Source organism: Salmo salar, chromosome ssa14 (genome assembly GCF_905237065.1).
Source record: "Salmo salar chromosome ssa14, Ssal_v3.1, whole genome shotgun sequence".
NCBI classification, from domain to species: Eukaryota; Metazoa; Chordata; class Actinopteri; order Salmoniformes; family Salmonidae; genus Salmo; species Salmo salar.
In genome coordinates, this window is record NC_059455.1 from 67,803,389 (window position 1) to 67,875,477 (window position 72,089).

Consider the following 72,089-nt stretch of genomic DNA (forward strand, 5'->3'; position numbering starts at 1 on the left):
CAGCTAAGCACAGGCAAAATCCTAGAAGAAAATCTGGTTCAGTCTTCTTTCCAATAGACACTGGGAGACTAATTTAAATTTCAGCAGGACAATAACTCAAAACACAAGGACAAATCTACACTGGAGTTGCTTCCCAAGATTACATTAAATGCTCCTGAGTGGCCTAGTTACAACTTTTAAAATCTTTGGCAAGACTTGAAAATGGCTTTCTAGCAATGATCAACAACCAACTTGACAGAGCTTGAAGAATTTTAAAAAGAATAATGGGCAAATATAAGATACAGTTCGCTTAACTAAATCACTAACATTTTCCTTAATATGGGAAAAGCACAATATCGAGGAAGTTGCCCTTACCTTCTTTTCGGTTCAAAGGTCACCCCCTGAATTGTAATGATGATCTCAGTTCTCATCATACACTCGTCTTGATGAGGTCACAAGGAAGCCTCTCCAGTCCCCACAAAATGCCCCTTCCCCCTCTAGAGTCTTGTTACTACATCAGAGAGAGGAGAGCCAACCATGTACATGACCCCAGATATATATTATGCATAGATAGACTGATGGATGAGGATGGAGAAGAAACAGTGTACCTTCAAAGTGACATGGCGGCTGACAAAGTCAATGATGTCGGCAGCACCAGCGGCAGTGATAGATATAAACGTTTCTCAATCAATTTTAAATCGATAGGACATGTCTGTACATACTGTGAGTGCTTCCGGCAGGATGCAAGTGAGGTTTAGTCTGCTTCTCAGTATGGATGCATGACAATGAATCATTATTATAGTTGACTTTTTTGTGTGTGATGGATATTGTATGAATATTTCAATGTTGCAGTAATGGTGGGGGACTATCAAGCGAATGCGATTGTCGCTCTCATGACAAGTGAATGCTATGAACATGAGACTGATTGGGACCGCAGAGGTAGAAGTCATGACTATTGCTGTTCCGATAGGGAAACATACTGCAAATTTGATCAGACAGTGTTGTTGTTGACTTTGAGTTGTTGTTGACTACCAATAAGGACACTGCAGTTATGGAAAGTGTGTATGACTACCTATCTAGGTTTGTATACGACCATCCTTTGAAGTAGAAAGCTCTATCCCCCATCTCCTCCCATCATCCCTCTGGAGTCCCTTCCCTGCGAGAATCCACCTGACAGCACTGCTGTACATAGAAACACCTTCACCTCTCAACATTATGCGGATGCATCGTCCGTGGGTCGGGTGAGCCTCCTTCGACATGTGTCAGCAGCTCGCAGGTTTTTGGCTAATGATGCCGCACTGGCTAGACCACTGCCCCTCCGTAGGCTCCCGCAACCAGGAAACAGCCGTCTCGCTGATTAAAAACAAAACCAACCCCCCCAAAAAAGCAGGAGGGAACATGAACCACTGTCAAGTCAGACTTGATGAGGACACAAGATCTGTGTCACCTGAATTCACAGGCATAATTATGACAGCCAAGTTGTGATCGCCTGTCTGGGATGTGTCACTTTTTGGAGTTTGCGCTTATTCTCATGCAAATGTCAGGAATCAGGAATGGACAGAATGTGAATGAGACTCCACACGTTACGGGACCCACCACAATGTCCAAGGCTTATATACCAACCATGTGACAGCGGTTTCTCTTGTACCTCGGGGGGTTGGAAAACACATTGACATTAAAATCGGGCAACCTGTGCCAGGAATAGTCTCAGGTAACAAGGGAATGTCGACAGAACCTCAGGCTTCGAGAAAGAACGAGCCATCTCTCTTCCTCAGGCCCTAAAGGACAAATCTACATTTTCCTATACACAAAAGCGTTATTACTAATGTACACAGGTGACTTTTTTCCTTCTCTTATCAATTTAACATTTGATTGCTAGAGGAATCCCACTGCAGCAGTAGTAGCTTTTGTTGCCTGTGGAGGCCCTATGCAATTACAGACTGAAGAAATATCATTCAGCAATTCGGTGCAATTCAATCATTTAGTCTCAAATGGATGGAAATGTATACTAATCTTACCACAAATGTATTTCTTCGCATTGTTTGTACATGAGATGGTATATCCCTATCCATGAGATGGTATATATCCCATCAGCCAGAAAGGATATAATGGCTTATTGAGTCACTTCAAGGTAAATTATACTGAACAAAAATATAAACGCAACATGAAACAATTTCAAAGATTTTACTGAGCTACAGTTCATATAAGGAAATCAGTCAATTGAAATAAATTAATTGGGCCCTAAACTATGGATTTCACATGACTGGGAATACAGATATGTATCTGTTGGTCAAAGATACCTTATAAAACTTAGGGGTGTAGATCAGAAAACCAGTCAGTATCAGGTGTGACCACCATTTACCTCCTTACACATCCCCTTCGCATAGAGTTGATCAGGCTGTTGATTGTGGTCTGTGAAATGTTGTCCCACTCCTCCTCAATGGCTGTGCGAAGTTTCTGGATATTGGCGGGAACTGGAACATGCTGTCGGACATGTCGATCCAGAGCATCCCAAACATGCTCAATGGGTGACATGGAAGAACTGGGACATTTTCAGCTTCCAGGAAATGTGTACAGATCCTTGCGACATGGGGGAGTGCATTGTCATGCTGAAACATGAGGTGATGGCGGGGGATGATAGGCACGACAATGGGCCTCAGGATCTTGTCACAGTATCTCTGTGCATTCAAATTGCCATTGATAAAATGCAATTGTGTTTGTTGTCCGCAGCTTATGCCTGCCCGTACCATAACCCCATCACCACCATGGCGTACACTGTTCACAACGTTGACATCAGCAAACTGCTCGCCCACATGACGCCCTACACGTGGTCTGTGGTTGTGAGGCTGGTTGGACATACTGCCAAATTCTCTAAAATGACTTTGAAGGTGGCTTATGGTAGAGAAATGAACATTCAATTCTCTGGCAAAAGCTCTAGTGGACATTCCTGCAGTCAAAACTTGACACATCTGTGGCAGTGTGTTGTGTGACAAAACTGCACATTTTAGAGTGGTTGTTTATTACCCCCAGCACAAGGTGCACTTGTGTAATGATCATGCTGTTTAATCAGCTTCTTGATATGCCACACCTGTCAGGTGGATGGATTATCTTGCCAAAGGATAAATGCTCACTAACAGGGATGTAAACAAACGAGTGCACATCATTTGAGAAAAATAAGCTTTTTGCGCGTATGGAACATTTCAGGGATATTTTATTTCAGCTCATGACACATGGGACCAACATATGTTGCGTTTATATTTTTGTTCAGTGTACAACAGCATTTAGACTAAATAAAGGTAAAATAAAAAGTTAAGCTATTCAACAATGAAGAGGTATGCTTTTAGTTGCTTCCAACAGTGACTGATGCCAAAGCGAAGATGCTGTAGCCTGTCATCCCCACACACCTGCGGGCATCATCAAGAAAAAGTGTCTGATAGATTCAGAAACACGGTTTGGCAGCCATCATTATTCTCCAAAGAGACGCTTTTGTCACATCTCCATTCTTCAGGAGCGTTAGCCTGATGAATAGTGGCTGAGCTCTATCTCTGAACACGGTTTACTTCTGACAGGGCCACAACACTTTACAAGATGGCTGTATTTCTAGCAATGGAATGAACACTGTCCGACATTAACGTTTTTGTTTTGAGTCTTCATTTCCTATCTTCAGGCCTGAAGGCCAGGAAATGGAAATGGATAGATCAGCCATCCTCAACAGGCGGACTATGGTCCGAATTCAAACCCAGAAGAGGCTCATACAGACCACTGGCCCTGACAAAAAAATAAAAGAAATAAAAAATGTGGTGGCTTGTTACTACTGTACGCCAAATATCCACGGAACCTTTGCCACAGGAAATTTGTGTGACCTGACCTTCTCAAATGGTAGTTGAGTATCCCTGGGATAGATGATGGAAGTTAGCGACTAATCGTTTACAGTATGATTGAATCACAGCAGCAATGCAGAGTACAGTTTTTACATCCCTACTCCCTATGACATACAGTAAGTCCCTACTGGGATATAGGTGAGGTACATGTCGTACAACACTGTGGTAAAGATTGTAATTCTTATGTACTTTTACTTGTACTCTTGCAGGTGTCTGAGTGGAACAGAGAAATATATGATGAGTGACACGGGGTTGTTTATATTATTTACACAGTTTCCCTTTGTATTCATTTTGTGAGGAGGAAATGAACGTACAACGACATGTCTGCCACAAGTCGCAAGACTTTACATTCACTAACCATGTTTCCAGCCACAGTTTTTATGCAAGTAAAGGAATACCATGTAAAGAAAATCAACAGCTGTGATGGAAACCGGACGTTTCGTTACAAGTTTATAAATGCCTACAGATAATTTGTTTGTTTGTCACACTGGTGGGACCTTTTTTGTGTCTGTAAAATTCATAATGCGAGAAATTACGGTGGAAATGCCTTTATGCGCAAATATTGATATAATAACCATCATATCGATGACATGGTGTGTGGTCCTCCCACTAGGACTTAGAAAACCATGCAGTTTATTAGGCTACAGATGAAATAAATTGTGATGAACTTCTCAGGGTGGGGAAAGTGCACGGTGATCAGTTTGATGGTCCTTTACAATAACCATCGAAGGTCTTATTCTGGTGACATAATGATCGATGCTTGACAGCAGTTTGACAAATACAGATATTCTTATCCATAATAATCTCATCATGTAGACTAGCCTACCCACACAGCCTACCTGTACTGTAGGGTATCTGCGAGCTGTTGGGTAGAGCACACGTGCCAAGACCAGAGGAGGCACATTTGCTATTTAAAGCAACAGTTTTTGTGACAAAACTATCGGTGGAGTCGATAATGCAATGGAAACATATTGAACTTTTTATTTTGTATTCGGTACATGAAAACTGAAGGGAAAAAAATTCTGTTTTGTGTGCACTACTTCATCATCACACCCTACTGGTGGGAAATTGCGCGTATTTTCTTGATGCAGATTTTTTAATATTCGCATGAAAATCTGTCACCAATTGGATGGAAACCTAGCTACTGTCTCCAATTGTCTGGCCACCAATACATCATGGAATGATATTTTCAAAAATAGTCAAATTCATTTGCAGTACACTGCAGCACTCTGACTCAGGGCTTTTCCTTTTGATTATTATAAATCGTAAACATATAGAATTCATCATCAGGCCTTTTGCTGTAAACACCCTTTTGCTTAACATCATATTTATGCCACTGCCTGTGTGTGTGTTTGTCGGGTACTATTGATGACATCTAGCCAATTAATTTTTCAGTTTTTCTTTAAAGCAAAGAAAGAGGAATCGCAAGAGAACAAACAAAACATTGGCTGACTGATTGAGGGGCTGTGTTTGTGTGATGACAGCTCCTTTACGAATGAAATCTAGGAAAACATATAATCATATTTCGTGTGGTTGAAAGCAATGCTGGTCCATGTTAAAACTTAATTCTGTGATTGGGCTTTTCTATCATGTGTAATGCCTTCAGAAAGTATTCACACCCCTTTTACCACATTTTGTTGTGCTACCACATTAATGTAAAATGGATTAAATGTAGATTGCGTGTCAATGGCCTACACACAATACCCCATAAGGTCAAAGTGGAATTAGGTTTTCAGAAATGTTTACAAATGTGCTTAACAAGTCACATAATTTGCATTGACTCACTCTGTGCAATAATAGTGTTTAACATGATTTTTTTTATGACTACCTCATCTCTATACTCCGCACATGCAATTATCTTGTAACGTCGGCTTCCAACTCACACCCTCAAACATATAGGTCCCCTGAACACAGCCCACTTTCCAGCCCACTTTCCAGCTCACACTCTCAAACACCCAGATCCCCTGAATGCAACTCACTCTCCAGATCCCAATCACCTGAATTCTAATCACCTGTTCACACACCTGTATGTCATTATCACACTATTTAGTTCAATTCTTTGCACCGCATCACTGTGAGGTATTGTTTGTTTTGTGACACATGTCTTTCTGAGCTCTTTTTCCCCCTTGATTTTACTCCTCCCGTGCATGATAGTTTTTGCCTGCCTCAATAATGATGCCTTTTGCCTATTCCCTACCTGTACTTTAGCCTATCGGATTTCCTGTTATCTACCCATTGCCTAGACTACGTTACTAGCCTTTTCTCTGCCTGTACTGTTGCCCTTTTGGACCCCCTGTGTATGACCTTCTGCCTGACCCTGGACCCAGCTACCTGCCTCCTCCTGTGGTCCTTTGCAATAAACACCTGCTGCGCCCTGCGCTTGAAACCAGCTCTCTGTCTCCCCTTGTGTTCATTACATATCTTTAAGGTCCCTCAGTCGAACAGTGAATTTCAAACACAGATTTAACCACAAAGACCAGAGAGGTTTTCCAATGTCTTGCAAATAAGGGCACCTATTGGTAGATGGCAAAAAAAAACAAAGCACATATAGAATATCCTTTTGAGCATGGTGAAGTTATTAATTACACTTTGGAGGGTGTATCAATACACCCAGTATCTACAAAGATAGTGTTCCTACCTAACTCTTTTGCTGGAGAGGAAGGAAACCGCTTAGGGATTTCATCATGAGGTCAATGGTGGCTTTAAAACAGTTACAGAGTGTCTTGTTTTGCATGCATTGTACAAAATAATAAAATGTAGTACTACAGGATATTTCTTAACGTAGCTCTTTAGTAGCTAGCTACAACTTGCATGTTCACTTATCTCCAACCATGATCAACTGACCATGACCTAACCATCTGTGTGGTCTTAACCAATCATAGCACAGTATGATACGGCGGTAAAATGCATCCAATTATAATTCAGTATGTTTACACATATGAATATTACACAGAGTAGACTGGCTGTTATAGGAGAAAACTGAGAATGGATCAAAAACATTGTAGTTACTCCACAATACTAACCTAAATAACAGAGTGAAAAGAAGGACGCGTGTACAGAATAAAAATATTCCAAAACATGCAACCTGTTTGGAAAAAGGCACTAAAGTAACTGCAAAAAATGTGGCAAAGAAATTAACTTCATGTTCTGAATACAAAGTGTTATGTTTGGGGCAAATTCAACACAATACATCACGGAGTACCACTATTCATATTTTCAAGCATGGTGGTGGCAGCATCATGTTATGGGTATGCTTGTCATCGGCAAGGACTAGGACGTTTTTTGGGATAACAATAAACGGAATAGAGCTAAGCACAGGCAAAATCCTAGAGGAAATCCTCGTTCAGTCTGCTTTCCAACAGTTACTGGAAGACAAATTCAACTTTCAGCAGAACAATAACCTAAAACACAAGGCCAAATATACAATGGAGTTTTTCCTGAGGGGTCTAAGTTAGTTTTGACTTAAATCACCTTGAAAATATAGGGCAAGACTTGAAAATGGCTGTTTAGCAATGACCAACCAATCAACAACCAGAGCTTGACAGAGCTTGAATAATTTTTTTTATAATAATGTGTGAATATTGTACAACCCAGGTGTGCAAAGCTCTTAGAGACTTACCCAGAAGGACTCATGGCTGTAATCACTGACAATGGTATTAGTTCTAACATGTATTGACTCAGGGGTGTGAATATTGATGTGTAATTTAGATATTTCTGTATTTCATTTTCAATAAATTTGCTAATATTTCAAAAGTAAAAATCACTTTGTCATTATGGGATATTGTGTGTCGATGGGTGAGAAGAAAATACAGTTAATCCATTTTGAATTCAGGCTGTAACACAACAAAACAAAATGTGGAATAAGTCAAGGGGTATGAATACTATCTGAAGGAACGGTATATGTGCAGCATGTGATACCAGACCATGAGTTCAAATGGCCTTGAGCGTTTGCTAGAGCCTGCCTGGAGTACCAGATGGTTTGCACGTTTGGGACTGTTCCATTGGTTCCATTGTGCCAAGCAAGCTCAAAGAAGCACAGGTAAAGCATTTTTAATTAAATTCCAGTAGATAGTAGACTATACCACTCAACCAGCAGCTTCTTTACATAAAGGGAACTTGGTAAGTGGACCCCACGTCTACCCAATCAGTGACTAAACATAAGCCGATACATAATTTCATAAGATACTGTACCTGAACTTCTCCCAATAAATGTTTTCCATTTAAGAATATTTCCACCTGTATGTAACAACTGAACAAACCCCATATATTTGTTTTTCAAAGCATTGTTTACCCCTAATGTTTATGTCCCATATCGACTCAACTTTTCTCTGTGACTTAAATCCCTTAGAATGTGTTTTTTTCCTTTTATGACTTCCCCAGCTCCTTATTGTTTCTCTCTAAAGTGCCTCAGGCGAGTGTAAAAGAGATGTGTGGGGTGGCAGTACTGTGTCATCTTAAATACCTTCCGGAAGAAACCTGCCATGCCCCCTTTATCAAGTTCCCAGGTGCCTCAGAGAAATTGGAGGCTTAATTCTATAATACACCTGAAACTGTTAAGTCCCTCACAAATCCTGATTTTAATGACAATGTCCTTTATTCTCTATATTTTGGCAAGAGAAGTGACTAAGCCTACTGTATATACCCATTTCCTGTGGTAACTTAAATTTGAAACTATTCCTACTGGGATTAAATGTGCTGAGCGTCAATTCTTTGTGTTCTGATTTTCTCAAATAGTCAGATGCCATTGACTACTGATCTCTGAACTTGTGGAGGACAATTGCTCTGGCCTATCTGTGATGGCATAGAAACGAATCTCTTACTGTAATTTACAATGTGTATGTTACAATATCTAATGACATCATTGGATTGGGCAGAAGATATTAGATTTTGCAATCATCAAAACAATAAGTTTAGTTCTCTACCGGTCACACTGGTGTAACTATGATACTATTTAACCAATGATTTATGGCACATGACATACGCAACACTTATGACTATACTACGACACCTGTCATTACCAATCCATGACATTCAAGAGATTCGTACGTAATATTATTTGATTGACTGATGTGTACGGTTTTGGGAAACTATTTGTCCGTTCAAGTAAAAGAGTTTGAGATGATATATTCTCTCTCATACCCAGTATTTTTCTTTTTCTCTGTGGCCCCCTGTGTCCACAACACATAACCGTCCCATAATTGAGTTGAAAGGAGTAAACGTTTGATTCCTGAGGCCCACGAATCCCCCCGGAATCCAGTGTGTTGCGTGCGAGGCAAAGCTATGCAAATCTGCTTAACTGTGCCTCCCGATGTTGTCGTCTGCTCTGCAGGTAACTGCATTGTGGCCTTATGATTACAGCGATTTACATAGTCTAAGCGCTAGGACCGCGCTAAGATCATTAACAAAAGGGGAAGGCCGTCACCAGAAACAGCAAACTGCTATGAGAAGACAGAGAAGCTTAACAGGCGCTGTTGTGCCAAACCCAGAAGTTTCTCGACTCCATTGTCACGTGAATCGCTTCAAAGTGCAGCTTGTTGGTCACTGTGACACATTACCTCATTTCTGTGACTTCATTAATGCTCATTGGTGTGTGTCATCAAGAGGCTGACAGACAAAACACACAATTTGACAGACAATATGAGTGTCTCTAATCAGTGATAGACAAACTACATATGAAAGGTCATGTCTTGACCACTTAAAACGCAAATATTTTTTCTGAGGGTCAGGTTATCTTGAAGTCGAGAATTTACATATCCATTACGAATAAATTAAATGTATGTTTTCCTCCATGATGCTACATAGCCTTATTGAAAGAAATATCCAATTTAACAAAGCAGAATCCAGGTTTAGAGTTTATTTTACAATTGCAGAAAAAAAACAATACTTTCATGATTTAGAGGATAGATTTCTGAACAGTATTAATGATAAAACATTGAAATGTATAATTTATTGTGCATTGCATGTTTATTTTAACATACAGTACCATGCATCAGAAGAGATGGCCGTGTAGTTATATTTAATCATGTAAACCACAACGAAGGACCTACTTTTCATTGAAAAAAGGACATGTTCCGGCTCTACAGTATATATATACTGTATATATTTATACCTATATACAGTACATAGTTATTTGTTTTTTTCCATATTTTCTATAAAGTGACAATATAAAAATGCACACAGTACAAAGAATGTTGAGCTTCTGCAAATAGCAAGATATGATTACATACATTTACACATACTTGCTGATCATTTATATATTTATCAGTTTTAAAACTTCATTTACAAGTTGAAACTGAAGCGGCACACAATCATAAAAATACAACTGGTATCAAAGCAAATATGGCAATACCACCATTAAATAATACTTGATTAGTGAAACAAATATGCAGAGAAAAGCTTAACATATTCATGAGTATTCTGTTCTTTCTGCAGTTTGTCAGCAGGCCTACATATCATCCTTTAACATGTTCTATCCCATATGCAATTTTGAGGTGATCAGAAGTGAGAATCTAAACGTTGAAATGTCATCGTGCCATGGAGTTTATTAACAATCCTAATGTGTGCCTCTTCATAGTAGCCCAAGTGCAGAAATCCTTCTTACTTTTTCTCTTAAAATGTATTTCCAATATGATTAGTTGAAAACAACAAAAAACCTTCATATCAATCACATATTTTCAGAATTTGTGTGTTTGTGTCAACATTTTTTTTATGTTGGTTTAATTCACTGAAAAACATGCACAGACAAAAGATCCTAAAGATCATAGAAACTATCTGCTGAATGTGTGTTGAAAAATAAAAGACAACTGAAATCCAAAACAGAACATGGCCCAGTTTTATGACAGCAGTTACTTCGGACTGATTCCAAAGTCTCAGTTATGATGCAGTGCAGTATTGAGATATAGTGCAACAATTCAGTAATCAGTCATGCCATCAGCTTTGTCCACCTCAATTAGGCTTTATCAAACTTTTCTAGTTCAGTGACAAAGATGAGGTGGTCCTCTGGCGACTTGCCATGTGTTTTGCTAAGGTGAAGCTTGACCGCGTGCTTGCTGACAAAGGTCCGATTGCAGAGCGTGCACTGAAATACAGAGCCTGAGTCTTCCTCGGTAAGTCCCAGGGAACTGAAAGTCTTCTCTGTTATCATTCTGGTAACTGCCTGCTGCTCCCTAATGTGATCTATTGAAAGCTTGGAGAGGTCCTTCATGCTAAAGCCTAAGTGGGACTCCAAATGATTTATGTAAGAGGAAGGAGTCCTAAACTGAGAGGCACAGTCACTGCACAGAAACAGGGGCTGGCCCGAGTCAATGTTCTTCAGGAATTTTGTCCCGCCTGTCCTCCTCAGCTGGTACTTGACGTTGGCCAGCCAATGGGAGATAGTGGTCAAGGAGAGACCGGTGAACTTGCAGATGTGGACCCGCTCCTGGGGGCCTAGGTCAGTCATGACGAACTTGCCTTCAGACGTCTCCCGGAGACAGGAGGTAAACTGGGCCTGAAGGATGAGGAGGTGCTGAGGATTCCAGTTGGACTGCCGTCCTTTCCTTTTCTGGACTGCAGAGAGCTCCTCCAAGCCATCCTCGAAGGCGCTGTTGTCCGCATCAGATTTCTCCGAGATGGAGGACGGAGTGGAGGATTTGGGCGTCAGACGGCCAGTCAGGTTCTTGACCATGTCGGAGATGTCCATCAAAGCATTTTGGGACGACAGAGATTCAGACAAGCTTGAGAGGATGGGTCTGTTGCTGTTATTGGTATTACAGTTGGTAGTGCTGTTTAGCGTAGTGGAGGTGCTGTTCGTAATTAGTCCGTTAGTGACTTTGGATTTCGTCAAGTCCATGGGCTGGTCATTGTTGTCATAGAATCGATTGATTGACTGAACTTGTTTGACCTGAGTGGAGATGTTCATGGGCTTCTCCAGGATGTTGTTACTGATCTTGTACAGCTTCGACAGAGGGTCTAGATAGGGGGTGGCCGTCTTTGAGGCCTTTCCCAAGTGATTGTTCATGATGGACTGCAACGCACTGAGGGGGTTGACAAAAGGCTGCTCCGGTGAGTGATCAGTGATGATTCCCAAGCTGCTACAGCTGTTGCCAACTGCCGTTTTCTGCATGTCTGTTCCGTTCTTCGTTGACAAATCTGCTTTGTTGTCTTTTGCCTCTCCCTCTCTGCTTCTAGGCTCACTCTGATCCTCTACGGCAATGTTTTTCACTGGCTTGGGTGAGCCCTTCCTCTCCTTGGACAGTGGACAGGGTGACTTGGCAGATCTCGCTTTGCATTTATTTTCGGAGGTCTTTTCCTCCTTCTCCTTCTTCACAGTGACTTTCCCTGTGACTTTTTCCACCAGCTCTTCCATGGCCAACACATTGTTCTTGTGGCTTGGAGGTGGGGAAGGGCTGCTTGGAGAGTGGATCAGATTGCTGGAGTCAGAGGACATCATCTTCAAGCTGCTAGTGCTGAACAAGGGTTGAACCACCTGGACACTCTGCATGGAGGACTTCAAAGACCCATGGAGCTGGTAGGCAGCGTGGATGCTAGGGTAGCCAGCACCACCCCAAGTGGGCGTGCCAGTCTGGGCCTTGCTGATTGCACTTGACACAGTGAACTCTAAGGACTTCAGGATATCCAGACCTCCTTTGGGAGTCTCCTCCAGGTCTTCCTCTGTGAGATACTTGTAATGTCCAGCCTTGCCAGGTTTCTCGCATTTCTCAGTCGGATCCTCTTTCTCCTCTTTGATCTTCTTCTCTGGTTCACTCCTCTCCATGTTCTCCTCATGCTCCTCCCTTTTCTCTTCAGTGGAGGAGGAGTGCAAGGGAGGAGAATCAGGCTGTGACTTCACATTGGGCACCAGGAGTCGTGTAGAGGTCGGAGGGAGAGGAATGGACTGTATATTTTCCTCAACCACGGGGTCAAACACCAACTGCTTCCCCTTTTTGGACGCTGAGTTGGTCACTTTCAGAAAGTGTCCTGTGACCATCATGTGGGCTGTCAGTTGTTGCAGGGTGTCGTGGGAACTCCCGCACTCCATGCATTTGAGGATTTGGGCCTTACGCGCCTCAAACTGCCAGGTGTAACTGGCACCATTTTGGTAGCCGTAGCGGTTATTTGCTGTGACATAGGGGTTAACTACTTTCTGGTCTTTTGAGGTCTCTCCCAGGTGTACACCAGGTGTGTTGTGGACAAACTCTGGTGAGCATGGGGACACCAAGTCCTGAAATGCTCTTTTTCTGGTAGGGGGCACCAGCTTTGAGACGAGGGCTGACATGGGTTCTTTTAGAGGCACTTTCTGGTAGTGTTTCGTTTTGATCATGTGGACGCTCAGGTCCTGCAGGGATTCAAAGGAGTGTCCGCAGTACATGCACTTGAGCACCTTTTGAGCATCCTCCTTTCCTTCCATCTCCATGAGGGAGCGCTTACGGGGCTTGGACCACCTCTTTCCCCGCTCCTCCTCTTTGTCTTTGTTGTCATCACGGTAGTGGCCTGACTCACTCATGTGCACCGTGAGCCCCACTAGTGTGTCATAGGCTCCGCTGCAATCCTTGCACCGGAACTTGCTGGCACCGGTGAATACTGGGCCGTAGAGCTTGTTGTTCTGCCGGTACAGCTGCACAGTGCTAAAGAGGCTTGGCTCGGGGAGGAGATTGTATGGTGTATGCTGAAGAGTTTTGGCCAAAGCTGCTTGGTGCCAGTCGTAGGCCACTCCACCGGTGCTGCCAGTGTTGGTAGTATTAGCGGTGCTTGTAGCGCTAGTGTTGCTGGTAGTGTTGGTAGGGGCAGAGGTGCCACTGCTGCTGTTGGTGTGGTTATTATTGTTCACAAGGCTGTTAGCATGACTGTTAAGGATAACGTTGCTCCCCTTGAGGTTGCTTCCATTGCTGATCACACTGCTGACCTTGTTGCTGTTACTTCTCAGCATGTCCATGGTGATGCTAGACCAAGAGGCTTCAGAGATCAGGTTAGCATAGACGGCTTTCATCTGCGCCAGGCTGTCCTGCAGAGACAGGCCGTTGGGGACCTTCAGGTGTTCTACTTCTCCTCTGACTGCCTCTTCCTCCTCCTTATCAAGTCCGTCCTTGGAGGGAGTACTCTGGAAGTCAATAAGCTGGTCGCTGGTATCACTGAGCGGAGAGGCATAGCCGGCGTCCGGGTTGGTCCCATTGCTGAGCGGGGAGTTCTGGAAGCTGAATCGGTCCCCGGCGTCGTCATCCTCGTTGCAGAGGTACTCGCCGTCATGGCCGTCTAAGGAGAGGCCGTCGTCCTGCAGGTGCTCCTCATCGATCTTGTCATCAGCCTTAAATTCCTCCTCGTCCCCATAAGCTGAAAAACACAAGAGGAGAGAAAAAGGGACATCAGCCAACTCATTGGGGCAGAACATTCCATCAGATGTGTATAAAGATTCTTGATGTGTTTATCCCGTAATGTGTGTTTGTGTTTAACGTGTGTATACCATGCATGTCTGTATCTCTGAGTGTGTAAGAGTGTGTAGGTGTAATGATTCTTAAGATATTTTAGTCAATAGTCCTGGCAGAGGACGCAGCTTTGCAATTATAAAAGTGGCAAACATCCATATCTTGACGATGATAGATAGTCCCCTACACTGTGCAGCCTAACGAAGGTATCAAACAGTATGGCTCAGCAAGGGTAAAGGAGAACACAGATGAGCAAGAGGAATATTTCCCCTTGAGTTCAAAAACTAGGGACACAAGCACAATTCTACATGATGGAAAACCGGTTCCCAAAGCAGCAGATGCATATTAATCAACACTGAGAGTCCACTGCGTTTGACAAAAAAGGTCAGTAGCCTACATTCAGTATGTTATAACTCATGTTTGTTGCTTTGTAGTGATTTTATGTTTTAACTGCATGCTATCATACACTCTATATGGATGTATCCTGTTGAATGCAAATATACAAAAGAAAGTTGACAGTGTTAAATCCTATCCATTTCAAATATCCAAATGATTAGACTGCCCAGAAAAAAAGGTGACCCCAACAGTCACAAGCCAGTTCATGTACTAAAATGGCTTCCTCTCTTCTAGATGGAGGGCACTGATTCTCTCTGACTTTGAACCAGTCTCTGCTGCCACTGTGCCACTCACACCCTGCCCGTGACGTGTGATGTAGCGATAGCGGGTGAGCGTGCCAGGCCCTCGGCTGGGATGGCATAGAGTTGGCATTGGCAGTGGAAGTCCTCACAGTATGACGCGTGGAAATTGCCGGTGGACATGACATGCCATGTTGTCACCGTCCATGCTGTACTAGTTCTCAGGGAGTCAAGTGTGCCGGCTTGCGGGGAGAAGGGAAACAGTGTTACCCACAGAGGATGGGGGCGTGAGTTCTGAGTATACTTTCTCCACACAGAATGACTGTCAAGGTTATATCAAGGTTCCTCTACATTTAATCATAGTACTTCATCATAGTATTTTTTTTAAATCAGAATTGAGGAAAAACTACACATTTGACCTATATGTTTATAAAAATAAATAAATGTTTTCTTCAATACCAAAAAGATGATGTAGTCCTTATGTGGTAGTTCATCAGATAAAGGACGATTAAATGTTTAATAAGTAACAACAGCATGGCTATGGTATGTGGCTAATGAAATAGCATTTTCCTCTGGATTTGACACTTTTAAGTGTTGCCAGCCTCGAAAAGAGAATAATGGAACTCTTTGTCGGGGCACAAGATGAGAGAAAAATACTCCATCCATACCATTTATTTAATGACCATTATGGAACGGGACTGAGCACTTAACAAGGCACTGCCTGTGTTGATCAGCTGCCTGAGTGGTTATCTTTAATGGCAGACAAACGACATGGGATACCAACCCCTGTAGCTATGCAGGAATTACGGCAGAAATGTTACTTTGAGAATAAGCCTATAACCAGTGTCAACTGTCTCTCAAGTATAATTCCAGGCCCTCTGGACTCCGAGACAATGTCAGATATCAACTTCCTCTAAACTGCACTAAGTAGCAAATTAAGAATTGTAGAGGAACGTACTTCCAGCTGTCAAACCTGTTCGAATTTAGCAATATTTATGTAATGTTTCATTCAATATGAAAATGTGCTGCACGGTAATCGTAAAGGAGAAATACACTGAGAAAAGGACAGAGAGAGGGAGTGAAAGAGAGACAGAGACAGACAGATGGAGACAGTGCTCAGGCAGTTCACCTTATCCTCTCCCATAAGATGCTTGTCCAAGGTGCCAGTATCAGTCTCTAGCGAGGAGGCAGATGTGCTGTCAGCCCCAGAACAGCGTGTTGCCGCTCAGGCCCATAATCAGAGAAGACATAATACCTGATGTTTGTGAGCTGCCATTTACTGCTGCCTGGGAAAAGCTGGAGGGCCATAAGCAACTGTGACTACGGTGTGTGTGTGTGTGTGTGTGTGTGTGTGTGTCTCAGTCTCGCTGTGTCTGTGCTGGTATAAATGTGTATGAACATCCATCGCTGTGCTAGAAAAGATAATACTACACTATTGCTCACATAATACCTGCAATCTATCTGTCCAACTATGCCTAGCCCAGAGTCCGGCATTACACCCTTTCAAAAAGAATCAAATTCAAGCCAATGTCAACAAAATCTAAAAATCAACAGCATTGTCAAGAGCATTCCGTATTTCATTTCATTAGAGCGTTTGGTTGAGTACCTCAAAGCACTGAAAACTCCCCCATCACACTTACTCTCTCGCAGTCTCTAAATAGCTCATCACACTAAAGAACGCACACCCCCCCAAAAAATTGCCGTCTCTAATATAGTTACCCTTAGCTCTCAATGAGTGGAATGGGTAAAGAGGGAACGCCTTGACAGAAAAGACAGACAAGACAACCTGACACCTCTTAAAAATAAAGTCAGTCTTTTCCTGCACACACCTCAGCCCAGACCCCCCCTACACACACACTTCCCCCGACACCCCCAGTCTGCTGCCTCCACCTCGACAGCCATCAAATCAAATCAAATTGTATTTGTCACATGCGCCGAATACCGTGAAATGCTTACTTACAAGCCCTTAACCAACGACGCAGTTCAAGTGTCAAATCATGTATCAGTGTCAGGTGTTCGGGTCAGGGGGGTGGGTGTCAGTGTCCACAAACAAGCCTTTGTGGACACAAGAAAGAAAAAAACATAGAAGTCGGACATTTTTTCTTCTTCTCTCCCTCCTTTTTTGCCATCTGTGGGGGAAAAAAGAGCTCCTGGTCCCACCGGCGGCTAATAAGGCAATCAGAGATGGAGAGATGCTGACACTACTCGTTGAGCCGCCGCTTTCAAGCTTCACTCAGAACAATGGAGGGAGGGGGAGGGAGAGGGAAGGATTAAAATGGGGCAGGGAAGGAAGGGGGATGTCTGTTGTGGTTGTCAGTCAAAAAAAAGAGGGAAAATAAAAATAAGCCCACTTTGTGCTGTCATGGAGAATGGAAGAGGAAAAGGTTTGTAACAAAAAAAGGAGGAAAAAAGGTGCATTTAGGAGTTAGCTGACAGAGGTGTGAGCAGGGGAGTTTGTCTGTCTATGGGTGGGTCTGAAATGGTAGAGGGAAAGTATGTGAAATTGACTGTAACCTGAGGCAGCAAGATACAAAGTAGAAGGTGTGCATTTGTTTGTGTGTGTGAGTGAGGGTTGGTTGGTTTGTAAGCATCTATTCCTATCTACCCACCTGGTGTGCTAGGGAGATATTCTGTGTGCATGTATCAATCAGGTGTGTCCCTGTGTGTGTGTGTGTGTGTGTGTGTGTGTGTGTGTGTGTGTGTGATGGTCTCACTACATTCATGTGTTTTTTTTTGTATCTGACAACCCATGTGTGTGTTTGTGTCAGTGTCAATGACATGTGTGTGTGTTAGTATGTGTGTGCGTAAATGTGTGTGTCAAACACAGAGGGGACGTGTGACGGCTGTGGAAAGGAGAGGGAGAGCAGGCCATCTGCGTCCAGAGACGAGCCTGTCACTTTGGCCCGGGCTTCCTCCAGACAGGTGACACCTCGGCAGGACACTACCGGGCCTTTGCTGTCACACACACACACACACACACACACACACACACACACACACACACACACACACACACACACACACACACACACACACACACACACACACACACACACACACCACCCCTAAGTGTATAGTACATAGATGAAAACAGACGGACATTCTCACAGTCACTCACACGCAAACATGTACAAGCCTTCTCTATGCCAAGCTCAAATCTGTGATATAATACTACATTTAGAAAAAAATTGTCATCTGTTATAGCTAAGCATAAAAATAACCTTCCTACTCTCACAGTACTGTTTCTACATTGTGTCTGTGGCACAGAGTTTGTGATACTATGCACAATGAATTCCCAACTAGCTGTGCTTTCTCTCACACGCAGTGCCGCGTTGACATTCTCAAAAATTACATCGGAACAACTGGAGAATCAACTGCTTCAAAACAAATTACATGGAAATGAAGTTTTGCTTCCTGAGAGAACCGGCAGTTTCTCTCTCCATATAATGTTATATTAGAACGTCTGAAAAATGGAGTCATTTCACATACTGTATATTTCTACTTGCTCGTTTCTCTTGTGCAAATCTGCCACTTAAACCCATAATGCTATCTGTCATGGGACGCTGAGGCTACACCATTTGGCTGGTGTCAAACTTAACCAAAGCCTTCGGGAGAGAAACAACGTGCGACAGGGAGCGAGTGCAGTTGAGCGCGAAGCAGCACCACCGAATTGCAACTCACACACATGCCACACACACACACACACACCCCTCTCAACCCTCCTTATTTATTTACTCTGTCTCTGAGAAGAGGACCAATCCCGGCAGTCATTTGTGGTGCTAATGTCCAATTCCGCCTGCTCTCACTCCTCTGATTTAGCCTGTGTCGGGCTCTCTGCTATTCCAGACGGGCAACCGAGTCGCCGTTTAGACGGCCTTCAAAATGGGGGCTGAAACGTTGCGAGTCGTATTCCTTTCTCCCCGCTTCGCTTTGTCACTGGCCCCTCTGCTGTGATGGCTTTGGACAGGCCTGATCAGTGTGTGTCATTTGACCTGCATGGTGTATGTGTGTGTGTGTCAGGGAGAGGGGGACAGTGGGACAGGCTGTAAATAAAATGACATTATTATTTCCTCTGTCCTATCATGTAGAAAACCCAATTATGGTAATGCAGAGCATGTCAGGGAGAATACGGCAAAATCTCTTTCTCCCTCTCCCCTTCTCTTCTCTTTCTTTCTTCTTCTTCTCTGGGACAGCCACTGCTGCACATGCCGGGGTGGTGTGATCCTGTCTGTTCCAAGCGCTAGCGGGCCCGATGCTAAAGCAAGCTGGCGTTTAGGCCTAGTGCCTACGTTCGCTAAGACTAACTGAGGAAAAACTGCCAGACCTTTTCATTTACGTCTGTGTGTAAAAGGGTCGACAGCATAGGCTTCATTTCGAGATGATTCTCAGTTGTTCCCTTTGTAAAAAAAAAAAAAAGAAGAAAAAAGCCACAGGGCATCCTATTTGTTGGGCATTTTATTTACTGTAATGGTGAGGACATCTTTGTTTTTTTTACTTATCTCCTGACTGCTGATGGTATACAATCTCCTATAAGAAATAATGAAGGTATTATTTCAGTAAGCAAAGTTTGAATGCTATTTCGGGTGTCCAAACCAATTTGCCCCTCAATATGCCCAGGCACAATCTATAGCAGGGAAGAGCAATCCCAGGCCCCGTCCCCGCAGGAGGCCTTTTGGTAGGCCGTCATTGTAAATAAGAATTTGTTCTTAACTGACTTGCCTAGCTAAATAAAGGTTAAACAAATCAATTCTGTTTTTACCCCTCTTTTTCCATCATACAATCCTTGCTTAGGGAGTTACCCTAAGCATGGGGGGGTGGGGCTTTGAAGTTCTGAGGCTTGTTTTACACGGACTCCACCCACCTCTCTCCAGTATAACGCCCCTCCCTCCCACCTCTATAAAGTGACATTGATTTGTGCTGCCGTGGATTCTGTGGAGTGGTTGCTATACATTAATATATGCTTTACCCTCAGCTTCCTCTTAGAAAAGTCTGTTCACAGTTCCACGCCCCCCAATCCCCGCCGCCCATGTGGAATAATTAACCATATGGCACAATACCAGCGGGGCCTCCAATAGCTGGTGTACTGTTCCAGCAGGACGTGCAAATTCATATATTCGGCTTTCCAAACAAATCTTCATGAGGTGGAGGAAAACAATGTTTGCTATGCAACTGAGTGCCCGTGTTCACTTTCGACAAGACATATGAAATGTCGGCTAAAGATAATAAAGATGTATAATGTAAATATACATTAAAGATACAAAGTTGTATTAAGATAATTTGATATGACACACCTTTTATCAAAGGTATAACATATTTGTGCCTTCTCATACACCTTTCGGAACACACCCCCATTCTCATCGACGGGGCTGTAGTGGAGCGGGTCGAGAGTTTCAAGTTCCTTGGTGTCCACATCACCAACAAACTATCATGGTCCAAACACACCAAGATAGTCGTGAAGAGGGCACGACAACACCGTTTCCCCCCCAGGACACTGAAAAGATTTGGCATGGGTCCCCAGATCCTCAAAAAGTTCTAAGGTGGCACCACCGAGAACATCCGACCGTAAGGCGATACAGAGGGTAGTGCGTACGGCCCAGTACATTACTTAGGCCAAGCTGCCTGACATCCAGGACTTATATACTAGGCTGTGTCAGAGGAAGGCCCAATTGTCAGACCCCAGTCACCCAAGTCAGACAGTTCTTTCTGCTACTGCACGGCAAGCTGTACCGGAGCGCCAAGTCTAGGACCAAAAGGCTCCTTAACAGCTTCTACCCCCAAGCCATAAGACTGCTGAACAATTAATTAAATGGCCACCCGGACTATTTACATTGACCCCCCCTTTGATTTTACACTGCTGCTACTTGCTGTTTATTATCTATGCATAGTCATTTTACAAATGACCTTGACAAACCTGTAACCCCCGCACATTGACTTGGTATCGGTACTCCCTGTATATAGCCTTGGTATTGTTATTTTATTGTGTTACTTTTTATAAAAAATGTACTTTAGTTTATGTAGTCAATATTTTCTTAAATATTTCTTGAACGGCATTGTGGGTTAAGGGCTTGTAAGTAAGCATTTCACGGTAAGGTCTACTACACCTGTTGTATTGGGCGCATTTCACACACAAACGCACACACTCCAATGTAATGTCCATCCTTATGCAAAGCGTGGCCTACTTCATCATAGGTCTTTGTTTAAACCCTAAGGTTGTGTAGCACAATTTCCCTGTCATCTGCGAGTACATTAACTTGCTGGCCACAGCCAAATTATGCTAATGGCCTGCTAAAATGGGTCATATACTGTAGACTGTGCATTTTACATCAGCTTCAAACAATAGGGTAAGGGGAGGGGAGGTGACAGGACTATTGGGTTGTGGAGGGGGGAGTTCTATCATCTTTGACCACTGTGACATCCCCATCCAGAAGAGGGAGATAAGTCAGGCATGAAGACATTACTAACGGTTTACTCACTGCATGTATTCCACCACAAATTCTTAGTCATGGGAAAAGTTACCAATCGTGACCACCCGTTTCATAATGTATTATTATTTATTGTAATAAATAATACATTTTAGGGGCTAGATCAGCTTTAATATTGCAGATAGATTGTAGCTTCTAACAATGCAATTGTCTACATCACTTCCAATCACCCAAAATATATATTCACATACAGTACCAGTCAAAAGTTTGGACACACCTACACATTCAAGGGTTTATCTTTATTCGTACTATTTTCTACATTGTAGAATAATAGTGAAGTCATAAAAACGATGAAATAACACATATGGAATAATGTAGTGACCAAACAAAGTGTTAAACAAATCAAAATATAGTTTACATTTTAGACTCTTCAAAGTAGCCACCCTTTGCCTTGATAACAGCTTTGCACACTCTTGGCATTCTCTCAACCAGCTTCACGAGGAATGCTTTTCCAACAGTCTTGAAGGAGTTAGCACATATGCTGAGCACTTGTTGGCTGCTTTTCCTTCACTCTGCGGTCCAACTCATACCAAACCATCTCAATTGGGTTGAGGTCAGGTGATTGAGGAGGCCAGGTCATTTGATGCAGCACTCCATCACTCTCCTTATTGATCAAATAGCCTTTACAGGAGGTGTGTTTTGGGTCATTGTCCTGTTGAAAAACAAATAATAGTCCCACAAAGCGCAAACCAGATGGCGTATTGCTGCAGAATGCTGTGGTAGCCATGCTGGTTAAGTGTGCCTTGAATTCTAAAAACATCACTGACAGTGTCACTAGCAAAGCACCCCCACACCATCACACCTCCTCCTCCATGCTTCACTGTGGGAACCACACATGCAGAGATCATCCATTCACATACTCTGCGTCTCACAAAGACATGCCGGTTGGAACCAAAAATCTCAAATTTGGACTCATCAGACCCAAGGACAGATTTCCACCGGTCTAATGTCCATTGGACTTGGTCTTTTACCAAATAGGGCTATCTTCTGTATACCACCCTTACCTTGTCACAACACAACTGATTGGCTCAAACACATTAAGAAGGAAAGAAATTCCCCAAATTCACAAGGCAATTGTTAATTGAAATGTATTCCAGGTGACTAATTCATGAAGCTGGTTGAGAGAATGCCAAGAGTGTGCAAAGCTGTCATCAAGGCAAAGGGTGGTTACTTTAGTTCACCTTTAAACTATTAAGAACAAGCAGCATGAAACCTTAAAGTTAACTGATTCAGCAACAAACAAAAAAACTAAAGAAATGTCACAAATAAACTTCTGGTAATCACTCATTTTAATCCCCTGCTCTTCGCTCCTGCATTGCAGTACATGTCTCTCTCCTTCCCTGTTCTCATTTTCTCCTTTCTCCCCTCCTCTGTTTGTCCATGTTCTCTGGGAGCCATCTTTGAGCAGCCATAGCGACGGGTGCAGTCTATAAATCACCTTTTCCCTCCACTGTCAACTCCAGGCTGCTCAGAGATGAGACAATGGCCATTATATCATAAGCACTGCAGAGCCAACCCCCATCTAGCTGGCTGCTGCTGTTAAAACCTATGCAACTACAAAGTCCCAACGTTTCGCTAATGTTAGCTGAATGTTACTGAACATAATGGACTAGTATAGCCTCTGCCCCCAATATCACTGCTTCGCTGAAATAATGCAACCAAAACGTCCTAACGTTTTGCTAATGTTAGTTGAGCGTTAGTGTAGCCTATGACACCCACCTGGTTAAGCTTTGGGAGAAACTGACTGCAAGGTTTAGCTATTGTAGTTAGTGAAGCCTCTGCGTCATATAGTGATTTCTGAAGAGCTACATTTAAAAACCTATGGTTTTGGAAAGGTTAACAAAGTCAATATTGGACTGCTTCTAGAGCCACTATAAGCGCTCAGGTTTCGCTAAGGGTAGGACTCCGCCAAACATGTTCTAGGATAAGCAATTCCCAAGACCACCTGCAGTGACATCCTTCCCAAATATCTGTGGCATTGGTAGGGCCAAATTGAATCATGTGGGGACATTATTTGTATCACTATCTACCTATTTATTCCACAGATATTCTTTGACTTCAAGGAATTCCAGGGAGCTTGACGAAATCCAGTCCCTAGTGTTTCTATCCAGTCCTAGTCTTTTCTCTGCATGAACTAAACCTAAAAACACATTAAAACAAACTGAAATCCACATGTACAAGAGTTTTCTCTGGGGAAAAAAAGAAAACAAAAATAGGGCCTGTCCCTTTAAATCTCCCTCTGAAGTCACCTGTGTACAGCCCCCTGACAGTGGAACTTCCCTGGCCCAAACAACAGCTGCTCCCATCTCCTAGCAACAACCAGTTGATGGATGACCCCAAAGATGGATAATTACCATAAATCACTCTCTTTCTGCGTAGGAGAGAAAATGGCGAGGGAGAGAAAACAAAAGGCTTTCTTGGATACACCTTTCCATGAACCCTTGATGCATCGGTCACACTTTATTTGGTGAACATTTTCCATGAGGAAGTTAAGTTAGTAACCATCTCCCTGATTGGATAATCACCGGTTGCTGCCCAATCGGCTTGGCCGTAACAAAAAATTGCAGCAAATCAAAAGTGACATTAAAACTTGTTTTGGACAGATCTTTGCAAGTTTCTCGAAAGTCAGAGGCAGTGTTTTTTATGGCTACATCCAGTGAATAGAGGCTGTAAAATGTAACCAGATAAGATGAATCGCGTAACAAAAAACTGCACTAGAGGAGGAGAGACAAAAGAAAACAAAGTGGACTGTGAAGGGAGAAAGGCAGCATGGGGGAGTGAATAGTGGTGAGAATGATGAGAGAGGGAGGGGGAGAGAGAGAGAGGGGGGGGGGCAAGAAGAGGCCATGACCTCACCAGTTCTGTCTGGGTCTGGTTGCACAATAACCCATCAATCAACCCGTCCCTGTACCCTCAGCCCTCCCCTATATTCACATGGGCTGTCTGCTTTGTACACCGCTGAGGAACAACATGCACACACACAGGACACACACACACACACACACACACACTCTTCCCTGAAACTGACCCCTTGTCTCTGAGGGAAAAACCCACACAGCCTGTGGATGAGTCAGATTAGAGACAGCAAAACTGGCTGCACAGGCAAACACATGTACGCACGCACAGACACAGTGATTGCCAAATCGAAGTAACTGATCACATGAGAACATCGTCTTCATTCCACAAAACAATGCCAACTCCATTCACATACATACAAACAACGTGACAGAAAATGGATCTTGTTACAGTATTGCACTGGTCTGTGTGGTCAAACAATCTCATTTATACCTTTTAAGTAAAGTGTAACTGGAAAGTTCAGCAATGAACAAAAAGGGAACAAGAAAGAATAACAATTCTGTCAGTCCACACGGGAGTGCGTGTGTGTTTATGCATGTGTGTTTGTGTTTATGTATGTGTGTGTGCGCACAAAGGAGGTGGGGGGGGGCGTGAGGCCTATTCCTGATGGCCGTGACAGTGAACTGACAAAAGAGGGAGGCAGAGGGGGAACGAGAGAGGCCCTGAAGGAGGAGAGACACTAAATCACAAACTGGCCTTTCACAGAAGAAACCACGTCACTGGGGATCAATACCCACATCTCTGATTGTGTGTGTGTGAGTATGTGTTGTGTGCGCGCCTGTTCACAGTGGTGTGTGTTGAGATTTCCCAGGGTAGGGACATGACTCTTAGTAAACCATCCATAACAGCTTAGGAGAGAGAGAGAGGGGAGGAGGAGAAAGGGGAGACAAAGACAGACAGACAGACAGACAGACAGACAGACAGACAGACAGACAGACAGACAGACAGACGCAGTAAGTGAAGGAATGTGCATGGTGAGAAATGGACAGAGTGACAGAGCGAAAGAGTGAGAGAGAGAGAGCGAAGAGAGAAGCAGTAAGTGAAGGAGTGAGCATGGTGAAAAATGGACTGAGAGAGAAAGAGTGAGAGAGAGCGAGAGCGCACGCGAGAGAGAGACAGGAAACCATCGCTCAACACAACATAATATCGTACTGAGGGCAGACTTTGGAGTGCTAGAACATTCTAGAAATGGAGACGAAAGAGAAGCTTACCTCCCTGGCAATTAAACTTTTGCACAGTCTCTGAAAGTGCCCTCTAACCAAGGGAATGGTGACTGTTGGGTTGATCTCGGAACAGTCGTGGAGAGAAATGTGTGTGTGTGTGAGCGCGCAGGGAGGGCAGTAGTGAGTGATCCCTGTCAGCTTGCATGTGGCAGCCAAAATAAATTAGGCTTATGAAGACAAATGAAAAAGGGGGCCAGGCGAGTGACTTGGTGGGAGAGATGCAGAGGAGAAGGAGGGGGAGAGTAGGAGAAGGGGGAGGATGGGTGGGGTTAGGGATGGGTGCATGTGAGATAGAGAAAAATAGAGAAAGAAGGAGAAGAGAGGGAGGGATATGTAGAGGACAGAAGGAAAAGACACGGACAGCTAGGAGAGACTCTGTGTGTCTGTATGTATTCCAGCTGTGTATCGCACAAACTTTACTTTCTGTGCTCTCCATCTTCCTCGGTTTCTCTCCCCCTCTCCCGGTCTCTCTCCCCCTGTCTCGGTCTCTCTCCCCCTCTCTCTCAGGCAGTGTCATATGCGGTCCAGTCTGTGTAGTTTGCCAAGGCCTGGCCCCTCCATGATAAATGACACGTGTCATTCTGTCAGCCCCTGCCACTGGAGCTGGGAGGCCCCTTAGTGATGTATGACCCGGCCAAGCTGGGCTAAAGGAAATCAGGGCCATTTTGGCAGCGAGTACCAAAAGACCACAGCCCTTTATAAGATACCCTGTGTGTGTTCCTTTATACGAGACCCTGTGTGTGTGTGTGTGTGTGTGTGTGTGTGTGTGTGTGTGTGTGTGTGTGTGTGTGTGGATCACAAACTTTGCAAAGAGATATTTGAGAACACACACTATATGATACACACACCTTGTAGGAACGTACGTGCGCGCACAGACACACAGTCTAGAAAAGTACACCTCTCTCATAATGAATAGTTCCAGTCGTTCCATGAAACCCTATCCAATCTCCCTCCATCCACCCCAGAGACACTGACTTCATTTAATATACTGAATACCTCCAAATTGGACTGTTCATTTTATATCTCCTCAAGGGGAGTATAAGTGCATGTGGGTGTCTACCTGCATGTGTGTGTGTGTGTGTGTGTGTGTGTGTGTGTGTGTGTGTGTGTGGTGCATTAGAAGCTGTCAGACATACTAGCAGAGGGAGACAAATCATAGTCATGGTCTTTCCAGCTGTTTCCCAAATGTGGTGTGCAGGGGAGAGAGTGAAAAGGCTTCACTTTGAGTTTTGTTGCTTGATGCTTCCCAGAGCCAGATAGCTGACAAACCAAGCCAAGGGGAATGGGACACTGTGGTACCACACACACACACCTGGTCCGTCAACACCCTGCGCAAGCTGGTATAGGAACCGAGCCGATGCCAGCATCACACCAATATATAGTGCACACACACGCACACAGACAAGCGCACACACACACAGACAAGCGCACACAGACACACGCACACAGATATTCAACAGAAGACTGAACAGAAGTACAAAAAACTTTAACTGGGACATTCGATAGAATATCTTATCGCGTAATTCACAATTGTAAACGGTGAAAAAATTCCGTATTGCACCATAACATACAATCTGGTGTACCTGACAGATTTAAAAGATATCCAAATGAAGGACCAATGAAAAACGAAATACTTCACTGACAGAAGTCTTTCATCAACCATCCACACCTGCCATTTTGTCAGATGTCTGAAAAATGTGTTTCCTAAAAAACAAAGCATCTAGTTGCCAGACAAAACACACACACACAATGCACTGGGTGTTGTGGGGACTGCGGTGGTAGTGGGGGTCGTGAACTTTGGATGACCCCATTTGATTGGGCGTTGGGCTGGGCTGAGACTCCGGGGAAAAGGGAGAGAGAGAGAGAAAAAAAGAGTCATTAAGGAGTGAGTGATGAGTGGCAGGCATGGCTGACCTCCTCCAGGCCTTTTCTCTCTCACACCCTCCCTCCCATTTGCTCTCCCTCCCTCTCTCTCTTACTGCTTCTCTTTCACTCCTCCTCCTCTCTCACTTTCTCACTTGCTCCTCCCTCGCTCCTCTCTCCCTACTTATCAGTTCCTTGTCTTTTTCTTTCTCTCTATTCTGCTCATGCTCTTTCTCTCTCTCCTCTATGCCCCACTCTCCCACCCAACCTCCCCCTCACTGTTTCTCGCTCCTCCTCTCTTTACACTCACTCTGCCCTGCCCCTTACCTTCCTCTTTACCACTCCCTCTGTGCCTTTTGCACTCCCCCTCTCACATCATGCTGTCTCCCTCTTTACCTCCGTCTATTTTTCCTCACTGTCCGCCCCAAGACTTAGACACTCTATCCCTCTATACTGTAACGCACGCACGCTCGCACTCACGCAGGGCTAACAGCCCTTGCATTATTGGCAACGAACAGACAGTGAATATTTCGAATTCTCTATTACCGGATTATCACTGCAACGATCAAGTGCGATTAAACATCATCTGCAGAGCAGTGAAACGTCACACTTGCGTAGTGTGTTTGAGCTCTACTACATTTTAGCTGGGAGTGCGCATCTACAAATCACCTTGCATCACATTGTGTGATCAAACGGATCCCGTCAAAGTCGCACTGATAATTGGATAAATTATAATTAGTTTCAATCCAACCAAAAACACCTATAGTCAATTAACCTTTTAACCTCTGAACCTGTGTCCTCACAGGCAGACAGATACTGAAGGCGTCAACAACGAACCGGGTCAATGATTGCCGGATGACCAGAGATATTAAAAACATGGATGTTTGAGTCAGCCACAATAGTTGGCCAATGTTCGACTTAGCTAATCACTGCCTGACTCTAGCTGTCTCGCTCTCTCAGTGTCAGACAGACAGGATTCAATCATTGCAGATGGCTTGATTAATTTTCCCCGCTGTGGGACAGATGAACAGACAGCAGGAGTAGAAGACAGAGGGACGTACAGACAGACCACTTGAAAGACAGTCAGACTAACGCACACACAAGTCTTCAGACAGACCGTATGAGAGATTGAGTGACAAGACAGACATGGGAAAGAGAGACAGACATATGAGAGATCCGCTGAAAGGGCATACAGACAATTTGAAAGACAGAGAGTCCGAACAACCCACAGTAAGCCGTACTAACAGACAGACAAGTCTTAAGACAGACTGTATGACAGACTACGTGACAGGGCAGACATGACACAGACAGAGAGACAGACAGAGAAGGGGTCTGGAGGGTCTGGGGGCACCCCACTGTTCCCTAAGACAGAAGACTTAGAGTCGAGCTTAGAGCCCCCCCAGTGACTGACACTGTCTGAGTCTGCATTGGACCAAAGAAAGCTTTCGGCCCATTTTGTGGCCACATGTGCCATCGAAGAAACCAGACAAAAAGCAGTAAATTGCTCTCCTCCTTTCCCTCTCCAAAACCTATTGAGATTCTACAACCAGGACGTATGGCGCTTCATGACTATCGACAGTGCTAGAACGAGGAAAGGAACATATAAAACAGGTTTGCCAGAGTGCTGCATAGGACACAAGCTCACTGAGCCGAAGAGAGAAGTGCATTACACTCTCTCCTTTTGTCTTCTAGTTCATATTCTTATAACAGGCTCGCTGGCTCTGCGCGGTTACACCTTGAGGGAGAGAGAAGGGGATGAATAAAGAGAGAAAGAATAAGCGAGAGAGTATGAGAGAGTAGATTAAGGCAGAGAGGTAGACAAAATGAGAGAGAATATGAGAGAGAGAGAGGACAGAGGTAGAAACGAGAGAGACAAATAGGGAGAGAGAGCGAGAGAGAGAGAGAGAGAGAGAGAGAGAGAGAGAGAGAGAGAGAGAGAGCAATAAAGATGAGACCGAGACTGTGACAGAGAGATTGAGGAAGGAGAGAGAAATGGAAAAAGAGAGAGGGAGGTGAGGCTTCAGCAGAAAGCTGTGCAACCTGCCCTGGCGTCTGGTCCAGTCTCAAGGACAAACTGTCATCTGTGGGCAGTATCCATTCCCAGATATCTTATCTACAGGGCCCAGTAAACTGTTGTCCGGGAAAAAATTATATTCATTGCTTTTCTAAGACCCTTATCGGTTAAATAAACACTCCTCGGGGATAGAAATCCCCCCCATCTCAATGTGCTGAGACCAGCTTTTATCCATCAGCTCGCAGCAAAAACAGCACCAATTTTTATTTGTCTTAAGTCGTGATATACTGCGAACGCAGATTTAGAGTTGTGGATTTATATCGAAATACCCCAAATCCCGAACAAAGGGAGAAAAAGATGAGTAGCATCGCAATGTAAACATCTCAACCCCAACAAGTAAGGTAGGGGAAACAAAACGCAAGGGGTTAACACATTTCAAGTGAAACTTTAATGAGACGAACGATACAACAACGTCTTGTAAAGCAGTACGTTTGACTTTTCTGTCAAATGTGTTGTTGTTACGGGATGTTTCTCCAAGTATGGCAGTTTAGTCACACATGCTTATGGCTTGTTGATACTCCTGGTGTGTCTGGAAAGCCTTATAGATGGAAGTCTGTGTAACAAGTCACTGATTAGGGGTTCAACATAATATTTTTCACTGGGCCTGGCTAATTGAAATGCACTCAGACAAAGTATTTTGGGACTGGTCTTCTGGACTAAAGGCAATTTTAATGGAGGCTTAATCTGGGTCTGGGAAAAAATGGCCCTTGTTGACACAGCAATGTACTCTGAGTGATAGGAAGAGAATCTGATATTTGATCAATGCTGAAGCCAAATGAATCCTGAGGAATGTTCTGGCACAATTTATTTGGAGCATTAAATGCCAACACCCTTCAATCCTTAGTCTTTGTGCTATCTAAGCATGAGGAAACTGCTGCTGATGTCATGAAACTTCCCAAGTGTCAATTGGCTGTTCATGACGTGGCTTGATTCCATGTTAGCATGATTACACTAGCTAACATGGAACACTGTTGCCACCTTCAAGTAGTCGTTAATACACGCTACCCTATCAAAAGCATCCATCCAGAGCACGCACGCACACGCACACACAGAAATGACTACCTGAAATGGGCCTGTATTTCATTTCCCCCCTCCCTCTCCTACCCTCAGCTTGCCCAAGGGTGTTAGTGCTCCTCAGCGTAAAATGGGGGGCCTGTGATAAGAGAGAGTGTGTGAGAGAAAGAGAGAGAGAGATTGTTCTAGATCCCACTGCCTCTAAGGGAACATATATCCACCTAGCAACAGCTGTAGGACAGTGTGTGTGTGTGTGTCCAACATATATCCACCTGGCAACAGAGGCAGGACAGAGTTTGCAGGAGTGAGTGTGTGTGTGTGTGTGTGTGTGTGTGTGTGTGTGTGTGTGTGTGTGTGTGTGTGTGTGTATGTATCTGTGTGCACGTGTGTAGTGCAGACACATCTAGTCAAGGGCTAATAACAGCGCGGCGGGAGTCGCTGGCCCTCGTAAATCAATGGGGAGAATAATTGCTAATACACTGGTTATCGATTAACGAGGCTACCCCGCCGCCCGACGGCTCAATTTCAATGGGGGGCTGTGGCTACGTGCTAACAGTGCTAACACAGCGACAAGGGTAAAGTGTTATTTCTCTTGCACGCAACACAGCTGGGCTGGGTGTTTTGTAGTGGGGGGGTAGTAGAAATGACTGGGGGCCTCGCCAGTAATTCTTAATTGACACCTGTCAGGGTAATGGCGGCAGTCACAGCTGCTGCGGGAGAATTTCTCCCCACTCCTGTTCATCTGTCACTTTTAATACCTTTTCCTTGCAGTCCCCCGCCCCCCCGCTCTTTCTTTTTCACTACTTTTTTCACTCTCTTCCCTCCACTCACCCTTTAATTCACTCTACTACATTAGTGTCCAAAGCTTCTGCTAAGGTAATAAAGAGGATTTTTATTTGTGTGATTTTGTTTTGTTTTGTACAGAGAGGTTAAGATAGGAAGTGGAAAACAGGCAGTTGATAAGTTAGGGGAGGAGCTACACAAAGCTCCCGGATGTTGATTTCTTCTGAAAGGCAGTTAGAGTTGGATATCAGAGAGCTGCTTTTTGTTTCTTGCTAATTGGTCATTCAGATGAAATAATACATGCTAAATATGGTCCAAAAAAAAGCATTGGCTGAAACTCACTGTCCAATATATAAAATAAAACATTGCGCTTGCGCCAAATGCACTAAACGAGCTCTTCACAGGTTTATCAATCCTTTACTCATAAAATTGTAATGGTTTGTAAAAACAAAAGAAAAATGAATCAAACTCTGTCACGTACTGGCCGTGTCAGAATTAGAGGTCAACCGATTAATCGGAATGGCCGATTAATTAGGGCCGATTTCAAGTTTTCCTAACAATCGGAAATCGGTATTTTTGGACACCGATTAAAAAAAATAATGTTTTAATGATTTTTTTACACCTTTATTTAACTAGGCAAGTCAGTTATGAACACATTCTTATTTTCAATGACGGCCTAGGAACGGTGGGTTAACTGCACTGTTCAGGTGCAGAACGACAGATTTTTACCTTGTCAGCTCGGAGATTCGTTTTTGCAACCTTCGAGTTACTAGTCCAACGCTCTAACCACCTGCCTTACATTGCACTCCACGAGGAGCCTGCGTGGCACGCTGACTACCTGTTACGCGAGGGCAGCAAGAATTAAAGCTAGCATTAAACTAATAAAAAACAAACAATCTTCACATAATCACTAGTTAACTACACATGGTTGATGATATTACTAGTTTATCTAGCATGTCCTGCGCTGCATATAATCGATGCGGTGCCTGTTAATTTCTCATTGAATCACAGCCTACTTCGCCAAACGGGTGATGATTTAGCACTGTCGTTGCACCAAACCTAACCATAAACATCAATGCCTTTCTTTAAAATCAATACACAAGTATATATTTTTAAACCTGCATACTTAGTTAATATTGCCTGCTAACATGAATGTCTTATAATTAGGGAAATTGTGTCACTTCTCTTCCGTTCCGTGCAAGCAGTCAGGGTATATGCAGCAGTTTGGGCCGCCTGGCTCATTGCGAACTGTGTGAAGTCCATTTATTCCTAACAAAGACCGTAATTCATTTGCCAGAATTGTACATAATTATGACATAACATTGAAGGTTGTACAATGTAACAGCAATATTTTGACTTAGGGATGCCACCCGTTAGAGAAAATACGGAACGGTTCCGTATTTCACTGAAAGAATAAACGTTTTGTTTTCGAAATTATAGTTTCCGGATTCGACCATATTAATGACTTCCCTGTCTTCCCTGTGGCTCAGTTGGTAGAGCATGGTGTTTGCAATGCCAGCATGGTGTGTGCAACGCCAGGGTTGTGGGTTCGATTCCCACGGGGGGCCAGTACAAAAAAGAAAAAAAAGAAATGAAATGTATGCATTCACAACTGTAAGTCGCTCTGGATAAGAGTGTCTGCTAAATGACTAAAATGTAAAAAATGTAATGACCAAAGGCTCGTATTTCTGTGTGTTGTTATGATTAAGTCTATGATTTGATATTTGATAGAGCAGTCTGACTGAGCGATGGTAGGCAGCAGCAGGCTCGTAAGCATTCATTCAAACAGCACTTTCATGCGTTTGCCAGCAGCTCTTCGCAATGCTTCATGCATTGAGCTGTTTATGACTTCAAGCCTATCAACTCCCGAGATTAGGCTGGTGTAACCGATGTGAAATGGCTAGCTAGTTAGCGGGGTGCGCGCTAACAGCGTTTCAATCGGTGACGTCACTCGCTCTGAGACTTGGAGTAGTTGTTCCCCTTGCTCTGCAAGGGCCGCGGCTTTTGTGGAGCGATGGGTAACGATGCATCGAGGGTGGCTGTTGTCGATGTGTTCCTGGTTCGAGCCCAGGTAGGGGCGAGGAGAGGGACGCAAGCTATACTGTTACACTGGCAATACTAAAGTGCCTATAAGAACATCCAATAGTCAAAGGTGTATGAAATACAAATGGTATAGAGAGAAATAGTCCTATAATTCCTATAATAACTACAACCTAAAACTTCTTACCTGGTAATATTGAAGAATCATGTTAAAAGGAACCACCAGCTTTCATATGTTCTCATGTTCTGAGCAAGGAACTTAAACGTTAGCTTTTTTACATGGCACATATTGCACTTTTACTTTCTTCTCCAACACTTTGTTTTTGCATTATTTAAACCAAATTGAACATGTTTCATTATTTATATGAGGCTAAATTGATTTTATTGATGTATTATACACTGCTCAAAAAAATAAAGGGAACACTTAAACAACACATCCTAGATCTGAATGAAAGAAATAATCTTATTAAATACTTTTTTCTTTACATAGTTGAATGTGCTGACAACAAAATCACACAAAAATAATCAATGGAAATCCAATTTATCAACCCATGGAGGTCTGGATTTGGAGTCACACTCAAAATTAAAGTGGAAAACCACACTACAGGCTGATCCAACTTTGATGTAATGTCCTTAAAACAAGTCAAAATGAGGCTCAGTAGTGTGTGTGGCCTCCACGTGCCTGTATGACCTCCCTACAACGCCTGGGCATGCTCCTGATGAGGTGGCGGATGGTCTCCTGAGGGATCTCCTCCCAGACCTGGACTAAAGCATCCGCCAACTCCTGGACAGTCTGTGGTGCAACGTGGCGTTGGTGGATGGAGCGAGACATGATGTCCCAGATGTGCTCAGTTGGATTCAGGTCTGGGGAACGGGCGGGCCAGTCCATAGCATCAATGCCTTCCTCTTGCAGGAACTGCTGACACACTCCAGCCACATGAGGTCTAGCATTGTCTTGCATTAGGAGGAACCCAGGGCCAACTGCACCAGCATATGGTCTCACAAGGGGTCTGAGGATCTCATCTCGGTACCTAATGGCAGTCAGGCTACCTCTGGCGAGCACATGGAGGGCTGTGCAGCCCCCCAAAGAAATGCCACCCCACACCATGACTGACCCACCGCCAAACCGGTCATGCTGGAGGATGTTGCAGGCAGCAGAACGTTCTCCACGGCGTCTCCAGACTCTGTCACATCTGTCACGTGCTCAGATTGAACCTGCTTTCATCTGTGAAGAGCACAGGGCGCCAGTGGCGAATTTGCCAATCTTGGTGTTCTCTGACAAATGCCAAACGTCCTGCACAGTGTTGGGCTGTAAGCACAACCCCCACCTGTGGACGTCGGGCTCTCATACCACCCTCATGGAGTCTGTTTCTGACCGTTTGAGCAGACACATGCACATTTGTGGCCTGCTGGAGGTCATTTTGCAGGGCTCTGGCAGTGCTCCTCCTGCTCCTCCTTGCACAAAGGCGGAGGTAGCGGTCCTGCTGCTGGGTTGTTGCCGTCCTACGGCCTCCTCCACGTCTCCTGATGTACTGGCCTGTCTCCTGGTAGCACCTCCATGCCCTGGACACTACGCTGACAGACACAGCAAACCTTCTTGACACAGCTCGCATTGATGTGCCATCCTGGATGAGCTGCACTACCTGAGCCACTTGTGTGGGTTGTAGACTCCGTCTCATGCTACCACTAGAGTGAAAGCACCGCCAGCATTCAAAAGTGACCAAAACATCAGCCAGGAAGCATAGGAACTGAGAAGTGGTCAGTGGTCACCACCTGCTGAACCACTCCTTTATTGGGGGTGTCTTGCTTATTGCCTATAATTTCCACCTGTTGTCTATTCCATTTGCACAACAGCATGTGAAATGTATTGTCAATCAGTGTTGCTTCCTAAGTGGACAGTTTGATTTCAAAGAAGTGTGATTGACTTGGAGTTACATTGTGTTGTTTAAGTGTTCCCTTTATTTTTTTTAGCAGTATATTAAGTTAAAATAAGTGTTCATTCAGTATTGTTGTAATTGTCATTATTACAAATAAATAAAATAAAAATCATAATCAGTCGACCTCTAGTCAGAATACCCAAACTAGCGTACTACATACTAAAAATGCATAGTATGTACTCATCGTCGCATACTATTTAGGTTTTGGAAAAAAGTATGCAGTATGCCACGGCTGCAGCGTACTACTTTGCTATGGCTTCGCATATATAACTGGCTAGCTAGTTTAAACATGAAGTTGTCTATCAACAACAGCAAGCTTTTGGGTATAGAGCTAACTTCAACTCCTGCTAAATCACACAGCTAACGTTAGCTACAGTATTTAGCTACAGTAAAGGCACGTCAGGCTACTTTTAGAAAACTATAGAATGTCTAAGCCCTCACTTTATCCGGGTTGAATTCATTGTGGGTGTGAAATTCACAAAAAGTTGACAATTCATTGAGAAGCCGAAATGAGTATGACATCCAGACATTTACAGCATTTTTTAAAAAATCACATACTATTTTTCCCCATTCTCAAACGGCCTACTATTTAGGAGGCTAGTATGGGTATTTGGACACAGCCACTGTAATTCAGTACACAGAGAAATCCTCACAGAGTCTGTTGTTCTAGCTAATCGACACAAACAGAGGACTGCCTAACATCATACACCCTTTCCAAAAACACCATGTGACTGGCACTTATCAGTTAACACCCACATTACTCCGACACAGGTGCGCACTCTCCCTCACGCACGCACACACACAAACCTTGATGTAAGCTCAGAGAAGACTAGAGTGAGAGCCTATAAACTACCCTTATCCTCTCAAGTCAAAGGAAACATAGGAAAGGAGGAAAAACAATAACACACACACAAACACTTAACAATAACACACACACACACACACACACACACACACACACACACACACACACACACACACACACACACACACACACTGATGGAGGCCGTTCAGACAGGGACTCTCCAAAGTACACATTGACCTCAGAGTGTACTCCGGACTTCCACTCTCCCTCCTCTCCAGGTCATGACTCTTCCTTTCTTCCATTTAATTGTATTGTCTCTGTCTCACTCTCTCTCCGTCTCTGTCTCATGCTGATAGAAATGAGAGGACAGATGTATATCACACAGTACCAGTCAAAAGTTTGGACAAACCTACTCATTCAAGGGTTTTTCTTTATTTTGAGTAATAGTGAAGACATCACAACTATGAAATAACACATATGGAATAATGTAGTAAAAAAGATTTAAACAAATAAAAATATATTTTCTAGTTTAGATTCTTCAAAGTAGCCACTCGTTGCCTTGATGACAGCTTTGCACACTTGGCACTCTCAACCAGCTTCACCTAGAATGCTTTTCCAACAGTCTTGAAGGAGTTCCCACATATGCTGAGCACTTGTTGGCTGCTTTTCCTTCACTCCGCGGTCCAACTCAACCCAAACCATATCAATTGGCTTGAGGTTTGGTGATTGTGGAGGCCAGGTCATCTGATGCAGCACTCCATCACTCTCCTTCTTCAAATAGTCCTTACACAGCCTGGTGGTGCATTGGGTCATTGTCCTGTTGAAAAACAAATGATAGTCCCACTAAGCGCAAACCAGATGGGGTGGCGTATCGCTGCAGAATGCTGTAGTAGCCATGCTGGTTAAGTGTGCCTTGAATTCTAAATAAATCATTGACAGTGTCACCAGCAAAGCATCCCCACACCATCACACCTCCTCCTCCATGCTTCACGGTGGGAACTACACATTCCGAGATCATCCATTCACCTACTCTGCGTCTCACAAAGACACGGCGGTTGGAAACAAAAATATCAAATTTGGACTCATCAGACCAAAGGACAGATTATCCATTGCTTGTGTTTCTTGGCCCAAGCAAGTCTCTTTTTCTAATTGGTGTCATTTAGTAGTGTTTCTTTGTAGAAATTCGACCATGATGGCCTGATTCAAGCAGTCTCCTCTGAACAGATGATGTTGAGATGTGTCTGTTACTTGAACTCTGTCAAGCATTTATTTGGGCTGCAATTTCTGAGGCTGGTAACTCTAATGAACTTATCCTCTGCAGCAGAGGTATCTCTTGGTCTTCCATTTCTGTGGTGGTCCTCATGAGAGCCAGTTTCATCATAGCGCTTGATGGTTTTTGCGACTGCACTTGAAGAAACTTTCAAAGTTCTTAATTTTCCGGATTGGCTGACCATCATATCTTAAAGTAGTTATGGACTGTTATTTCTCTTTGCTTATTTGAGCTGTTCCTGCCATAATATGGACTTGGTCTTTTACCAAATAGGGCTTCTCTATGCCACCCCTACCTTGTCACAACACAACTGATTGGCTCAAACGTATTAAGAAGGGAAGAAATTCCACAAATTAACAAGGCACACCTGTTAATTGAAATGCATTCCAGGTGACTACCTCATTAATGTTTTTTTTTATTTAACTAGGCAAGTCAGTTAACAACAAATTCTTATTTACAATGACAGCCTAGGAGCAGTGGGTTAAGTGCCAGAGCAACAGATTTGTACCTTGTCAGCTCAGGGATTCGATCTAGCAACCTTTCGGTTACCGGCCCAATGCTCTAACCACTAGGCTACTTGCCACCCCATGAAGCTGGTTGAGAGAATGCAAAGAGTGTGCAAAGCTGTGATCGAGGCAAAGGGTGGCTACATTGAAGAATCTCTAATATAACATATATTTGTATTTCTTTAACACTTTTTTGGTTACTACATGATTCCATTAGTGCTATTTCATAGCTTTGACGTCTTCACTATTATTTTCCAATGTAGAAAATAGTCAAAACAAAGAAAAACCCTGGAATGAGTAGGTGTGCCCAAACTTTTTGACATGTACTGTATATGCGAGAAAGACAGAATAAAACTCCCTCAGAGTGTATGGAAACTCAGCTCTCCCCGGCTGCGTAAAAGCTTGTTAAACCCAAGGATAGTTTTACCTCGGCGGCGCTGCTGCTGAGGCAGACGGCTTCACATCGTCACTCTCTTGGCACTCTTTTAATCCAGGCATATTTTTTTCACCACTCTTTCTTTTCCATAAGAGCAGTCATCGATCTTCATTTGTCACTTAACCTCCATGTAGATGAGGAAGGGGAGTATGTGTGCGTGTGTGTGTGTGCAACTCTTTGATTTCCAAAGGCCCCCTGGCTGCAACCCCAGATGCAAATTGAAACTATTTGCGTTGAGGGATAAGGGGGCAAACATGACTATCGACTACAAGAGTCAATATCAACTGTTAATGAAACTTTGCATATAGCTTAGGTAACTATAGCTTGGGTAACGAGACAGTGGCAGCTACACACAGACTCGCACAGACACACACACACATACCACAGCTTAGGTTAAGAGATGCAACGTCTGATAACCTGCAATGTCTGACAACCTGAGGGCTACCAAACGTTTAGTCTGAAAACACAGGAAGAGAAACACCAAAAAGTAAGCAACATATAGCTTACATCCGTTCGTAATGGAACCCCCCCCCCCCACTATATAAACAAACTGTACAGACGGAAGATAGATATCGAGGTGATGCAAGACAATATGCAATGCAACCTATACAATGTACTGACGCCTAAACCATCCCTGTTATAGGACACTTCTACAAGACTCATGGAAACTCAGCTTAGGTCTGAGGATCACCGCAGCCATTATCTAGCAGTGTTATATTGCCTCCGCAACTTCGAATTGATTAGCCAGGTAGTCCATTTGTCTGCTGCCCCCCACACCCCTTCTAAATAATTGAGTTAATACTGCGACTGGAGGTGTGTGTGTGTGCGCGACCGAACGTGTCTGTGTGTGGGGACCTGGGTTAATATCAACTTGATTACATCAAGGCAGCTGCGGAACTTGACACTTGCTGAATTTGTCAGCATTAATCGGCGGGGCCCTGTCACTAGATCCGTCAGCATCCCAGATAATTATGGAGTCGGGCTAATGATGCCGCTAGCTGCCGCCCGCTTGACGTCGAGCGAAGGGAGGAAGCTTAACTTTATCCCCCCCTCTCTTTCGGTTGATAATTAAGAGACTCATCTCCTTTTGACTGGGGAGAACATCACTGGAAAAGGTGTGATTTTATGGAAAAGGCGTTTTGTGTTGGTCGCAGTTTCTTGTTTGTCGTTGAGGTGATGAATAAGTATCTGAATATTATGGAGTTTATCCTGGGTAGGTCGTACAATAACATTTTTGCGTGTAGAGGTATAGAAGATAATTGTATTGCAAATCAACACTTATGAACACGTACTGTATTGCAAGTGGCAAATGGTACTATTACAACAAGACAAGACAAGGCCTCAATATCTTATCACCCTTGGAGAGAATCTCGGCATTGGTGATGACGTGAAATGTGACATTCTGCACTCTTGTAGTACAGGTTGCATCAAAGTACAAATATCAATATAAATATTTTGATTACATATTTAAGTAGCATTTGTCGACAGTGGCAAAAGGTCAGAGTTTGTCACCCATAAGCTCTAGTATGAAAATCCACTACATATACACAAAAGCATGTGGACACCCCTCCAAATGAGTGAATTTGGCTATTTCAGCCACACCCGTTACTGACAGGTGTATAAAATCAGGCACACCGCCATGCAATCTCCATAAACAAACATTGACAGTAGAACGGGCTTACTGAAGAGCTCCGTGACGTTCAAAGTGGCAACTTCATAGGATGCCACCTTTCCAACATGTTAGTTCGTCAATATTCTGCCTTGCTAGAGCTGCCCCGGTCAACTGTAAGTGCTGTTATTGTGAAGTGGAAACATCTAGGAGCAACAACGGTTCAGCCGCGAAGTGGTAGGCCACACAAGCTCACATACTGCAGAGTGCTGAAGCGCATCTCACGTAAAAATTGTTTGTCCTCGGTTGCAACACTCACTACTGAGTTCCAAATTGCCTTTGGAAGCAACGTCAGCACAAGAACTGTTTGTCCGGGAACTTCATGAAATGGGTTTCCATGGTCGAGCAGCCGCACACAAGCCTAAGGTGGAGGAGGAATAATGGTCTGGGGCTGTTTTTCATGGTTCGGGCTAGGCCCCCCTCCTTAGTTCCAGTAAAGGGAAATCTTAACACTACAGCATACAATGACATTCTAGACGATTCTGTGCTCGGTGTGGAAAAACTTGATTGGCCTGCACAGAGCCCTGACCTCAACCTCATCGAACACCTTCGGGATTAATTGGAACGACGAGTGCGAGCCAGGCTTAATCGCCCAACATCAATGCCTAACCTGACTAATGCTCTTGTGGCTGAATGAAAGTAAGTCCCCACAGCAATGTTCTAACATCTAGTGGAAAGCCCTCACAGAAGAGTGGAGGCTGTTATAGCAGTGAAGGGGGGGACCAACTCCATATTAATAACCATGATTTTGGAATGAGCTGTTCGACGAGCAGGTGTGCACATACTTTTGGTCATTTAGTGTAACAAAGCTTCTCTGGACCCATTTGTAAAGAAAAGTAGTACTCTCTTATATAACGACACTTGCGTTACATAGGCTACCGATTGTTTATCTCTGGCTTGAAAATGTATGAAGTACAGTAAGCCTACCCTGGACTTGCAAGTCACTCCAAATATGAGCGTCTAACAAAATAAAAACACACCCAAAATGAGAATGAAGCACCCTCCCGGAGATCAAATGACTGCAGCAAAAATTGCTGCTGCTCGGATTGCACCGCATCGAACGGAACTGCCAAAACTAACAGATGCAGCTATGTTGTTCCAAATGGAGGGGAGCTTGATGTACAGTAACTGGCCGTTATAGAAACAAGGTACAGCGCCCTCCGAGGGGCTAGAAATCACCATTAAGGCAGAGACCTCCATTTTAAAACAGTGATATTCAATCGTCTTTCAGTAAAATTAGGCTAGTTGTTTTCGCATTCTTCTTTCCCTGACTGCAGTGTGTGTTTGTGTCAAGATTTTAATTTAACTTAAAATATGTGTTTTGAGTTGTGTGTGTGTGTGTGCGTGCGTGTGTGGTAGGGGTGCATTTTTTTCAGTAAGGAAGGAGTCTCTCTGTCACACAAACACACTAACTAGTTCTTGTCACAGTGTATTGACGGAGACCACCATATGTCACGCACTGGAAATAATGGAAAGACGATGCCTGCCAACTTTTGATTGAACATTACTGCCAGTGATGCATGTGCCTTTCACTAAACAGACAATTAAATCAATATTCAAAAGCTGGATGGGAGTCGAGCAGGGAGCCGATGGTCGGTTAAGTGCACAAGCTGCTGGGTCAGATAATTCAGCAGCATTTTGTACAACTCAGTGCATGGTAAAACTAGGCTAAAGCATGCAATATATTCCCCTCCTGTTAAGTGTGCACATTGGATACGTGCATACCATAATGACGTGCAGTGCAGTTTACCAGTCCCAAATAATGTTTTTGCTGTGGGTAGTTGCATGGTCCAATTTAGTACAATGTATTCACGACAGTCTCAAGCCATTGTATTTATTAGGAGTTGACTGTAGCTTACATGCGTAGTGACAAAAACCCTTCTTTTCATAGGTTTTTCATAGGTTACCATTTTTTTTACTAGTTTATCCATATTACGTATTAATATCAGAATATCCTCACATTTATATCTCTGCAGTCAAGCTGAAATCACAGCCCCACAGAGTTCAAAGTCTCTCCTTCCCAACCTGCTTAACTTCACATTTCCAAAGTCTGTTTAATATTCTAGAACTGTTTTGTTCAGCAGCAGTCGGTAATGCCTGAACTTCAAAGGCAGTTTTCTCATTAGGTGACTGGTGGAAATCCCTGTCAATCATTCACTGTTCTAAGAAAAAACACCTCCAAAATGACAAGCTCAACTCTGGTCTTCTTTCATGATACTTCATAAAAATACCTAAGTGTCAAAGAAATCTTTGTGCATCTCACCAAAAATATACACTATATAAACAAAAGTATGTGGACAGCCCTTCAAATTAGTTGATTTGGCTATTTCAGCCACACCCGTTGCTGACAGGTGTATAAAATCGAGCACACAGCCATGCAATCTCTATAGACAAACATTGGCCTTACTGAACAGCTCAGTGACTTTCAACGTGGCACCATCATAGGATGCTATCTTTCCAACAAGTCAGTTAGTCAAATGTCTGCCCTGCTGGAGCTGCCCAGCTCATCTGTAAGTGCTGTTATTGTAAAGTGGAAACGTCTAGGAGCAACAACGGCTCAGCTGTGAAGTGGTAGGCCACACAAGCTCGCAGAGCGGGACCCTCGAGTGCTGAAGCACGTAAAAATCATCTGTACTCGGTTGCAACACTCACTACCGAGTTCCAAACTGCCTCTGGACACAACGCCAGCACAAGTACTGTTCTTTGGGAGCTTCATGAAGAGGGTTTCCATGGCCGAGCAACCGCACACAAGCCTAAAATCACCATGCGCAATGCCAAGCGTCGGCTGGAGTGGTGTAAAGCTCGCCACCATTGGACTCTGGAGCAGTGGAAATACATTCTCTGGAGTGAAGAATCACACTTCACTATCTGGCAGTCTGGCGGACGAATCTGAATTTGGAGGATGCCAGGAGAACGCTTACTGCCCCAATGCATAGTGCCAACTGTAAAGTCTGGTGGAGCAGAAATAATGGTCTAGGTCTGTTTTTCATGGTTTGGGCTAGCCCCCCCCCCTTAGTTCCAGTAAAGGGAAATCTTAACATTACAGCAAACAATTACATTCTAGACAATTCTCTGCTTCCAACTTTGTGTCAACAGTTTAAGGGAAGGCCCTTTCCTGATTCAGCATGACAATGTCCCCGAGCACAATGCGAGGCCATACAGAAATGGTTTGTCAAGATCGGGGTGGAAGAACTTGACTGGCCTGCCCAGACCTCAACCCCATTGAACACCTTTGGAATAAACTGGAACGCCGACTGTGAGCCAGGCCTAATCGCCCAACATCAGTGCCTGACATCACTAATGCTCTTGTGGCTGAATGGAAGCAAGTCCCCGCAGCAATGCTCCAACATCTAGTTGAAAGCCTTCCCAGAAGAGAGGATGCTGTTATAGCAGCAAAGGGGGGACCAACTCCATATCAATGCATATGATTTTGGAATGAGATGTTTGACGCACTATCAAAGCTGAAAACAAAAAGTGTGCACTCTGCATTGGCTACTATAACCTCAAATATAATCTAGGTGAGTAAAATTGGTAGAGTAGCCTAGTGAATCAGGACAGAGCAGCCTAGAGAGTCTGGAGTAGCCTAGAGAGTCTGGAGTAGCCTAGTGAGTCTGGAGTATTGTCAACATACTCTTAAGAGTATTGGGGTGTTACTTTCTGATCTTGACACGCCCCAGCAGCCTCCCTCCGCCTCCTTCCCTTGTCCCTCCCCCGTGGTCATTAATCTCAAAGTATTTACCCCTGCTTGGGAACTTTGCTTTCAATTAGTCTTTTCTCCTGCTTCTCGACAGGGGCCAAAGTTGTCCTTTGAGTGGCTCAAGCTGTCAAGCGCATGCGCGTTTCCATGGTGAATGATTTACTGATTATTATAAGGAATGAATAGATCAAAGGCAGTCGCATGACAGGCGATCAATCAGGCATCAAATCAAGGATGGCAATCCACGAGTGGAATACAGAGACTCAAACACTAGATAAAATGAGGGAACACACGTTCAATTGCATTGGGTCTATTATCTCTGTGTGTGAAAGTTCAATAGGCCGATGGGTTTTGACAACCTATATGTGCATTTTAACCTGTGACAGGAAACTGGAAAGTATTTCCATGATCTACAGGCTGGCAAATACTTTTTTTCTGGCCAATTTGAAAAAAGGTGTTACGTTTATCTCCTTTTGATTGTAAGCTAAATATGTATAACACAGAAGGCTATATTTCCGTTATGAATGTGTGTCTATTTAGGGCTATTTTAAATAAGGATGGGAAAAGGCGAACTTGAGGATATAGACTTCAGGGTTGTGCTTACCTACGGACCGCCTTGGCGCTTGCTGCTTTCTCCTCGGCATGCTGCTGGTAGACTTTCCGCTTGACTTTTCATGCAGAGACCAAAATAAAAGACGACCCAAGAGGAAACCAGTGCAACGAAATCAAAGCAAATATCTCGTCGTTTTGTCCTTCTCTTCAATAGAATCGGAATAGAAATGTCGATTCCCGTTCTTTGACTGGCAAAGGAAGTCTGAGCGTCGGTGAAAGTATTATTTTTTTATAAAAACCGAATTAATCTTTCCGCAATTGTTTGGCAAATGTCAAGAACCCAATAGCATATCTCTAAACAAAAAGATGTTTCTCTATGGATGTTTTGAGTAGAAACAGAGTAATAACTCATTGCATGATGATCAAAAATAGCAAGACCTCCGTTTAGGTTTCAGTATAACCGTGGAGAACGTGGACAGCAGCCAAAGCCTCTTCAATCCCGCCGTGCTTCCACGAAAGAAAGGATTCCACCCCTAGAACGACACTTTATAACCGATTTTTTCGCGTAGAAAGTAACAAAGAAGTCTTTCAATGTATCACAAACTTCCACGGCGATGGATAACGTTCCAGACTGTGTTTCCGCACAGGTGCTGTTCAGTTGTTCAATCTCTGCAAGTCGACACAAAATGGGAGAGAGAGATGGGATATGGACATTAGAGGGTTATGTCAATCAGTCCGTGTCAGTCATGATAGCCACGGCAGAAAGCTCAAACGGCTGTGCCGCCAACAAGCTACTTTCTGTCTCTCTTCAAGCGACCGAAACACCCAGAGCTCGATTCGGATAGCCTATTCCGACGATACTCACAAAAATGATGTCCTTTCGGCTTTCATGTGGACAGTTGATGTATTACTGCTCCAAAGACTTTTCCTAAACAAACGAAACGCCAACAGCTACTCCACGAAAGGATACGAATGTGGACCTATTGCTTATGTTTTACTCCAGATGGCGAAGCGGGGGTCTCGTCTCCGCAGTGAGAAATATGTATCGCACATTGGGGGGGATGCGCGACTGATCAGACAGGCTCAACTGATAGACAGACACATCGAGTTGCCTTTCCTGCCTCTCCGTTACTCCACCCCTCTGGAAGCGTCACTCTGACAGTCAGAGCCCACCGTGTCAATCTTTTTAATTGTTCCGTTTTTTTCTCTCCATTATTTTCTATAACAGGATTATAGAACAGCCCCTGTCCAATGCAGTGCTCTGCTGAATAAAGTGTCTCCACGTCCATGCATTACGATGGTTCGTTTTCAAATTCGTCTTTAGCACACGAGACAGTAAGCCAACACGTAGGCCTATGTCTTAGGTTATTACTGCCTTCGTTTTGCATGGACTGCAAAATAGAAATAACTGATAATAAATAAATAAATAAAAACAGAAAAGAACAGTGACAGGATATTCTGTAGGCTATCTGTTCTGCTATTCTTTTCTCTTCTGAAATGCATTCTTTCTTGAACTTTTTAGGCCATATATTAGATTGCAGAGCTTCTGTAAAGGTATTTAGCATTTTTACCTCTTCAGTGACACCCTTAAAAATGGGCATTGAAAGTTGCAGATTGATTCGCTACACCTTGCTAAGAAGTGACTATTTCGCATGGGAAGGGGAGGGGCGCCGAGTGCACAAGTCCACTGTGACTGCAACAGTGCACTGCACTCCATCCCTATTCATTACTTATTCATCAATTTCTAACATTCACTATGTTATTAACATGCTGATACAACTGATTCTGCCCGACTGCACCGAGGAAGAATGGCTATTTGTACAATAACTGATAGCCAAGCTGTTGAAAGTATTATATACCTACGACATCAAGAGAACCCCAATTGACCGTGCAGTTAGTTTTCCTTTTCTTTTTTATGAGGCGCTCTTTAGCTACTGTGTGAGTGCATCTGTTACCTAATGCACTTTTGATGGCGCTAATTAGGCTAGCCTATAACTTGGGTGACATTGAAGCTGTGTTACGTTGCTCAGCAGTGTATACGCACGTCTCTACCCATCACCCCATGCAGCGGATATTTGGGAGAATTTCCCAGCGCAGCCCAGCTTCCATCACCACCACGGCCTCTGGTTCTTGCAAATGCACCAACTCTATACAAATTCTCGGGCGCATGGATGCGTCTTTGAGAGACGGATTAACTTTCCAACGCCCGGGCGGCCGGCAGACGAACCTTGCTTAAAACTGACCCTGGGTGAGTTCTCGGAATGTGCACTATATGTTAGCCTCTATCTGTTCAAGTTTCACGCCGCACGACTTCACTCTTTTTTTTAATGTTAGATATTTTTCTCAAGTCAAAAAGTAACAAATGATTAATCAAGAGACTACTGTCATCGTTTTATCCACTAAAATAAAATCCTTACTTCTCACTGTGCGACATTCTTGAGACATTGCCAACGTGTTATCAAACTGATCATATGTGGTGGTCGGAGGGGGCTAATAATGTGGCAATATTTCCAAGTACATCCCTCCATCTACCTCGGCATGCCTGTCGCGATTGATGTTTCTTACGTCACTAATCTTCAGTCAGATAGTGAGTGCTTCGGGAAGTAGAGCTGACAAGGACAGGCGAGGGTTTTATGCACATTATGGACAGAGCTCGGTGTTATAGGAGCTTTTTCGTAGTGAATAGGCCTCCTGAGTTTTGAAAGATTATACGACTTCTCTAGCTGCGTTTTACAGTTGTAAGTGTTCAGTTTGACTATTGGAACATTTGAACTGTAATTTCATATTCTTAAACGACATTATTTTACACAGTTGTTGTTGTTATTATTGTTGTTGTTATTATTATTATTATTTTGACCGTGTAATTTAACATAGGATACCCATGAGCTGTGTTAAGCTAAGTGACATAAAACCTTTTTGGTCAACAGTCAAAAACAATGAATATATGTTTTGTGCTACTTAATACAGATGTATACCTTATGGAATTATATATATATATATATATTATATATATTTGAGCCGATGTTGATCCATGCAACCTTTCACCCTGCCTTAGTTGTACTCCCTGTCCAGTGTGCAGTTTAGCATACCAGCGTCTTGTGTTGTCTTCTTGTTTGGATTCTTTCTTTCTGTAAGCGATTGCTGGTATTTTTGGTGTAATTTAGGTATAGACCAGTTGACAGAATTTAGAAGTTAGGCTATTAGAAATATGACAAACTATTCAACCAAAACTGTGTAGCATAGTGTATTACATTTATTGTGTAGAGCTTAATTTGTTGCCCGTTATTCACTAGTGAATGCTCTGACGATAACAGAACACTACGCAAAATGTATTTTTCAAGGCAAAAACCTGTTCAGGAGAGGTTTTACCACGGGTTCGTAATGGTTCATACAGAATGAAAACACTTCTCGACAATGCTTTCCTCCTCTTGCTCAATAACAATGCAGTTCAACTTTAACTCAAAGTGATTGTCATTTGACATTCCCGAGGAACTTGCACAAAATATGCCTGCTAAATAATGTGTTTAATTTAGAGTTCATAGGTTTTTTGTTAGCTAAAAAGCCCTGAGTGTATGACATTTTCCCAATGCATTGTGCTGTGTTCAAAGTAAGATGTAAAATAATTAGGTCCTCCTTGTTCTCTCCTGTGTTTTTAACTTTCATAATATGCATGGCATTGAAAATGTGTTATAATATTTATGCGACGATCATATGGACCGAAAGTGAAGCTCTGCAATATTGTAGGCCTATATTTTAATTGAGGTGCTATTTCACATGTGTTTATTATGGAAAATGTATCTAGATACACATATCATATGTTATGCGATATTATCCATATTACACCAAAGCACACATCGTGCTGTTTGCTTTCTTGTCAGCCCAAAGGAAGGCAGTCACATGCAGCTCACACATACATACATGCATGCACATCGCAAATACATACACTGGTATACAAACACATACATATGCATGCACGCACGCATGCAAACACACACGCAAGCAATCACACACGCAAACTCACATACACACGCACACGCACGTGGTGTTGTCAGTGTGTGGCTCCATAAACTTACATCATAACTATAATTGTTGCTGAATGACCCTGATGACTCAACGCAAACGCCCTATCACATAGGGTTCAACTGGGAAACAAGATGGTGGCTGTCTGTACGTCCCTAGGGATTTTCAATAGGAGATGTGTTTAGGGCAATATATTTAAATAATGTAGCAAAATCGCACGACCCGTGCACTAGCCTAGCCTCTCGTAATATGTTTGTCAACAACAAAGTATTTTCTGTAGTGTCCACCACTATTCACAAGTTGCCGTGGTGAGCAATGCTGATGTATTACTCCTAAATCATTACATTTTATTGTGTACTTACAATGTCATTAAATATTGGGTATAATGTATTTGATGTATTTTTACCTTATTTACAAGATTATTACAAAGAAGATTCCACAATACCATAGTAATAACATAGCGAGGAAATCTACAGGACACAAAAAAGCAGAATTTGAATTCAGCCTTTTTTAATTGACTTTGAATAGAACTAAAAGCAGCCATGCTGATTAGTACTTTACACCACACGATTCATTCTATCATGAACATTGGAAAGATCAAAATAACTGAATCTTTGAGAAAGAACATGGTGATTCTAAAAGAGACATGGCTAAATGCAGAGTCAGATGGCACCCTGTTGAGGGCATTGCTACCATTGTCAGTAACAACATAGAATGAAAATCGGAGGCCGGACCATAACTCCCTGGAATATTCTTGGAATTGTGTTGCAGTTCCTTGGAAGTGGGTGTCTGAGGACACGTACGGCATATCCAGTGACAAGATTGAAGGGATTTTTTAATATTAAATTTTTATTTTTGTAGTGCTAGGTGCTAGCGCCTTTGAAGACATATTTTTTTCTTTTTACTATTTTTTTCTCCCCTTCCTTACAGCCAGTCATAGTGAATCAGTGCATTATGGTCCAAATTGCTTCCAAGCTACACAAACCTAGGACGCCTTCACACATGTCCACACACATGTATGTCAAGATCTTACACATTTGCAAACAATAACATGGCATAGTCCCATTTCCCCCATCACATATCAAGTACCTTTTCATACTGACACAATGACAACGCGACGACGAGTCACCATCGTTTTGTGTCACCGTGGTCTCAGTTTTTTCTATGTTGAAAAAAACTCCCTTCAGTACCTGTGAACATGTTCATGTAGTTATAATGTACTGTATATTTGCATACATTATGTTCTTTTTTCTTGTTCTTTCTTTTTTTTTAGATTGGTTGACGTGAACACGCACGGAGGGTATGGATGGTGTACAGTGATACCAGTGAGGATGAAGCTACCATTTCATCCCTGATTTTACATACTACATCGGTTAAAGGCCCAGTGCAAGAAGGTGAGGGAACATTCCTAAAGTAGCCTACTGTTTACTCAAACAAACAGCCTCATCCCAAACATTTGTGATATACAAACTAAATGTATATGGATTTTATTTTTAAGCTTTTATTGATAAGGTAAGGATAAAATATTTAGCCATAGCTAGATTACTCTTTAACCCCTTAACTTTACAGCCCCTAAATGTAAGATGGAAATGGGTAAGATGGCAATGTAATATCCATGAAAAGTTTCTCAAACATGTCAAGAATAGTAATTGAAGTTTTTGTAAAGAAAAGTCTTGAAGCTTACTGTTACATGTCTACAACGACAGAAAATATGTTTAGCCAATGTATTTATTTTGTCACTAATTGACACTTGTTTGACGAATTAACTTTTTTATTACATGTAAAGTTTGGATACAAAGTGCTATGTATATATTTATTCATTATTACATTTTCAGCAAAGTTTCTGACAAAATGTTTGAGTGTGATGCTTCTTTTGACCTGCTATCAGAGAACCTCATTGTCAGTCACACTAAGAAACAGGGGCGGACTGGAGATACAACTCACCACTATAAATAACTGTGCCGCTTCTCTAGCCATTTTGTTTAACTCCCTGCTGTGCTGCCTATCTGTCTCAGCATCTTCTCACTCTGTGCTTCTTCTTGTTCTCTGTCTGCCTGTCTGTCTGTCTGCTTAAGTTTCATAGGCATACGTTATAAAAGCCAAGCGAACAACATAGGCTATATTGTAAATTAGTGCCTGTCATATGTGTTCTGCAGCAACACTAACCCTAAGTTTTACTTACTATTACAGGGCTCCAGACTAACATTTTCCCCTGGTGTCACTAACTTTTACAGTTGATGGCACCAGCCCAGGATTTGGTTGGAGCCAAATCACGAGTAACCGTCTTGTAAAGTAATTCATAGTTCTTTATTATTTATTATACTTCTTAGACTACTGAGGTATTCAAGATTTTTTTTATCTAACACATCCAAGCAGGAATGCATGATTCAAGATATTATGATGTTCAGCCTAATCCAGTGATTGTCATGGAATTTTGGATTGACAGTTAGACTGTAGTTTAGAGCTGGGCGATATGGAAAAAAAATCCATATCGCGATAAATGGAAAATGTTTTTGCGATAATGATAAATCAGGGATAAATTAAGATAAATCATTTTTGGGGCATGTGCTAGAGCTGGGTGATATGGGCAAAATGTTATTTTGTGATAAATGTAACTATTTTGCTTGATAGCAAAAAATACAACAATGTATTTTTTTTATGGACAGTTACTTTAAATTAGCGGCAGGTCTTTAGACCTTTTTTCCTAGTGCCAATTAAGATACCTGCTATGGTAGCTTATGATTGAAAAAGTAAGCTATTTCATCTAACATATCCAGGAAATGAATGATTGATATTTTGATATGTAACCTGTCAAAATAGGATCCAGAATGATCCAATTTATTTCAGGCTCTTCAGAGAATTTGCCGACATCTTTGTGCATATTGGCCTATACTACAGGCTACATTATTCACCACCTGAGGAAGTGGGAACTCAAAACAATTGCTAGATTGCTAAATCTAAATATGATATTGTTGCTATACACTGAGGGTACAAAAGTGAGTGCTCTTTCCACGTAGACTGACCAGGTGAATCCAGGTGAAAGCTATGATCCCTTATTGATGTCACTTGTTAAATACACTTCAATCAGTGCAGATTAAGGGGATGAGACAGGTTAAAGAAGGATTTTTAAGCCTTGAGACAATTGAGACATGGATTGTGTATGTGTGCCATTCAGAGGGTAACTGGGCAAGACATAATATATAAGTGCCTTTGAATGGGGTATGGTAGTAGGTGCCAGGTGTACCGATTTGATTGTGTCAAGAACTGCAACGCAGCTGGGTTTTTCACACTGTATTAATGGTCCACCATCCAAAGGACATAAAGCCAACTTGACACAACTGTGGGAAGCATTGGAGTCAACTTTGTAGAGTCCATGCCTTGGATGATTTGAGGCTGTTCTAAGGGAGAAAAGGGGGTGAAACTCGATATTAGGTAGGTGTTCCTAATGTTTTGTACACTCAGTGTACAACCATGCAGCACAGGATGCTGCTGAGGGGAGGAAGGCTCATAATAATATCTGGAATGGATGCTCGGCTCCAGCCATTATTATGAGCTGTCCTCCACTCCGAGTATTTGATACCGTTCCCCTGATTCCGACTCCAATTATAACCACATGCGCGTCCTCCCCAATTAAGATGCCACCAACCTCCTGTGCCATCTAGGCTAATTGATTAATCTATCAGTAAAGGTAGGCTAATGTCCTACAAAGACTTTCCAGCGCTAGGCCTTGCCTACTTGATGTTGGCCTATTCGCTGCAAATGGCGCGCTCTACTGCGCTCCGCAGGTGCATCAAAACCACCCTACAGCCTACTCCTATTGTAAAGTGGTGCCATGAACTCAATATTAAGAAGTGAGAAATAAATCATATACTCACAGAAAGCTGTGACTCTCCACTCTGTAAATAGAACAACAGTAGTTGCTTTGAAAACTGTATTTTTACTATTATTGCATTTTGAGCAACGTGATATGCGTGTGCTTTCAGTAGCGGTGTGTGGGTAAAATCACTGGGGAAGCCAGAAAAAAAGCCATAATACAACCTATGTGCTGTGATAATTGCGTTGTTTGCTTTATAACCTGTTAGTTCACATGCCTTGCGACAGTGATATATAGTGCTTTCGGAAAGTATTCACACCCCTTGACTTTTTCCACATTTTTTAAGTCACAGCCTAATTGTAAAATGTATTGAATTGTTTTTTCCCCCTCATCATTCTACACACAACACCCCATAATGACAAAGCATAAGTATTCAGACCCTTTACTCAGTACTTTGTTGAAGTAACTTTGGAAGCGATTACAACCTCGAGTCTTCTGTGGTGTGATGCTACAAGCTTGGCACACCGGTCTCTGCAGATCCTCTCAAGCTCTGTCAGGTTGGATGGGGAGCATTGCTGCACAGCTATTTTCAGGTCTCTCCAGAGATGTTCGTTCGGGTTAGTTCGTTTGGATCAGGTATTCACGGATCTCTCTTTCTTCTGATTTCAATGATCTCTCTGTCCTTTGCTCCATTCATCTTTTCCTCGATCCTGACTAGTCTCCCAATTCCTGCTACTGAAAAACATCCCCACAGCATGATGCTGCCACCACCATGCTTCACCGTAGGGATGGTGTCAGGTTTCCTCCTGACGTGATGCTTGGCATTCAGGCCAAAGAGTTCATCTTGGTTTCATCAGACCAGAGAATCTTGTTTCTCATGGCCTGAGAGTCTTTAGGTGTAAATAAAATGTGGAACTACACACACGCTGCACCTTGGTCCTGTCCTTTCGACAACTGTGACATTAGTTGCCTTTTGGCAAACTCCAAGCGGTTTGTCATGTGCCTTTTACTGAGGAGTGGCTTCCCTCTGACCACTCTACTATAAAGGCCTGATTGATGGAGTGCTGCAGAGATGGTTGTCCTTCTGGAAGGTTCTCCCATCTCCACAGAGGAACTCTGGAGCTCTGTCAGAGTGACCATCGGGTTCTTGTTCACCTCCCTGACCAAGGTCCTTCTCTCCCGATTGCTCAGTTTGGCCGGGCGACCAGCTCTAAGAAGAGTCTTGGTGGTTCCACATTTCTTTCAATTAAGAATGATGGAGGCCACTGTGTTCTTGTGTACCTTCAATGCTGCAGACATTTGTTGGTACCCTTCCCCAGATCTATGCCTTGACGCAATCCTGTCTCGTAGCTCTACGGACAATTCCTTCGACCTCATGGCTTGGTTTTTGCTCTGACTGTCAACTATGGGACCTTATATAGACAGGTGTATGCCTTTCTAAATCTTGTTCAATCAATTGAATTTATCACAGATGGACTCCAATCCAGTTGTAGGAACATCTTAATGATGATCAATGGAAACAGGATGCACCTGAGCTCAATTTCGAGTCTCACAGCAAAGGGTCTGAATACTTATGTTTTTTATTATTTATAAATTTGCAAACATAAAAATAAATGTTTTTGCTTTGTCATTATGGGGTATTGTGTGTATATTGCTGAGGATTTTTATTGATTTAATACATTTCAGAATAAGGCTGTAACGTATCAAAATGCAGAAAAAGTAAAGGGGTCTGAATACTCTCCGAAGGCACTGTATAGGCCTAAAGGCCGATACCACAAGAAGACATAGTGGCAGAATAAATGCATCACAAAACCTGCGAGCAACCTCTGTCCGGTGAAGTCCACAAAGCATATTTCACCTAACAATTACATGATCTACAACATGGTCAAGCAAGTTAATTGCTAAGTAAACAGGTGCTGCCTCTACTATTCCAGCACCGTTTCAACTTCAAAATGTCAAAATCATCAAATGACTCATGCTTAGTCTAATACAGTGACAACTAAAAGAGACCAAAAACAATTTAGTCAAGTCAACATAAGCTAAATATGATGTGGCTGTACATAGTTCTGGTTTCTGTGTGTGTGTGTGTGTATGTATGTTTGTGCAAGTAGAAAAAACATGTTGACTCACCCTACTTGTAGAGAAACGCCAATGCCATCCTCCTCTCTTTCATGTTGACGAAATGGTCTATCACTCTACAGTACACGCCTTTATATTTTTTTTGTCCTAGGATACCTGGCTAAAATGCTTGCTCGCTAGCCTAACTTCCTTTCATGGGCAATGTTAGCTAGTTAACATTAGCCTTCTACATCTAGCTACATATTGAACGTTCATCCTCTCAGGCCAGGGTACAATATATTAATTAATGGTTGGATCAGAATCGCCATTATAATCAAATAAATTCAAAATCAAATCAAACTTTATTTGTCACATGCGCCGAATACAACAAGTGTAGACTTTACCGTGAAATGCTAACTTACAAGCCCTCAACCAACAGTGCAGTTCAAGAAGAACATTTTTACCAAGAAGACTAATATAAAAAGTAATAATAAAAAGTAACACAATAAGAATAACAATAACGAGGCTATATACAGGGGGCACCGGTACCGAGTGAGTGTGCGGGGGTACAGGCTAGTTGAGGTAATCTGTACATGTAGCTGGGGGCAAAGTGACTATGCATAGATAACAAATAAACAGGGAGTAGCAGCAGTGTACAAAGGGAGTGGGGGGCAGGGTCAATGTAAATTGTCCGGTGGCGATTTTCTGAATTGTTCAGCAGTCTTATTGCTTGGGGGTAGAAGCTGTTGAGGAGCCTTTTGGTCCTAGACTTGGCACTCCGGTACCGCTTACCATGGAGTCTCTGACACCACCTACTATTTTATTTATTTATTTAACCTTTATTTAACTAGGCAAGTCAGTTAAGAACAAATTCTTATTTACAATGACTGCCTAGGAACAGTGGGTTAACTGCCTTGTAGAATGACAGATTTTTACCTTGTCAGCTCTGGGATTTGATCTAGCAACCTTCCGGTTACTGGCCCAACGCCCTAACCACTAGGCTACCTGCCACCTCCGCCCCATCCAGGACCTATTATGTAGGTCCTGGATGGCAGGAAGCTTGGCCCCAGTTATGTACTGGGCCGTTCGCACTACCCTCTGTAGTGCCTTACGGTCAGATGCGGAGCAGTTGCCATACCAGGCGGAGATGCAACCAGTCAGGATGCTCTCAATGGGAGCTGTAGAACCTTTTGAGGATCTGGGGATCCATGCCAAATCTTTCAGTCTCCTGAAGGGGAAAATGTTTTTTCGTGTCCTCTTCATGACTGTCTTGGTATGTTTGGACCGTGATAGTCTGTTGGTGATGTGGACACCAGGGAACTTGAAACTCTCGACACGCTCCACTACAGCCCGGTCGATGTTAATGGGGACCTGTTCAGCTCTCCTTTTCCTGTAGTCCACGATCAGCTCCTTTGTCTTGCTTACATTGAGGGAGAGGTTGTTGTCCTGGCAACACACTGCCAGTTCTCTGACCTACTCCCTATAGGCTGTCTCATCGTTGTCGGTGGTCAGGCCTACCACTGTTGTGTCATCAGCAAACTTAATGATGGTGTTGGAGTCGTGTTTGGCCATGCAGTCGTGGGTGAACAGGGAGTACAGGTGGGGACTAAGTACACACTCCCTGAGGGGCCCCAGTGTTAAGGATCAGCATGGCAGACGTGTTGTTGCCTCCTACTCTTACCACCATGGGCGGGCCCGTCAGTAAGTCCAGGATCCAGTTGCAGAGGGAGATGTTTAGTCCCAGGGTCCATAGCTTAGTGATGAGCTTCGTGGGCACTATGGTGTTGAACGCTGAGCTGTAGTCATTGAACAGCATTCTCACATCGGTGTTCCTTTTGTCCAGGTGAGAAAGGGCAGCGTGGAGTGCAACTGAGATTGCGTCATCTGTAGATCTGTTGGAGTGGTATGTGAATTGGAGTGGGTCTAGGGTATTAGGGCGGATGCTGTTGATGTGAGCCATGACCAGCCTTTCAAAGCACTTCATGGCTACCGACGTGAGTGCCACGGGGCGGTAATCATTTAGGCATGTTACCTTCGCTTCCTTGGGCACATGGACTATGGTGGTCTGCTTGAATCATGTAGTTATTACAGACTCGGTCAGGGAGAGGTTGAAAATGCCAGTGAAGACACTTGGCAAGCTTTAAGTAGACATTTTGGTAATCCGTCTGGCCCAGTGGCTTTGTGTATGTTGTTCACATCGGCTACCGAGAGCATTATTACACAGTCATACAGAACAGCTGGTGCTCTCATGCCTGCTTCACTGTTGCTTGCCTCGAAGTGAGCATAAAAGGCATTTAGCTCGTCTGGTAGGCTCGCGTCACTGGGTGAGCTTGCGTCTGGGTTTCCCTTTGTAGTCCATAATAGTTTTCAAGCCCTGCCACATCCGACGAGCGTCAGAGCCAGTGTAGTAGGATTCAATCTTAATCCTGTATTGACGCTTTGCTTGTTTGATGGTTCGTCTGAGGGCATAGCGGGATTTCTTATAAGCGTCCAGATTAGTCTCCCGCTCCTTGAAAGCGGCAGCTCTAGCTTTTAGCTCGATGCGGATGTTGCCTGTAATCCATGGCTTCTGGTTGGGTGGGGACGACTGTGGGGATGACGTCATCGATGCACTTATTGATGAAGCCGATGACTGAGGTGGTGTATTCCGCAATGCCATTGGATGAATCCCGAAACATATTCCAGTCTGTGCTAGCAAAACAGTCCTTTAGTGTAGCATCCACGTTATCTGACCACTTCCGTATTGAGCGAGTCACTGGTACTTCCTGCTTTAGTTTTTGCTCGTAAGCAGGAGTCAGGGGGATAGAATTATGGTCAGATTTGCCAAGTGGAGGGCGGGGGAGAGCTTTGTATGCATCTCTGCGTGTGGAGTAAAGGTAGTCTAGTATTTTTCCCCCTGTTTGCATATGTGACATGCTGGTAAAAATGTTGCAAAATTGATTTAAGTTTGCCTGCATTAAAGTCCCCGGCCACTAGGAGTGCCGCTTCTGGGTGTTACAGTTTTTAATGTCCCGTTGGTAGGATAATCTTAATCGTAGGTCATCAATTTTGTTTTCCAATGATTGCACGTTAGCAAGAACAACGGAAGGCAGTGGGAGTTTACTCGCTCGCCTCTGGATTTTCAGAAGGCTGCCCGATCTGCGGCCCCTTTTCCGGCGTCTTTTCTTCACGCAAAGGCATGGATCTGGGCCTGTTCCAGTGAAAGCAGGATATCCTTTTCGTCGGACTCATTAAAGGAAAAAGTTTCTTCCAGTCCGCGGTGAGTAATCGCTGTTCTGATGTCCAGACGTTCTTTTCGGTCATAAGAGCCAGTAGCAGCAACATTATGTACACAATAAGTAAAAAAATAAGTTACACAAAAAAAATTGGTTAGGAGAATTTAAAATGTCAGCCATGTTCTTCGGCGCCATCTTTAAAAAAAAAAGATCATTGGCCAGTACGGAGAATTAAGTAAAACCACAAGTCCAAATCCTTGTCTCCATCCATGGCTAATTTAGGAAAGGGACAATTTTATTAAGCTAGCTAGCCACCTGAGCACAACAACACAACGAGATGCAACGATTCAAGTTGTTTCTGTCAATGACGTATTCTCTCAATGTGATTTAATAGGAGGGATGCCAAATCCAAACTGGCTTCCCTTTATATTTTTTTTGGTGCGCCAGGACCATTCAAAGATGAGCTCACTCAGTTTAGCTCAATGCTGATTGGCTATTATTTTATACTTTTTTTATCAAGGGAGGCCAAATGTTCGCTGGCTTCCCTTGCTTCAATGCTACGGGTGGCAACAATGTCATACTCTTTTGGACCGGACAGCATCAGCTAGATGGCCTAAACATACAGTGACAGTGGGGCGCTGTTTTGCTCACTCGGATGCTTTCTCCGGTGAGATAAATTCAGCCTCTTGCGAATTGAAGGAAAATGATGAAATACAGAGAGACGAAAGAAAAATAATTGTATGTCTGTTTTTCAAATTTGTAAAAAAAAATTGGGGGGGGGGAGCTTGGCTTCCCTTGGCATCCATGAATACACACCACTGTGTGCTTCTCAGAATGCATCTCTCCCTCCTCCGTGAGCACAGTGGAGAGAGGGAGTGAGAGTGACTTGCTCACACAGCAGCCGGCAGTGAAACAGGGACAGGCAGATACTTTCATAGCAGAATCAACATAATGCATAAGCTATTACTGTTGACCAAATAATGGTTTCAGAACAATCTACAGGAATGTTGAGTAGCAAAATCACCGTAAATTACAGACATATGCAAAATGTTCGGTAAGTGGAAGGCAATGTCAGTGTTGGTAATTTTCAGTTTATCATCTGGGGTCTTCTATACAGTAGTTGCTACATTTGAATGTCAAAATATGACTTTTTTGTTCAATAGAGGTAATTACATACATCTTTAAATGCACTAAGTAATATAATAGGCTAATTAATTTTGGGTTCAACACCTGAGGAAGTGGAAACTCAAAACAAATGACTTAGATCACTAACTCTAAATATAATACCCACTGCTAGCCATGTTTTCATCCAACCGTAGATGTTATGTCCTAAAAAACTTTGCAGTTCTAGGCTACTAACCATGAGGCCTATAGGCAACTCAATATTGGGAAAGTGTCCTTAATGTTTTGTACAGTCAGTGTATATATCTCAAAGCCATATCAAATAGCTTGGTTGAAAAATAGTTGCTATTGAGCTGAATATTGAGAGTTGAGAAATAACAATGATACCTACAGAGAGCTGAGACCCTCACTTCGACAAGAACAAGGAAACTAAGCTTTCAAAACTGCATTTTGAGCGAATGGGGGGGAGGAGAGTGGCTCACTCATTACAGCAGCAGGCCCCAGCGAGGGCACTGGTATAACAGAGAAAGTGTGCAAAAATCCCCCCCCAAAATTTGAGCAGCTCACCCAACAAAAAATTATCCAGCCCATCTGGCATTTGCCAAAATTGCCAGATGGCCAATCCGCCCATAGTAAGAAATATTTCATCAGACAAGTACAGTCGTGGCCAAAAGTTTTGAGAATGACACAAATATTAATTTCCACAAAGTTTGCTGCTTCAGTGTCTTGATGTTTTTGTCAAATGTTACTATGGAATACTGAAGTATAATTACAAGCATTTCATAAGTGTCAAAGGCTTTTATTGACAATTATATGAAGTTGATGCAAAGAGTCAATATTTGCAGTGTTGACCCTTCTTTTTCAAGACCTCTGCAATCCGCCCTGGCATACTGTCAATTAACTTCTGGGCCACATCCTGACTGATGGCAGCCCATTCTTGCATAATCAATGCTTTGGAGTTTGTCAGAATTTGTGGGTTTTTGTTTGTCCACACGCCTCTTGAGGATTGACCACAAGTTCTCAATGGGATTAAGGTCTGGGAAGTTTCCTGGCCATGGACCCAGAATATCGATGTTTTGTTCCCCGAGCCACTTAGTTATCACTTTTGCCTCATGGCAAGGTGCTCCATCATGCTGGAAAAGGCATTGTTCATCACCAAACTGTTCCTGGATGGTTGGGAGAAGTTGCTCTCGGCGGATGTGTTGGTAGCATTCTTTATTCATGGCTGTGTTCTTAGGCAAAATTGTGAGTGAGCCCACTCCCTTGGCTGGGAAGCAACCCCACACATGAATAGTCTCAGGATGCTTTACCGTTGGCATGACACAGGACTGATGGTAGCGCTCACCTTGTCTTCTCCGGACAAGCTTTTTTCCAGATGCCCCAAACAATTGTAAAGGGGATTCATCAGAGAAAATGACTTTACCCTAGTCCTCAGCAGTCCAATCCCTTACTTTTTGCAGAATATCAGTCTGTCCCTGATGTTTTTCCTGGAGAGAAGTGGCTTCTTTGCTGCCCTTCTTGACACCAGGCCATCCTCCAAAAGTCTTCGCCTCACTGTGCACTCACACCTGCCTGCTGCCATTCCTGAGCAAGCTCTGTACTGGTGGTGCCCCGATCCCGCAGCTGAATCAACTTTAGGAGACGGTCCTGGCACTTGCTGGACTTTCTTGGGCGCCCTGAAGCTTTCTTCACAACAATTGAACCGCTCTCCTTGGAGTTCTTGATGATGAGATAAATGGTTGATTTAGGTGCAATCTTACTGGCAGCAATATCCTTGCCTGTGAAGCCCTTTTTGTGCAAAGCAATGATGATGGCACGTGTTTCCTTGCAGGTAACCGTGTTTGACAGAGCAAGAACAATGATTCCAAGCACCACCCTCCTTTTGAAGCTTCCAGTCTGTTATTCGAACTCAATCAGCATGACAGAGTGATCTCCAGCCTTGTCCTCGTCAACACTCACACCTGTGTTAACGAGAGAATCACTGACATGATGTCAGCTGGTCCTTTTGTGGCAGGGCTGAAATGCAGTGGAAATGTTTTGGGGGGATTCAGTTCATTTGCATGGCAAAGAGGGACTTTGCAATTAATTGCAATTCATCTGATCACTCTTCATAACATTCTGGAGTATATGCAAATTGGCATCATACAAACTGAGGCAGCAGACTTTGTGAAAATTAATATTTGTGTCATTCTCAAAGCTTTTGGCCATGACTGTACAAAAGATTTAAACATATTATTGGCACAATAAAGAGAATACATTTAACTGCCTGGTTATATGTGTGGCATTATCACCATAAGCATTTCTTAAAACCTCTTAGATGTTAAGAACTCGATATGGGACCAGTTCAACTGACATTTTGGTGTACAAAGCGCTATGTGAACGACAGAAAGACCCAGCTGTCTGCTCTTCCTCTGAGCAAGTGTGCCCAGTCCGTTGTTGTGTTTTCATCTCACTGTGATATTCTCAACACTAAATCATAATACCACTTTTTTTAATTTAACCTGGTAAGTTGACTGAGAACACATACAGCAACAATCTGGGGAATAGTTACAGGGGAGAGGGATGAATGTGCAAATTGGAAGCTGCGGATGATTAGGTGGCCATGATGTAACAAGGGCCAGATTGGGAATTTAGACAGGACACCAGGGTTAACACCCCTACTCTTACAATAAGTGCCATGGGATCTTTAGTAACCACAGAGAGTCAGGACACCCATCCAATAGACAGCACCCTACACAGGACAATGTCTCCAATCATTGCCCCTGCACGTTGGGATATTTAGTCCAGAAGAAAGGGTGCCTCCTACTGGAGTCACTTCAACACCACTTTCCAGCAGCATCTGGTCTCCCATTCAGGGAGCAACCAGGATCAACGCTGCTTAGCTTCAGAAGCAAGCAAGCAGTGGGATGCAGGGTGGTATGCTGCTGGCATTTCTCTTGGTCACAAACAGACAAAATCACTTAGTGCATAAAGCCGAAGTAGTAGTGAGTCTGCACACATTTGAATGGTGTGTCTGCGCACCTCAGTGGCCATTTCATTAAAAATATTCTGTCGACAGTTGTATGAAATAGTGCCAATATTGTGCTGACTCTGAGTATGATCAGATTTATTTTACAGATTTATTTTACAATTATGTGAAATCTTATAGGAAGCCATTTATAATTAGATGTATCATTTTAGTTGATCTATATTTAGAAAGCATTTCAGTCATTTCAAGACTAACTTTTGTGGAGTAATATTTGTATTTGAGCTTGTGTCCTCAAAGGTGAGTACACCTCAGCAGTTTATTCACTTTTTTGGGGGCCAGAAAGTTGAGATCCAGACCTTTCTAAAACTATTGCCAGTTATTGGTTATGGCCATCTCATGAACAATTATTACGTTTGGGTATGTATATTTAGGTGGGAAATTAAAATATGGCCCTGTCATTCAACTGGTTTTAGAGCCTCACCTCAAGCAAACAGAGACCATCCAGCCATAAAACACCAGCGCAAGGGTCATTTCTGGGTCATATGGCTAGTACTTACACAAAGACGCTTTCGCAACCTGGTAGAAGGGGTGATTGAGGCGTGCTGGTGGAGTGATGTTGTTGGTGTTGTGAATCGTATCTTATAAAATCTTTTTTTTTGTGGCTGATAGAATCAAGGCTTCTAGTGTGGGGGATGAATTCCAATTCACTTCAACTCCATAATATAAGTGGACATGCCATTCAAATGTGATGATGCTTATAACGTTGCAATTTACTGTAACTTATCCTAACTGCGGCCTGACTCACTGGTAACAGTACTATGGGTCCATAGCTACAGTATACTCGTGATTCACCATTGAGACATTTTACATAGATTAGTTGCTGAATCAGCCAGTAGTCAAATGGTATGAGTACTATTTACAATTGAAGTACTATTAACTAAGTACGATATTATGGTGAAATGCTTTGTGCCTGAGGAAGAACTGCAAGCTGGTCAGCTCAAGATTGTAATTCTTCTACGGCCACAAAGTCATTTCACCATAACATACTTCTACTAAACTTCTAATTAAATCTAGCCATTCACTTATTACGTTTATTTTTGCTCTCATTGTCATTCAAGTAAAAAGACATTTAGAATCAGAGAGATTTGTGGCTTACGATAAACCTCCTCCATATAGTGACTAATCTTCGATCAATGATGGGTCAAATGAAATCCCAGACACCCATTGACAGTGTGAATATAAGAATATATGATAAAAAAACACAATAAAGAAGTGGCTCTTACTTTGACACAAGGTATATCTCCCCATCTATCAGATAAGGACGCATAATTAAAATGTCACCTACCTTAGAGAACGAGAGCTTTGATGGAGATTTAAACCCACAACTCAATTACTTCTGTAGTTTTTCAACAAATGTTGATGAAAAAACTTAGCTGAAGTAGAGACGCGAGAGATGACACACTGTGCCGTAATTTTGACAACGCAATTAAAGGTGCATAATATCTGCCGGGGCCTTTCGATTGCCTCAATTTGGAGGCCCCAAGATGATAAAGAGTCCCATGGACGCTATTTGACGATAATAGATGCATAGCAAGTTCATTAGTGATCAGAAAAATAAGCACTTTTAAAGATATTTGACGATGGACTAAAATGATTAGAAACAATATTCTTTGTTGTTTAAGATGTAAATCTTAGACTAATGTGAAGCCTAGTTGTTTGAAGGTTAATATTCGCACAGAGAGAACACAAACAAAACAAGTCTCCGGTGATTGCTTGTGTGTCTTCATATTATTGGGCTCATTAAATTGATGGGTTGATTAGTAATAATTACACCACAATAGAAAAACATTTACTGTGTCATTATTCAATGTCGACTTTAAACATGTTCGTGTTTGCCATGTTTTGTGCTATTTTTGCATTTAGCCTGTTGTAGGCCTAATACCTCTTGTTTTTGTCATTGTTTAACATTTTTTTTCCCTAACCAGTTTTTGTATTTTGTTCGAAAAAGGGAATCGTTCAAAAAATCTCCTACTTTTCCTGAAGGGATTTTTTTTCAGCTGGGATTTTTAGGCATTGAAAAAGTAGTCCATCCACATCTGCACTCACTAGGCACTCTGACTTTAGCATCTATGTGGTTATTCTGATGAAACAGATTTTGATCAAAACTGTATTATCACGCTAAAGAATATTGTTATTTCTTTCTTCTGTGGTACATACAGAAGCGTGAAACTATTTCAGTAACCGATAGGTAAGAATAACAGAGTCAATATGGCCATGGGCAGGAGTCACCTTTACTACTAATGTGTGCCCCATGCTAAACACACAACACACACACACACACACACACACACACACACACACACACACACACACACAGAGATATTGTCTAATACTGCAGTGAGAGACCAGTCTGTAACAAACGTGCCACATAACTCAAACTTTTGTATAAAGCATTCCTTGATGTTAATGGGAGATATGTGGAGTTACGAGATTACCAGTCATTGCATATGTCAAGAGTCGACTTTAATTATGAAGGAGAACATTTTAAATAACTTAAGATAAAATGAGAGTAATGTGAACGCCACTGTAGCTCACTCAGTGTCTCAACAGAGGTGATTTCGCTCTGTCTCTCTCTCTCTGTCTCTCTCTCTCTGTCTTTCTCTCTCTCTCTCTGTCTCTCTCTCTCTGTCTCTCTCTCTCGCTGTCTCTCTCTCGCTGTCTCTCTCTCTCTCTCTCTCTCTCTATTAAATTCAATGGGCTTTATTGGCATGGGAAACATAATGTTTACATTGTCAAAGCAAGTGAAATAGATAATAAACAATAGTGAAATAAACAATAAAAGATTAACGGTAAAGATTACACTCACAAAAGGTATAGAGACATTTAAAATGTCATATTATGGCTATAACGAAAATAGTTAAAAGTACAAAAGGGAAAGTAAATAAACATGAACATGGGTTGTATTTACAATGGTGTCTCTCTCTCTCTCTCTCTCTCTCTCTCTCTCTCTCTCTCTCTCATACAGCTGTGAGCTGTGTCTCTCTCTCTCATACAGCTGTGTCTCTCTCTCTCATACAGCTGTGTCTCAGGACAGACCAGGGCTCTGGGACAACCTTTGGAAAACCTTTCTAGCGCCGCTGAATTAAGTGCCATATTTCACATTTCAAATTACCAGCCACTGACATGCACACTACTTCCCTCTATTCCTCCCCTCCTTTTGTTGTCTTTGACAAGTGCACTGCACCGCCAATTAGCACTTTTCTGCCATTAAGCAGAAAAGCCAAGCAGTGAAATGTTTGTCTTTCTCAGCACAGCTAGACTGTACTACAGTTTCTCAAACAGATAAAACAGCGCTCAAAAACGGTTTATTGCTAATTAGTTTGCGAAGGACATTTTATATTGTAATGAGACAAGTGGAATTAGACATCGGGCTCTCTTGCCATACAGCATTTACTGCAATTTAAAAGCATATATTGAACTTATTTTACAGGTGTTGAGAAAATGAGAACGGCGCGTCCCTCAAAAAACGACATTCTAAAGTGAGCTTGCACTTCTTGCATAGTGGTTTCCAACCATGCAACGCCCAGGCAGCAGCATATTTTGGCATATTTGAAATGGTGAAATTATGGCATTGAGTGTCATTCTATTTCCATGGCCATTTCTTACTGTCAAGTAGGGGCACAAGCATCCCTATTCCTAGAGAGGCTCATGATGAGCTAGGGTGTTGGGATGGGATTGAGAATTGGCTTAAACCTTGAACTACGCTTCTGAGGATCGCGGGTTCAAAACCAGTCCTAGTCACACAACCTTTTTCTGTTTAACCCTATCCCAAACCTGAACCCTAACCTTAACCACTCAGAATGAATGCCTAATGTTAACCATAATGCCTAAATTTAACCAAAATCTCATAATAAATTCCTAAATTTAAGTAACCATTGAGGTTAGTTTCGGTTTCACTTTTGCACAGTTTGATTGACAGCTAACACACAAAAAATATGACATAATTAAAAAGGCAACACACTCCATAATCTACCGACTGCAGCACAGGCGGCCCCACACGCAATAATTAAAAGGGCTAGCCATGATATATCTCTGTTGCTTTAGTTACTGAACATGCCAGTAGTATTGAATGGTCAGTCTTATAAGAATAAGTGACTCGTACCTGATGAAATATTTGAATCTGACTGCAGTTGATAATATTGATAATATTCATTTAATTGCTTTGGGATTCGGTTGAAGAATTATTTCTCGCTACGATTGATGTTCCAAATGGAGAAAATTCTAAAATCAACCTTAACAGATTATTGTCTTTTATGTAACTAAAATGACTGTATTCTGTATTGGCCGGCCCATGTAGATTGAGGAATGTATTTATGAATGGGCACCTCTTAATTAGGGCCTCTGTTTCCTCCCTAGTCATATTGAGGGATGGACCTCACAACGTTCATTAATGATAATCAGCAAGAGTGATCACATGGCTACAGAACCTGTCTCTGAGGACCTGATACTTGAAAAGAAGCCTTAAATCACACAGAGGAATTCTTAATTGCAAAAATATACCAGCCACTTCGCTAACAACTTCATTGGAAAAACCTTTAAAAGGTTCCTCAAGGCCGATTCTCAAGGATTTGTTGGAGATCCTCTTTAACTTCAAACCGTTTACTTTATCTTTTGTCATTGTGATTTACAGTCACAGTTTAGGGTAAAATGTAGTTTGTAGTGGATGAGACCTCTTACGCCAGATATTATTTTAGAGGTGGAAAGTTGGGGCCTATTACGCAGAGCATTCAGAATGTTGTACATAGAAGGGTTGCGCTCTTCTGAACAGGCCCTGGGGTGTGCTACAGACTTATTGAGGATACCAGCCTTCTGTGAAGCTTGAAGCCGAGGGTGTCCTAAAATGTGCACCATACTGTTCTAATGGACTCTTCTAATAGTGTTCTAATGGACTTTCACTTCCTTTGAAGCTGTTGTTGGTATCTTGGGTGTTATTGTAAAGTCTTTGTGCTGCATTACAACTTGTAAGCCTGATCAAGAGCGACGGTCAGATTTTTGAAGAGACACTGATGACTTGTGATTCATTGAATGTAACTAAATACAGTACCTGACAGCCACTGAAATAGCCTGAAACTATTATGGGCTGAACCTCTGGTGGTATTCTACGTTTTATAAATCTTCAAGCTTCTGAATCACACTAGATTTATAACCTACAAAATCAGTCTCTCCTTGCTACATTTCTCTCTCTCTCGTTTGGGTTCAGGTCACATGATGAAGTCATTTTTTCTGTGCTCTCACATGCCCCTGTTAGACACACACACACACACACACACACACACACACACACACACACACACACACACACACACACACACACACACACACACACACACACACACACCTGACCTAATTGCTCAATCTTACTAAACAAATTAATCACAGTAGCCTAATCACAGTGACAAGGTCTCCCCCTCCCTTACATTTCCATCTCTCTCTTTCTTTCTATGTCTTCTTTCTACTTTTCTTACTTTTGCCTTTTCCAATGAGGTTCACTTTTAACAAAAATCATTCAATAGTCTTTATTTTTTCTATATCTTTGCATATAGTAATTGACTTGTGAGAAATAAAAAGTTGAAACAAAAAAACAACATGTATATTGTAATCCCTCATACTGTACGGTACTGTGAGGATTCTAGTTCTCATCATCATGTATAGTATAATCACTCATACTGTACGGTACTGTGAGGGTTCTAGTTCTCATCAACATGTATATTGTAATCCCTCATACTGTACGGTACTGTGAGGGTTCTAGTTCTCATCAACATGTATATTGTAATCCCTCATACTGTACGGTACTGTGAGGGTTCTAGTTCTCATCATCATGTATATTGTAATCCCTCATACTGTACGGTACTGTGAGGATTCTAGTTCTCATCATCATGTATAGTATAATCACTCATACTGTACGGTACTGTGAGGGTTCTAGTTCTCATCAACATGTATATTGTAATCCCTCATACTGTACGGTACTGTGAGGGTTCTAGTTCTCATCATCATGTATATTGTAATCCCTCATACTGTACGGTACTGTGAGGGTTCTAGTTCTCATCATCATGTATAGTATAATCACTCATACTGTACGGTACTGTGAGGGTTCTAGTTCTCATCAACATGTATAGTATAATCACTCATACTGTACGGTACTGTGAGGGTTCTAGTTCTCATCATCATGTATAGTATAATCACTCATACTGTACGGTACTGTGAGGGTTCTAGTTCTCATCAACATGTATAGTATAATCACTCATACTGTACAGTACTGTGAGGGTTCTAGTTCTCATCAACATGTATAGTATAATCCCTCATACTGTACAGTACTGTGAGGGTTCTAGTTCTCATCAACATGTATAGTATAATCCCTCATACTGTACGGTACTGTGAGGGTTCTAGTTCTCATCAACATGTATAGTATAATCCCTCATACTGTACGGTACTGTGAGGGTTCTAGTTCTCATCATCATGTATAGTATAATCACTCATACTGTACGGTACTGTGAGGGTTCTAGTTCTCATCAACATGTATATTGTAATCCCTCATACTGTACGGTACTGTGAGGGTTCTAGTTCTCATCAACATGTATAGTATAATCCCTCATACTGTACGGTACTGTGAGGGTTCTAGTTCTCATCAACATGTATAGTATAATCCCTCATACTGTACGGTACTGTGAGGGTTCTAGTTCTCATCAACATGTATAGTATAATCACTCATACTGTACAGTACTGTGAGGGTTCTAGTTCTCATCAACATGTGTAGTATAATCACTCATACTGTACGGTACTGTGAGGGTTCTAGTTCTCATCAACATGTATAGTATAATCACTCATACTGTACGGTACTGTGAGGGTTCTAGTTCTCATCAACATGTGTAGTATAATCACTCATACTGTACGGTACTGTGAGGGTTCTAGTTCTCATCAACATGTATAGTATAATCACTCATACTGTACGGTACTGTGAGGGTTCTAGTTCTCATCAACATGTATAGTATAATCACTCATACTGTACGGTACTGTGAGGGTTCTAGTTCTCATCAACATGTATAGTATAATCACTCATACTGTACGGTACTGTGAGGGTTCTAGTTCTCATCAACATGTATAGTATAATCACTCATACTGTACGGTACTGTGAGGGTTCTAGTTCTCATCAACATGTATAGTATAATCACTCATACTGTACGGTACTGTGAGGGTTCTAGTTCTCATCAACATGTATAGTGTAATCCCTCATACTGTACAGTACTGTGAGGGTCCTAGTTCTCATCAACATGTATAGTATAATCACTCATACTGTACAGTACTGTGAGGGTCCTAGTTCTCATCAACATGTATAGTATAATCACTCATACTGTACAGTACTGTGAGGGTCCTAGTTCTCATCAACATGTATAGTATAATCACTCATACTGTACAGTACTGTGAGGGTTCTAGTTCTCATCAACATGTATAGTGTAATCACTCATACTGTACAGTACTGTGAGGGTTCTAGTTCTCCCTCTGTCCTGCATTTGGCCACAAGTTCTCATCAACATCACATCTTATGTCTTCTCTGGTGATGCATCTTGGAAAGTATCTTCTGGAATGTCTAATCCAACTCTGGCAGTCTTCAGGAGAAGTGTCTCCACACCCCGCATTCATGGCATCCAGTAAGGACATCTGTTCCTGTGGATGGTGGTCATAAACCTTCCACCTCCACGCAGAGAAAAACTCCTCTATAGGGTTTAAGAAGGGGGAGTATGGAGGCAGGAATAGTACTGACATCCTGGGATGTGCAGCAAACCAGTCTGTGACTGCAGCAGAGTGGTGGAATCCCACATTATCCCACACAACAAGGAAGGTAGGGGAATTTTTTGCCCCTCACTCCCCCGCTGGCACAAGTCGATTATGCAGGTCATCCAGAAAAGAAATGAGCCTCTCTGTATTGTAGGGGCCAATGAGTAGTTTGTGTAACAGCAAACCATCATTGGACAGTTCTGCACACATTTGTGATGTTAGCTCTTCTGGCCTGGGACATCCACGGTTGCTCTCTGTCCAATCACATTTCTCCCCCTGCGGCGTGTTTTTGCCAGATTGAATCCAGCTTCATCCACAAAGATGAATGAATGTGCAGTTTTCCTGGCTTCTCCATTACTCTGTAAAATACAGTAAATCCACAGTTTTACAGTACTTTACATTATGCATAGCTGTGTATGTAGCCTGTTTGGTTATTGAACAGACATCTTACCTGAACATATTGATACCGGAGTTCATTCACAAGTTCACCGTTTCTCTCAAAGGTTATAGTGTACAACTGCTTCATCCTTATTTTATGTTTCTCTAGGACTCTGGCAATTGTCGTTGTGCTGACCGTATTCACATTCCCAAAAGTGATATTGTCTGCCAGCACTATGTCCCGAATTTCTTGCAGTTTTAATGCACTGTTGCCAATTACCATGTCAACAATGGCAATTTTCTGCGTATCTGATAATGTTCTGCCTCTCCCTCCTGTGGGGGGCAACCTTTGGATCCTACTGAAAAACACAAAGCAATCTATATATTTCAAAATGTCAGTACATGTAAAAAGTGGAACATACTGTATTGTAGTTCAGTTATCATTGAAGGATGCACATCTCACCTGTTGTTTTGCCGGAAAATTCGTACTATTGATGCAACTATTGAACGCTGCAGATTTGGTTGCACCCTTAAACCGGCCTCTCTCAAAGAGAGACCATGGTTTACAACATGGTCAATAATTGTGGCCCTTATCTCGTCAGAGACCACCGCTCTTGGTCTTCCTCTCCTTTGTCCTCCATGCATTCTCCCTCTCCCTGCCACTCTTCTTTCCCCACCAACCTGTCTTCCTTGATCCATGTTTCCAAACTAAACCATTCCGATGCCGTCCTCTTTTGTCTGTTTGGTAATGAGACTAAGAACAGGACACTTGGGTAGGCTTTCAGCTGACATTGTGTTTGGAATGATTAAATATTCTGCTGAGATTTTCTATATGTTTCAATCTGGTTACTGCAGAAATGCACGACATGTGCCATCATTCTGTTTTGAATGTGTTTTTAACAGTTTTGGAAACAGTGTGTCAGCATTTCAAAACATGTGCTGCAAATATATAGTTTTGCAGGTGGTGGAGCATGAATTAGAAAAGAGTTCATGGATTTCGGAGAATGTGGTCATTGAATACATTTTGTGTGAAAGCAATGAAAAATGATTCACAGTTTGGTCCACATACACTTCTGTTTCGCTGACTGTGTGAAGAGTTTTGGCAATGAGACTTCAGTTTTGACCAATGCATGTTAGCAACAAAAACTCACAGTATTGTACTTTTCATGTAGGCTACTTTTGGCCAGCTAATAGCCTAACCATTGATCAATCCACATTACGGACTAATATCACCCTTAACAGATTATGGACGAAATCACCCTTAGGGCTCCCGAGTGGCGCAGCGATCTAAGGCACTGCATCTCAGTGCTAGAGGCATCACTACAGACCTTGGTTTGATTCCAGGCTGTATCACAACCGGCCATGATTGGGAGTCCCGTAGGGCAGCGCACAATTGGCCCAATGTCGTCTGGGTTAGGGTTTGGCAGGGGTAGGTTGTCATTGTAAATAAGAATTTCTTAATTGACTTGCCTAGTTAAATAAAGTTGAAATGAAATAGTTCAGATCCGGTTGCTACAGGATTATTTTGCTGTGACAATATAGGTCAACATAAGATCCTACATAAATAGGCATACAGTATCACTGTGCTGTACCTGTTTTTGGGAGCTAGTAAACTCACCCTACATAGGTGAGACTGGGCAAGCTGTGAATTGGGTTTGTTTGTGTGTGTGTGTGTGTGTGTGTGTGTGTGTGTGTGTGTGTGTGTGTGTGTGTGTGTGTGTGTGTGTGTGTGTGTGTGTGTGTGCGTGTGCGTGTGTGTGTCTGCATGAGTGTGAGTTGGTGGGGAGAGGTTATGGGCGGGGTCAGGCTGCTCCATTAATCAAAAAGAAGGACACCACGTCGTCCCTGACAACACACACGTCTGTCGTTCACCCATTTGCCTCCTATAGGACGGCTTTACGAGCATCAGGGAGGAGGAGGGGGAGCCAACTTTATTAATCAAGCATTCTGATTAATTGTTATGAAGTGTCACCCATAAATTTTTTCTTTGGATTTAATAATCCTGGAGGAAGATTTAACAATCTCCCCCGCGATTTGGAGTTTTATTGAAGGCTAGGCGATGAGAGGGAGGCAGCGGTGACACAAATAGCTTCTCAGCGGACAGTCCTTCTCGGCTTGACAGTTATGAAATACAATTATCAGTTAGATCTGCTTAAGAATTCATCAGTGGCACCCCTGCCTTTCCAAGGAGAGTGGAGGAGGGAAAAATTCCTACATACAAAGGAAGTCTTAACTGATAATACGTTAAGACATCTCCCTCTTCCCCCACAGTCCTTAAACTAATTGGCGGTGCAGTGCACGTGTCAATATCTTTCCATTTTTTTGTATCTGGGCTTGTTAAGTTGCTATTAAGATATGTATTTCTGACTTTGAATGGATTCCCGTGCATTATATTAAAGCATAAATTGTTCGGTAGTCAGCTAAAATGGCGAATGACACGTTGAAAGCAAATCACCAGGATGGGCGCCATTTGTTTGAAATGTATTTCTTCTGCTTTCCATTAAGGTCAATAATAGTTATTAATCTTGCAGTGCAAGGGAAATATACTGTCATCGAATCATGGAATGCTCTGTCAGGTC

At 42.7% G+C, this 72,089-nt stretch overlaps 1 protein-coding gene across 1 annotated transcript; it reads right to left on the minus strand.

The window, feature by feature from the left end:
• Positions 1 to 9,699: 9,699 nt before the first annotated feature.
• Positions 9,700 to 45,167, minus strand: LOC106569864 (teashirt homolog 1). Its single transcript, XM_014141542.2, has 2 exons — positions 44,155 to 45,167; positions 9,700 to 14,168 (listed from the first exon to the last, which is right to left on the minus strand). Exons 1-2 carry the CDS (start codon positions 44,192 to 44,194, stop codon positions 10,810 to 10,812), a joined length of 3,399 nt encoding a protein of 1,132 aa, XP_013997017.2. The 5' UTR covers positions 44,195 to 45,167; the 3' UTR covers positions 9,700 to 10,809.
• Positions 45,168 to 72,089: the final 26,922 nt, after the last annotated feature.

What these genes read in the sequence shown, in the direction of transcription:
- LOC106569864 (XM_014141542.2), bottom strand. Translation starts at nt 44,194, where the DNA reads ATGCCGAGGAGAAAGCAGCAAGCGCCAAGGCGGTCCGTAG. An exon ending in AGCGCCAAGGCGGTCCGTAG is followed by an intron (nt 14,169 to 44,154) that starts GTAAGCACAACC and finishes TGTGTTTTTCAG; the next exon opens with CTTATGGGGACGAGGAGGAA.